The 72,089-nt window shown below is 45.2% G+C and overlaps 1 protein-coding gene across 1 annotated transcript; it reads right to left on the bottom strand.

Annotated features, from left to right (window-relative positions):
• Window positions 1-18,540: 18,540 nt before the first annotated feature.
• KCNV1 (potassium voltage-gated channel modifier subfamily V member 1) lies at window positions 18,541-48,514 on the bottom strand. Its single transcript, XM_083186710.1, has 2 exons — window positions 47,014-48,514; window positions 18,541-19,687 (listed from the first exon to the last, which is right to left on the bottom strand). The coding sequence occupies exons 1-2, from the start codon at window positions 48,026-48,028 to the stop codon at window positions 19,179-19,181; spliced, it is 1,524 nt and encodes a 507-aa protein (XP_083042836.1). The 5' UTR covers window positions 48,029-48,514; the 3' UTR covers window positions 18,541-19,178.
• Between the last annotated feature and the right edge of the window lie 23,575 nt (window positions 48,515-72,089).

The following is a 72,089-nucleotide window of genomic DNA, read 5'->3' on the forward strand; positions in this document are numbered from 1 at the left end:
TCCGGCGACGTCAGCTTTCCGCCCCCATCAGTGGCGTCATGCCCTGATTAGCATGCATACGCCCCGCGTTTGCATGGGAACGCCCATGAAACGCGGGGCGTATACATAGGGAAATGAGGGTATGAAGCCCCTCACGCCCCTATACGCCCCCTTTGCGGCGGACGAAATACGTCTGCGGCGAATGGGGCTGCACATGCGCAGATTGACCTCTGCGCATGTGCAGACTAAAAACATCGGCGGTACGGCCGCACGCGGGCCGTACCGTCCGATACAGAATAAGGGCCCATATCTTGTTAATGACTGCAACTTTAAAAAAAACTGTGGATGCAGACAGAGAATGCGGGAAATTTACTAAGATGGGATTTCTATTGCACATAAGATGTTGCTAGGGGCAACCAATCAGATACTATTATCTTCTAGAAGGTCCAGAGAGGTGTGGTTTCTTTGGTCTAGGTCGATAGTCAATTGGTTGGACAGTGTCTAGGTCGATAGGCAGAAGGTTGACATGGTGAATACTGTAGGTTGACATGAGTTTTTCAGGTTTTTCTTTGTGTCAATGTCGACATAAGTCAACATGGACAAAGTATTAGTGTAGCGCTTCGCCTGTGCTTGCAATGCTTCGGGCACGGTGCCTTGCTGCACTTGACACACTGTTATATTCTCCCTCTATGCCCACTGGACTGGTAAATGATGAAAAAATAATAATAATCTTGTCGACCTTTGGCTTCTGTCTGACTTTTGACCATGTTGACCTAATGCATGTCATCCTTTTTCATGTGTCGATGTTCTGCCTGTTAACCAATAGTTGTCAACCTTTTGACTGTCGACCTAATGACAGCATACTGGTGCAAATTCCCTCCGGCCGTGTTGGCACATCCTCAAGGGCCACAAGAACATACTTGCCTTCCTTCATTGTCACCTCTCCAGGAGAAGCCCAGAGAGGAGGCTCATTACAGCTTTTACGAGAGGGCAGGGGCAGGACTTGCTGTTATTAAGCCCTGCCCAGTAGCGCACATAGGGGGGGGGGGGGTTCTGAGTACCCAGAAACCCCCCTAGGAGTCTAAGGGCCCTAGGCTGAAAGCTGAGGGTCCCCTCTTTCCATGGGTACAAGAATTTAAAAAATCGGCCCTTGGGAACCGGAGATATCTGACTTCAAAGCAGTGGTCCCCGTCCAAGCCTGTTAATTGCTCTTCCCAGTCAGATATTTCAGGTTCTATCTGACTTAGAGTTTTTCTGAGGGTATATTCCAAAAGCTGGGACTCTCCCCCTTTGATTCACACTAGCAGTTTGTCTCTACTGTGCCCAGAACTGGAGATATCAGCCTTCCAGCAGCTGGTTACTGTTCCAGCTCCACACACCTGGTATGTAGTTTTATATTCTCGTTGGCAGATTGCTCTGCCTCCTGAACTCTCATCCCCTCTCAGTACCATTTGGTAGGTGGAATTCTCTAGTTTTTAATTCCAATTCAAATCTAAGAAATCTATTTATGGAAACTGGAGATATCTGCAGTCAAGCAAGTGTCCCCCCACCAGAAAATTATGAATAATAAGCCCACTCCACTATACACCTCTCCTCTGCATATTAAACATCCTCTACCACCCTGGAAGTTATGTATCAGGGCCCCTTCATTCAGCCCAATGCCCCCTTCTCCCACCCCATAAAGGGGTAATTAGTGGAAAATTCTAATCCAGGCCCTACATGCTGAGCGGTTGATATAATACCACCTACCACCCGCGGGACATCAAAGCTTCCCCCACCCCTACCGCTGGAGGATCGGTAGGGGCCCCAATACATTGCTATGCCCAGGGGTCTATACTGATGTTAATGCCCCTGTATGTATATATATATGTATTTATATGTGTATGTATATATATATATTTTTTTATTATTATTATTATTATTATTATTTATATACATTTGGTCTATCTATAATACTTGACCCGGAATATACTGGGTCACCTAAGTGTCCATCTCCGTGCTTTGCTCCACCCCTCTGGAAACCCCCTTCTGAAAATCCTGCGTTTGCCACTGCTGCCCCATTCCGGTAAATGCCGTGATTCGCTGCTGTTCGAGGAGGGGGTGGCCCTAAATGATTTTGCATCATCGGGGCTGATGCGGGGGCTCGCTAAATGCGTGAGGCATGCCCACCTTTCCGGAGGGGCTGGGAGGGGGACATGATTTTTGGGACCCTCCCTACCATTCCAGGAGGGTAGGTAATGCCCCTTTCAGACCGCACTTAAAAAAACTGTATTTTGTCGATTTTTTACCATTTTAAAACGATAATATGTGCGGTCTGAAAGGTGCAGAGTGATTTTACGGTTTCCAAAAAAAGTTTTGTACTATTTTCCTAGCACGGCGCCCGTCGGGGTTGATCGCATGCCTTAAGTTAAGGTACTTAAGGCATGCGATCGACGCGATGGACCCGATTTTCTGTCAATTTCGAGCTTAATTTGCCGGTAAAGACAAAATCGCGTTGATCACGTCCATCGCGGCCCATTATAAAGGGCGCGCGATTCGACCGACGTGATCAATGCGATTTTCCCATAGAGAACAATGTTAAATTAGTTTTAAAGTTAAAATCGCGTTGATCGCGTCGGCCGCATGCCATTATAATGGCATCCGATGCGATGGACGCAATCAACCCGATTTCAAATAGGGAACAATGGGAAAAGGGCCAATATGGCCAATTTCTTATTGTATATGCCCCCTCATGGGTATTAAGTATGGTTAATGGCCCCCCATTGTTAACGCCACCCCACTATTGACACCAACCCGAAGCGTGGCGAGCGCAGCGAGCCCGCGAGGGGTGGCGGTACGCGTCCTCCGACCTTTTCATACCCCCACTATCCACGTCGGCGTGGAATTGATTTTATATAGTGTGGCGAGTGCAGCGAGCCACTGCGAGGGGACGCGTATACCTGTGAAGTAATGCGCTGTCCCCTCGCGGGGCTCGCTGCGCTCGCATTGATTCCAATGTAAAAATCAGGTCAATCGCGTCGATGCGATGTGATTAAGGCGATTTTTGCAGCCCCGATCAATACAATTAAAATCGGTGGCGCCGTGCTAGGAAACAAGTACCAAACGTTTTTTGGAAACGGTAAAAAAGCAGGGTCCTTCTCCTTCCAGACACGTCTTTTTTTTGCTGTCTGAAACGGTACCAGGCAGCAGTGAACACTATTGGTCCCCAGAGCAGTGCATATTAAAAGAGCCGGACGCTCATTACATATGCACATATGCACATATGCAATGAGTCCCTCATTACATATGCGCATATGTAATGAGCGTCCGTCTCATTAAATATGCACTGCGCTGGCTCAGAGCAGATCAGCTACTGCTCACAGTCAGACGAACTACCCTTACCCTTCCAGCGTCCTGCAGCTCTCCTCCCTGCCTGCAGTGCGGGAGCTCCTGCTGGCAGTCTAGGTGCGGGCTCTGGTGCCTGATCCCCTCTCTCCCCATCGCTGCTTTCACACTGCAAACCTGCTTTAGACCAGGTATTTACATGCGATGTGAAAGGGGTTAAACTTGCTCTGACCCGTTTTAAATACCTGGTCTAAGCAGGTTTTGCGGTGTGAAAGCAACATAAGTGTGCTCGAGAATCACGTGGCGTGTGTGTCCAGCATGTCCTTACGTTAAGCTGGCCCTGACTGCAGCTCTTTTGCAAAGACAGAAATTGCCTGACTCTGTGCAGTGTCAAAGATGGATTTTAGGTTGTATTAACTAATGGAAGATTGCGTCTTATTTTCTAGCACAGATCTAAACCGTTTTGTAAAACAACAAAATCAGGGCGTCTGCAGCACATTCCGCACATTACACCGTTACAGAAACTTTCTAGATGAAATCAGTGGTTGCAGAAAGACACGGGGAATATCTTTATTCTGTGTTATGGTAAGCTCTGGGGACACGGGGACGTGGCTGGAAATGGGTCATGCAGACATTTTTACAAACTGCGATTCTAGAGGGAATATTTGATCGAGGTCAGGCACATAACAAATGCAGTAGACAAATTCAAGGCTTGGGAGGAAAATGTGCAGTTCACAATAAATCTTTATTCCAAGAAATCAGAAAATGTGTCGTTCTGTTATGTTTTGATGATATTATACCAAAGCTGTTGACATATACAGATGTGACCGCATCCATCTATCCTCCATGCGATACAAGGGGTGTTATACATAACGTGTACGCTCAGTGTGACTCAGTAGCACCGAACATCTTATTTTGTGATTTAAAAAGTGACTTATTTGCAATCCAGAGTGGATAAGACACACAAGCAGCTTCTGCTGATTAAAAAGATATGCAGCATGTCTATTCTCAGTGTGTGACTGCCGCTGTATCTGTATAAGAAATCGGTAGTGTTGTCCTGACCTAGCAAACAGATAAATACTGAATCGGCCCCTAAGTTGCACCGATGGTCTTGTGACGACAGAAATGTTGGGATACGGTCACTAGGTCTACAAGCATTAAGTAGACAAGCATTAGGTCAATGCCACTAGGTCGACATGCATTAAGGTTGACATGACTGAAGGTCATCATGCAGGATGGTCGACATGACTGAATGTCGACATTGGTTAAGTCGACAGGTCATTAGGCTGGCACAAGCATTAGACATAGTTGCTGACTTCTATGCTGCCCTCTCCGGGAGAGGGCAGCCAGTTCACTGAAGTAGGGGGGCGGGGCCATCGTCGGGAGGGGAAAGGGGCGGTTTGGGGGCGGGCGCTCTATTGGGGGGCATGGCTATAGCAAACACATCATTTTAGTCCCGCCCCCTGCAGTACAATGCCGGTATTTGAGGCATTGCACTGCGGGGGGGTGGGGCTAAAATGATGCGATCGTGTCATTTTACCCATGGACCCCCCCCCGCGCGCCATGTGGGGGTTCGCGGGTGATGGATGGAAATGCGGGAGGGTTGCCCCCCTTTGCAGGGAGCCAGGAGGGGTCCCGATTTCCGGGACCCTCCCGGCCATTCCGGAGGGTTGGCAACCCTGGCATTAGATCGACATGGGGAAGGTCGACAGTCAACGGGTCGACATGGGGTTTTTTACTTTTCTTTTGAGCCAACAAATGCCGACAGGCGGTATTTTATGCCCTACCATCTACCAGTGCATGGTGGGAGCATAAAATAGTGTGTACCTAAAGCTTGTGTCGACCTAATGACATGTCGACCTAACCCATGTGGACCGTCCTGCATGTCGACCTAGTGGTGTCGACCTAATGCTTGTCAACCAAGTTGCTGTCTACCCAATGATCCATACCCAAACTGTTTGAGTGTCGTTAATCGAGAATGGCGTAAAAAAATTAAGTGCGTTCTAACTATTCTCGGAGTGTGAGCCTGCATCCAATCCTGTATATAATTGCGATCCAACTTCTTAGATTCTGTGGCCAAGCTGCGTGACCAGACAGCCAATCAGAAGTTTGATAACTAATCTGTGACCGATGCTGCGCCTTTTGTACATTTACTGTGATATTCTTTCGGCACATTCACAGCTGCAGCAGCATTAGCTCACGTAACTGAATCAGGCCCATAGTCACCGATTGAGTCCGGTATATAGTTCCTGATTCATGTTTGTAATTATAGCAAATTATCAAGCAACTGGGGTAAAACCATGCTACCACGTAGATGGGGCAGATGTCACAGGTGCAAAGAGAGTTAGCGTTGAGTGGGGTGAGTTCAAACTGAAATCTATATTGCATTGTAAGAATAACACTGTCCTACATCTGTGGACTATGTGCAAAAACTGCCAGTATTTATCCTGCACAGAAACAATATAACCAACCGAATCTAAATCACTCTGCACATGTTACATCTGCCCCGCCTTCAATACAGCATGGTTTTGCCCAGTTGCTTCACAATGGGCCTGATTTAGACCATTTGCTAGGCTGCGTATGTTTCCTGCCTAGTAACAGATAAATGCCACCCGCCTGCTGACCAGCAAGTGGCTGACCATCAAATTTTTTTTTTTTTGGGGGGGGATACCAGCAAAAACAACTCCTTGGTTATCATGTCTGTTTGTATGAGAGCACCGCTGAACAGCACCAGATATTTATCTTGTCTCTGGACTCCGATAATGGCGCATCTGCAGTAATTGTTGGTCTTCTTCTGTCCAGTATTCTCATTTGTTCCTACAATGTGTAATCGGGCTCCGGTGAGTCGCTCTAAGCGTTTATTAAACAGTTACACATTATCGGAACATTTATTTCCTGCAGTGATTGGCAGATGGTAAGTGCCCCCCAGGGCTGCTGCTGCTTTTGCCAATGAGAGCTGGTATCAATTGAATGCTAAGGAGAGAAGACTTAAAATATTAATAAGGGCACGAACGCAATCAGTGCGATCAGCGGTCAACAAAAGATTATAATGAGACAATCAATTTTCTGCTAATTAGTGCTATTTACCCTATTGGCAAATCCAATTGTGCCATAAATTATAATTGTCTTGTATTTTTGGAGTGATATTTTGCCAAGACAGGAATTACACAATTTATTTCTCCACAATGCTTTGAGAGAAGACACATTTGTCCGTATGCAATATATATATATATATATATATATATATATATATATATATATATACATATAGAGAGAGAGAGAGAGAGAGAGAGAGAGAGAGAGAGAGAGAGACGCGGTGGTGCGGCACTCATAGCAAAAAAATCAATCAAGACGTTACCAAAGGTTAACAACGTTTCAATTTATAAGATACATTTCCAATCGAAAATGTATCTTATAAATAGAAACGTTGTTAACCTTTGATAACGTCTCGGATTGAATGATTTTTTGCTATCAGTGCCGCTCCACCGCGTCTCTGGATTTACTTCAGTGAAGGCACCGGCTCTGTGAAACATATGTTATAAGGAGTGCCTAACCCGTGCTGATAAATACAGTATATAGAGGGGGACTGCCTGTCCTACACAATTTCCTGTTGGAAAGGAAACAGGAGAAATGTAGAGACACAATAGTAGCACCCTCTAATAAAGTCCCTAATAATGTAAAATTTGTAGCCTCAATAGTAAATTATAATAGAGATGTCTGTGTATATGATTATTCTCTTAAAAGTCATAAAAGTGGATAAACTTCACACAGTGCAGATCCTTTTCTATATATATTTTTTTCAATTGCAGACATATGTACTGTAGATGAGAGAACATCAATGTAGAGAAGAATCCAATGCGTTTCGTCGACATGGAGACTTTATCAGGGGTCATTCAGTAATGGGTGCATGATCGGTCGTACAAAAAGAACTGCTTCATAAAAGGCAATTTAGTCACCTCAGTACCTGTTTGGCCAAATTATAATAGGCGTGGTCCAAAGTTTCACCAAGAGATAACTCTATTATTTTAAGGATCACTGTGAATCCATAAAAGGGTCACAAACTGTACTTATAATTAGGAAAAAAAGTGGTGTAAGTCCCTCCCCGTGCGCGTATAGGCTTCACCTTGAGAAAGATCCTGGTTTGGGATTAAAAACCCATTTGCGCTGCGGAGAGCAGGGAGTTCATTGGAGGAGGACTTTTGCCTTGCCAGAATGGGGGACTTTCCTTGGACCGAATCCGGACAGACCCTAGGACCCTAGGATACCTCCAAACTTTCATGCTATATATGAGAATTTCTCCACCAAGGGTTCTCATATATTTCTGGCAATTACATTTGATTCACTCCTTTACCGCCCTGCTCACACCCTTTCTTTGATTTTAATTGTTTTAAAATTGTACACATTAAAGAGGATACATTGCACTATATGCACCCTCTCATTGATTTTGCCATATGAATACCGTGGTAAATACACCATAAGGAAGGCTGGTATCCTGCGATAAAATCTACACCTACTGGTTGTTTGTGATGGACAGAATCAGAGAAGAGGAACATACCCTCCATTAATGGACATGTATCTCCTCCAAACTAATTTTCCTTATTCTATTACCCACACTGACCATCGGAGACAGACAGAAACGGAGAAGAGGAACGATAACCCCTATTAAGCGATGTATATTTCCTCCACACCATCTCCTTTATTACCCTATCCCCCACACTGGTATTTCAAACGGGTATATCGGAGAAGAGGGAAGATACCCCCCCCCCCATCAAGGGACATACTGTATGTTCCCTCTGCACTCTTTTCAATCTGTGGTGCAAAAGGGGATACCTCTCACACCGTTTTGCATTTGTACTTATAATTTGGTCATATATATTAAGGGAAACTTTAGTCAATATAGGTATCACTACCACAGGATCACCAGTGATACCCCTTTCACACCGCACTTGTTAAACGGTACAGTATATTGCCGTTTTTTTCCCCATTTCAAAACGTTTAAGGCTGCAGTGGGAAAGCGCCAGAGTTCATTTACCGGTTAAAGATAACCGGTATTTTAAAACGTTTAAAAAGCAGAGTCCTACACGTTTCAGAGCCGTTTGTTATGCAGTGAGAATGGCTCTGAGACGGTATTTAGTAAAAACAACAGATTACAGACCTGTGATAGGCTGTCCCCTGCATTCTGCCTTGAAACGTGTTCAGGGGATTAAACGGGTTGACTGATGTGAATGGTACTTAAACGGTATTTAAAACGGTAATCTACTGCAATGTGAAGGCTCAGACCCATTTTAAATACTGCTTAAAAATACCGTTTTTTGAAACATTTTGGCAGTTTGAAAGCGGTATTAGTGGATAATTCGATGTAAACATGGAGAGAAACTTTAATCAATAATAGCAATATCAATACTGGGTCCTAAAGATCAGTGGATAATTCATTGGACCATAAGTGTAGGTGGAGACTTTAGTTACTGTTAGCAACACTAATATAGAGTCCCAAGTAGTGTATATAGATAATTCTATGGAAATGTGCAAATCAGGCACTGATAACCATGAACAATGTGCTTCTTGGGTGGCCCAATCAGAATGCTCCAAAAAACTGCTCCAACTGCCCTTGCATGCACTTATGTGATACTGACATAATGTGGAATCGGTGTGAAAACACCCATATTCCCATTATGTTAGTACAAATAATTGAATAAATTGGCCGTTATTCTCATTTGCTTTGAAGAAATGGAAATAGTACAATTGTCTAATATTAACAAACGTCAAGAGAAAGCCTTGTCCTTAATATGTTCAAGGTCACAGATAGGCAAGCCCTTGAACAGTATTAAGTGGCACACCCTAATGGTGCCTTATTATACCCATATATGCATCAATAACTGGCTCACAGTGTCGTGACAATTACAGGATACCTTCCCCTTAGGGAACATCAGAGCAACAGCTCCTCCACAGTGGAATTGACAGAACTATGGGGCCTGATTCAGCATGGATCCATAATCTGCAAAGTTGCAGATGACTGTGAGTAGATAGCTGAGATAGAAGGAAAAATGCCCCGTTCCAATCTGCAAATGAACTGTGAATGGATCGCAGATCCGTAAGCAAATCCTGGAACATTGAAATGTCTCTGCAGTCTGTGCAGTTGTGAGTAGCGCTGAGGTTTCCACTAACCTGCGACTGAGACATGCCGGTCAAGGGTGGCGCTGATGTCACAGACCCTCCCCTTAAAATGCCTGGGCACACCTGACACTCCCAGAAAACGGAGAGTTACCACCCCCAGCTGCCGACTTCCTGTCAGTCCAATTGTGAGGGGATCGCATTTATGATCGCATTTTATTTTGCTAACCGCCATCATGCATATGCAATGCGTACAGAACGTATGTGCAGTCATTCGTAGTATGCGCAGTAAATTTTATTAGGGAGGCTAATTCCGGGAATCCCGAGATTGAGCATTTTTTAATCCCATATCCCAGGATTGGCTTCCCTACTCCAGTGTGTACACACAATCTGGGCTGAAGGGCATTTATTTGGAATCAGTCGAAACGAATGCCCTTGCACCACTGAGTACCCAGTAATGGGTGTGGATGGAAATGTCTACAGTGTCTTGGTCAACGATCAATAGTTCAACACCAAAAGGTTGACATACGGTACAGTTGGTCAATATTGACTAAAGGTCATCATGCAGTAGGTCAACGATGACAGAAGTCTGACATATGCAAAAGGTCATCATAAAAACGGTCAACACCTTAAAAGGTCACCTTAAAAGGTCATCTTGGACCCTCAATTAGGCTAGTGCGTACCATTGTATGGCTGGCTCAGCCTCCTATTGCTATGGCTGCAATTGGCGCACTTTACCATTCCCAGTCATAGTCCGGGTGGATTGAATTACATGAAAATGTCCCCCCCAAAAAAATAAGAAAAAAATTGTGAAAAATATGTTAATATTTTCATGTTGACCATTTGCTTTTGTCAATGTCAAACTAAGGTTAAATTTAATTACATGGGAGTTCTATCGAAGATGGGATGTTGGTCCATAGCAACCAACCAGATTGTACTTTGTATTTATTTTGCACCTTCTAGAACACAATGGATACAATCTGATTGGTTGCTATGGCCCAACATCCCATCTTCTACAGAACTCCCATCGTAGTAATATTACCCCTGTAGATCTATCAGCCAGAACCAGTGAGTATTATTTACGGGTGTTATAATTTTTTTTTTTTAAACCAAATTGTTACCAGTCAAACAAAAAGCGATCTGTGTACAATCCTGAGAGTAAAATATAATTTATTTCAACTTTTATTAGGTTCCAATACATTTAGCTACACAATTTTGAAAAAGAAATAATATATTACACATACATGTTGTAAAACCTTCAATTTATAACATTTTTATTCTGTTGTTTCTTTGAGGTTTGTAGAATAAGTTGTTTGATAATAAAACAGAGTAATCATCTTACATTTTGGTTTGTAATTCAATTTGGGTGTACTAAGCTACAAAAGTGATACAATGGAGAGTGATAAACAGCCAGCCAATCAGCTCCTACCTGCCATGTCACAGACTGTGGGGGAGATTCTCTAAGCTAAAAATGCGGTAAAAACCCCATTATTGGGGTTTTTACTGCATTTTGGGATGCTGTAAGTATCCCCCGCCGGATTACCGCGGCGGGGGGATCGCCAGAGAAATCTGGCGATGCCCCATAGAAGCCTATGGGCTTCTACCACATCCCACCGCAGCCCCGCAAAGACCCCCCACCGCCCCGCACGGACCCCCCGCCGCCCCGCATCGCCCCCTCACCTGTGTCCGGGCAGCACAGGGCTGTGCTGCCCGGACCTGTGACCTCCTCCCTGCACTGATCCTCTTCCGGGTGCAGGGAGGAGGAGAGCCCAGCGCAACAGCAGCAGCGCCAGGTGTGGGAGGGAGGGGGGAGCCGCCGGGACCGGCTGGGACCCGGCGACTCTCACCGCAAAGGACAGCTCTTAACGCAAGAGCTGTCCTTTGCTATATTTAATCGCATATGTTAGAGCATATGCGATCATTATAATTGCGAAGAGAGGCGAAGGGGGGCGGAGATTCTTAGAGAATCTCCCCCTGTGTTTGAAAAATGTCAGGCAGGAGCTGATTGGCTGTTTTTTTTTATCACTTTACATTTTTTCACTTTTGAAGCTTAGTACATCTGGCCCTTTGAGAGGACAAATAGGTAAGGTGAATATGTGCATTATCTTTGTTTGTCTTAGAACTGTGTCTGTCACCACCAGCTTGTAGAATGTGCCCTGCCAGAACCTCATTCAGGGTCAGGCTAAGGCTTGTGGGGGTTTAGGGGAAATCACTTGTGGGGGCCCCTTACAAAACAATATGCTGGTGGCGAAGTTATCAGAACATATAGGGTGACATTTAATAGGAATCAATTTTTTTTTGCCGCAAATTTGCACATTGTGACCTGACGATTTTTAGTCAAACATCAATTCGCATCCAGATGTTTTCCCATTATAACGTATACAATTCGTAAATTTAATGGGATGCAATTTTTCATTGAGATCTGTGCATGGTTCTGTGTTAAAATATGTGTAAAAGTAAATTTTTTAAATAAAATGGTGTGGGGGTCCCCCCTCCTGAGCCAGCCCCCGGGTCATTGAGCCGGACCTGGTTCCAAAAATACATTGGACAAAAAGCGCAGAGGTCCCCCGTATTTCTGAAACCTGGTCCTGGTTCCAAAAATACAGGGGACAAAAAAACTGGGGGTCCTCCATATTTTGGAACCAGCACCGGGCTCCAACAGCCCGTGGTGTCATGTCACAGCCTGGGGACACTTTTTACAGGTCCCCCGGCCGTATCATGCTCTCTGTGGCTGGTCAGCCCTGGACGGGGTACCCAGGGTTGTCCCCTGCGTCCGTGGGCTGTGGACGCCAGGCTGATAAGCGTAAAAAACCCATTGCTTTTTACAGGTGACCTACAAGTCCCAGCAGGCCTCCCCCGCATGCTGGGACTTGGCGAACCACAAGTCCCAGCATGCGGGACATTAATGGGCCCCCATGGACTTGTAGTTCACCTGTAACAAGAATGTTTAAATAAAAACACACATACACTAATTTTACACCAGCACACATTACCATTCGCCAAGTCACAGCATGCGGGGGAGGCCCGTTGGGACATGTAGTTCACCTGTAAAAATTAATAGGTTTTTTTAAACACTTTTCAGCACAGCGATAAAATCGCATCCTATTAAATGTCACCCATAATGTGCATATACTCCCAGCACCACATTGTAGTGCCCCCACTTCACAATATGCCACACAGAAAGCCTAGCTCACCTATACCACAGTGTTCACCTTCAATGGTGTTTGGGGGCTTCGGGTGACCACCCCAGCCGCCCTGTTATTAATCTAGCATTAACTAATCTTTGGCTTATCTAACTGTTCGCCTCTAGACTTATATTCCCATTCATGCAGTAAAGCTGGTCCTTTTTAATTTCCAAAAATTCTTTGTGCTGCTGTGAGCATTTGGACAAAATGACGTCAGACTGTTCCCCTTTCACCTACTTCATAACAGGACAGTGGTGGCACTGGGGTCGGCGACAACTGGTGTGGCCCATTGTAACCCCCTTTGTGTGCTTACAGTGAGCTTATCTGGAACATGGGATGTGACCTCAAAGGAATCCCCTGCTGATGTCACTAAGGAAGCATGGCCTAGCAGGAAGTCTCCCCTAGTTACATTACTGTGGCAGCATGTCCTTCATCTTTGGAGATACTTGTGCTGCCACTGGAGACTTTTGTTTGCAATGCCCGCTCCTTCTCAGTGACAGAAACTGGTTGCAGCAGGAAAATGTCACTCTGCAACATCTGGCTCCTGTCACTGAGGAGGAGCCAGCATTTTGGTATCACCTCCTCGGACGGCTTGTGTCTGTATATATTAAATCCACAATGAGTCATATCAGAGGAATTATTGGAAATATTAGTTATATACTTCATTTGTAGTAAGTAAAATAATCTAAAAATAATATTGCAGTTGTCCAGTGGCCAAGAAACTTAAAAACAGACAGTATGGTCCATATATATTTTGGGCACTAACACATTTTTTGTAATTGTAATTTTAAGTTACCTTTACATTATGAATATGGTTTTGAAGTGCAGACAATCAGCTTTAATTTAATGGTATTCACACCCAAATTGGGTTTAGGAATAACAGCTGTTTAATATGTACAGCAGCCCCTCTATTCCAAGCGACCAAAAGTAATTTGACATTTAGTTTGAAAACTGTTTGATGGAGAGGTCCGAGCTTTTCCTTTGTAATTTCTTTATTAATTAAGCAGAAAAAAAGTTTGGCGTTGATGCCATTTGCATGTGTTGATGAGATTGGCAACACAAAAAGCCCGGACATCTATGGGAGACAACAGTGGCAGGATCCTGGCTATTGTAAACCAAAAAAAAAAACTGGACAGCATCCAGCTGAGTGAAGGACACTCTCCAAGAAGTATCATTACCATATTAGTATCATTAAGTCTACCATAAATAAAAGACATCATCATGTGACAGAATACAGAATTCTGGATGAATAAAGTGTTTATATATATATATATATATATATATATATATATATATATATATATATATATATATATATATATATATATATATTGTCTGCTAAGATTCAGCCGAAGTTCTGGAAAGTTGATTGGATGATGCTTCACAGTACAGATGGCCAATAACGAAAAATATATCGCTAAAGCAACCCAGGTGTTTTTTTTTATTGCATGAAGTGGAATATTCTGCAATGGCCTAGTTAATCACCTGAGTTCAACCCAACTGAGCAGGTATTTTGCTCGCTGAAGACCCATGAACAAATAAAAACTGACGCGATTGTCAGTAACGGCCTGGCAAAGCATATCAAAGGAGCAAACCTAACAGTTGGTGATGTCCGTGGGTTCTAGACTTTAGTCATTGCCTGCAAAGGTTTCTTGACAAAGTTATAATTATGTTAATTTGCCCAATTACATTCGGGCCCCTAAACACAGAGAATTGTGTATAAGAATGGTTGTAATTCCTAAACATTTCATGCGGGGCTCTTGTTCAACTCCTTATATTAAAGCTGAAAGTCTACAATGTAATGCCACCTCATTGTTTAATTTCAAATACATTTGAAATTTAAACATTTGTCTTAGTGTCTAAATATGTGTGGGCCAAACTGTACTGTCCAAAATGTTCCAGGACAGAAAAAGTCTGTAGAGGAGATACCTGTAGCACACTTCTGGCCACTTTGGGGGGTGGGGCCGGACTCTCACATCATTAAGCCCTGCCCCCTTCATACAGATCCGCAATTACTAGTATTATCTCCCCATCCTGCCCACTTTACTAAGAGGTGGGTGGTGTCCAGGACATCCAACCATGTTCTGCGGTGAAGGGCACTACCTATAGAAACTGAATTTTGCTGCTACTTTCAGGAAAGTAAGCCAGTATGAATAAGTAGTGTTTTTTTTTATGAGGATTACACTATGAGTTTGTTTTTGAGGGGAAAGGGAATGGGGAAATAGACCAGTGCACAGGTTGTGAGTTCTCGAATGATTTAAAAGAAGATATTGTTTTCCACTATTAATCAATGGAGAGAGAGTGCTTGGTCCCTCTAATAATTACAAAAATGTGGAGGTGCACCCATGAGAGTAAAACTTTGTATTTGAAAGAAAAGAAGAAAAGAATCTCTTTTTGTTACGGCACTCCTATTTAATGATTACGTAACGTAATCTTTGATTCTTTATTGGACTTCATACGATATGTGGAGGGTGAGCGTAACAAGGCAGAGCCTCCACTTGGTTAGAATGATTACTAGTGTGACAATCTAAGGGACTGGGTATGTGCCACAGCCATAATGATGTGTATTAAAATTTAACTTTTATTATTGCGTATAAAATAAGCACTAGACATACATGTAAACATAGACAAACATGAAATGACAAAATCACACAGTGGGTTACACTTGTTGCGTCGGTACACTCTATTGCAGGCATTCCCAATCACGATCCTCAAGGCACACCAACAGTGCAGGTTTTAGTGATATCCAGGCTTCAGCACAGATGGATAAATCAAAATAACAGAGGTACAGTACTAATTAAGTCACCTGTGCTCAAGCCTGGATATCTCTAAAGCCTACACTGTTGGTGTGCCTTGAGGACCGTGATTGGGAATGCCTGCTCTATTGAATGTTAGGCGACACTTTTGAAGTCAGTAAAAGCTGAATATTTTGCAAGATGCCTCCTGTCTCTAGTTATGTAAACTCAAGCGAGAGGCAGAATCTGCAGGTCTGTTGCTGAGCCTGAGGAAAAGTTACAATTGTTTCAAAAACCGGGTTTCACACAGATTATATAAAGGAAACAGTGTGTCAGATGTGGCATTGCATACAGGCCGGTTGTTTGAGGTTAGTGAGGCAAATAACACATTTGGATCTGATAATATTTCAAAAGGTGAAACACAAAGTCATACACTCGCTTGAGTTTACATAACTAGAGACAGGAGGCATCTTGCAAATATTCAGCTGTTACTGACTTCAAAAGTGTCACCTAACATTCAATAGAGTGTACCGACCCAACAAGTGTAACCCACTGTGTGATTTTGTTATTTCCTGTGTGTCTATGTTTACATGTATGTCTAGTGCTTATTTTATACGCAATAATAAAAGTTAAATTTTAATACACATCATTATGGCTGTGGCACATACCCAGTCCCTTAGATTGTCACACTAGTAATCATTCTAACCAAGTGGAGGCTCTTATGAAGTTGGCCCTCTGCCTTGTTACGCTCACCCTCCACATATCGTATGAAGTCCAATAAAGAATCAAAGATTACGTTACGTAATCATTAAATAAGAGTGCCCCAACAAAAAGAGATTCTTTTCTTCTTTTCTTTCGATTATACTATGAGGCCTGATTCTGAGGTGGAAATAAATGCAACAAGTAACTGTGTACATGGCAAAAACATTCTGCACTGTAAGGGGCGGGGGGATACATTTTTTTCTGGTCGTATGTACAGTACATGTAGGCCACAAATGCTGGACAGTTTGGACATGTCCTCCCAAATCTAAATCTCTCTGCTCTTGTTACATTTGCCCCACAAGCAGTGCCGGTGGCATCACCAGGGTCAAAGACACCTGTTGCAGCCAATAGCCCCCATGAAAAGGGGCTTGGCTTTATGGGTTGGAGGAGTGGTTTTAAAGGAAACTCCCCATTTGAATCCCAATTAGGGGCATGACTTTTATGGTTGCATCACTCTGGGGGTTGGGCTGCCCCAGGAGACTCTGGATGCACAAGTGGCACCTCCTCAGTGACAGGAGCCTGGTGCTGCAGTATAATGTCACACTGCATTTTGGTGACACTTCCTGCTCTTTTTGCGTTACTCCCACCTCACATCAGCCTCTTGGCACACAAACCATGTTCTAGATAGTTTTAGACAAAAATGCTGATTGTTTGCCCCCATTAGCTGAAAAGGGAACACCAGCTGGTAAAGTCATTACACAAACGCCGCTGCACATAATGGAGGCATTTGGTGGGTTTTAATTATAAGAATTATTACAATGCAGCCTACCCAATACTGGGGATTAGTGACATCACTGAGGCACTTCCTGTCACTTCCTGTCATATACTTCTGATGCACAAGTGTCTATTATGGACTGACTACACCGTCATGCTTATCAATGCCAATATACAGTATCGTCAGGTGGCAAAAGTGTTGCGAAGAGAACAGGGGCACTTATACTATTATTTAAAAAATAAACTTTGTATTTAACATGAGGTCTCATTGTGTACTTAGGAATGTCTGTGGATTAGCCAGTCTTTCCTGATTCATCAAGTTTTACAATGTTTATCCTTTGAAATTTAATGTACAAAAAAACAAATATCTATTCCAAAATGTGTCTTTTACACATCACTTATTAACATGGTTGGTAAATATTTTTTTTTTATGGCTAAATATCCTTTCCATTGCTAGTATAACAAATATGTCATAACTAGGGGACACTTCATAGTTTGAGGTTTGTTTCATTAGCTGTTCACAAAAATAGGGACCCTGAGCATATTAAAGGGACATTAAATGACTATTTAAAAATGAAGAAAGAAGTCTTAACCAGTGGTGGCTCCAGAGGTGGGTCTGCAGTACTGTCCAAAATTCAAATAGAGAGAAGCCACTACAACTGCCATTCCAAACACTGCCAAACATCACTGGCAGTTGGTTTGGCTCCCCTATTGGAATTTTTGACTGGACTGCAGTTCCACCCCTGGATCTGCCACTGGTCCTTCAATAAACATGCAACTATTATTTACCTGTTTGTAAAAGTAATATTACATTGTACCACATATCAATGCCTGTCTCTCCCAGGCACACCTCTAGTGGATGGCGATACAAATTGGCCATGTGGAGGCTTTAATGCAGGAAAAACAGATCTCTCCTACATACAGTATTTGCTTAAATGAGTAAACAACTATTACTATAACTTTACAACCTTTAAAAATGTGCAAGAGAAAATCGAAAAACTATATGTATTAAATCTAGCTTCAAATGTCATGTATCCATTACCCTTTAATAATAATTCTTATTTATTAGCATTTAATGAAATCATTATATGGCTTAATCTTAATTGACTAATCTTTACTTTCATTTATTGTCTGTATATAAAATATATTAATATTGCAATAATTCATATTTTTTTAACAAACAAGACAAAAGCTCCTGATTATGTACCATAATATAAAGTTAACACGGTAGTTTGAAGTCAAGATCTTGCAAATATACTGCAGATGCTTAAATCTAACCTGCGACAGAAGAATCATTGTGGTCAACCAGGAGATACGTACTTGTCCGAAGAGGACGACACTTTAAGATGAGGGTCAATGACATTATGGCTTATCCTATATAACTAAAGGATAACACTGCTACATTTTCGTGGTGGTGGCCAATCTAAATCTGTGCACTAAATTAAATTAAAATAGGAATATGCATACTGTAATGGCATTATTACTATTATTATAATTATTATTATTATTATTATTATTATTATTATTTTAAACATTAAAGTTTGGGCAAGTAATGAACATTTTGATGAGGTAAATGTTGGTGCACCGAAAATCTACTGATTGGTTAATAACTTTTTAACTGTCAATAATTGGCAAGCTTAAATCAAGCCATCGGAATTTTCCACCACTGTCACAAGATCATTGTAGGAGTAAAGTTACACTATAACAAAATCATTTCCACAATTTAAAAAAAAAAAAAATTTGCTGAATTTTTAATCTAATTGTACAAGTCTAAAAGTGCCCATCACACAGGTCCAATATGGGACGATTTCACCAGATTCTGATTGATTGAGCCGATATATTGGGTGAAATCATCCCAAATCGGAGGTGTTTGACATCAGATCAGATCCGATGAGATCCTAGAGATCTTATGTGCAGCACATACGATCAATCTGAATCGGACCATCAACGGCACATCACGGGTGCTATTTAGCACCTGCAATGTACAGCATACAATTTCCTTTCAAGTCCCCCGCCAACTCCCCAGGAGTTCTTCTACATGTAAAAAATGTCAGAAGGAGTCTTCCCAGCGAGCTGCCGGTGGGGAGTTCACGGTAAAACAGGGCCGACTTGTGCATCAGGCAAGGTGGACCTGTGTATGGCCACCTTAAGTCTATATTAACCTCAGTTTTGTGACCAAGATTGACAGTAACGGGCATTATAGACGTGAATCTTTCCAAAATACAAAGCAATACATTGATAAGTCAATAATAAACGGTCAACGTATTGCAACCCAAAATAAAAGACAGCATAGATTAAAAGTAAATAAAAAAAATCTAAAAGCAACAAAAGCAAGTCAATCTCTCGGAGGGAAAAAAAATATCTGAGGTTACCAAAAGTCATCCCCTCCGCTGCTTCTTGTACTTGCTCGTTCTCTGGTTTTTAGCCGTAGCATCTCCATTATACTTTTGGCATAGATATCTCTTAAGTTAACATTTATATCTGATTCTGTACTAATGTTCTTCATTAGTTTCTTCAACGCTTCTCTTTGCCTTAAAGCTACTTCCTTCATTTTTAACGTAAAGTAACAAGCAGCGAAACGGTCGTTGATGATGGCAATGGGCAACGCCAAAACCAAGATTCCCGACAAAATGCACAAAAAGGCAACAATTTTACCGAGCGTGGTGTCCGGTCTGATGTCTCCATAACCTACTGTGGTCATAGAGGTCGTGGCCCACCACCAGGCACACGGGACACTTGTGAATGTGGTATCGGGGACGCCGTGTTCTACGGCAAATTCCAGGGCAGAGAATATGGAGATTCCAACCGACAAGAAGAGGAGCAACAGGCCAACTTCTTCATAACACTGGGCGATTGTCATTCCTAAAGACTTTAAACCTGTAACAAGGAAATACAGTGGTTATTCGTAGTATAATAATTGGTGAAAATGGATAATTGGTCATCTAACTCTTTTGTAAACTTAACTTTATAATAAGAAATGTGAGCCCCCCCCCCCTTTGGATTTATATTCTATCATACAGTACACTCAGAACATCAATCACATGGAAGGATTCATGTCAGTGATATGTTACCTTTAGGGGAGTTGCTTAACAGAAGCTGATGTCATTTTAAATATTTAGATCAAACAATATAGCAGACCCAACTAGTAGCCAATCCTTGCCCTTATTTCTGACCGGGGAAATAGCAGCCCCCGCCTTTTCAATGCTGCCATTTCCAACAGCTATGAAAGCAGATTTTCACAAAACATATCTGACTTTAAAACAAGTCAGATCTGTTTTGTCGAAAACGGCCATGTATTGTCAAATTCACAGCTGTTTTTCGACAATCTGCGGCTGTATTTGCCATTTTCCGACACTCGACAGCCGGAACATTGAATTCTGACTGTCGAGTTGACCGAAAAAGGCCCGGTATTCTGACTGTTGGGACATAAGGGGGTTGCCTACTTTTAAAGTCTCCTCTCCGAGAGAAGCCCGGAGAGGAGACTGTCAGCAGCACGTCAGAGGACGGGGCCTGATGTAGACGTCATGAAGCCCCTTTTGCGGGTCTTTGAGGAGGGCACGGGGCTAAATTACGCAGTTTGTATCTTTAGCCCCACCCCTCCCCCAAAAAGCAGTAAATTGCAGGAAATTAACAATGTCGCGTGGGAGATGCAAGGGGGGGTGGGATGTATGGGGCGATATCCGGGAGGGATGCCCACCTTTCCAGCTGCAGGGAGGGGGACACGATTTTTGGGAGCCTTCCGGCCATTCTGGGAGGGTAGGCAATATATATTTTGTACATTTGTACATATCTTCATTGTTATATGTGTGATATATGCTCTACTTTATAATGTATTCAATTGCTATATATTATTTTCAATCTCCATAAATGGTACAAATGGTAACCTGTATACATTTACACTGCATAAAATATAGGACATAAGATAAGTGATGATATACAGTACTCCGACAATGCCACCCTTCCTTCACTGCACCCTGAATTCCATCGGGAAAAAACTGACATCCCTGCTCACGTATTCCACACACATAAGAGCAGACGCAGTCAGTGTACTTGTGTCATAGCTGAGGTCCAACTTAATTGGTAGTACAGGTCGAGTATCCCGTATCCGAATATCCGTTATCCGAATTATTCCGAAATACGGACATTCCAGAAAGTGAAAAAAATTTTTTTTTTTGCTAAAAACTCACTGGGGACATTTGTAACAGCATCACTGGGGACATGATATGTAACTGGCACTATATATGTGCAAGACAATGATTGCTTGGCATTCAAATTCAGTGCTGAGATAGTACACACATTTTGTTTCACGTTTTGAAACCTTGTTTTTTGAACAAATAAAATATATTTGTGTGTATTTTATGTGGTAATAAAATATATTTGTGTGTATATTATGTGTTTATACAGCATAAATGCAAGATACTTCAAAATACATCATTGAAATATTAAAATATTCCGAAATACGGAATAATCCGTTATCCAAAATTCTCCTGGTCCCGAGCATTTTGGATACGGGATACTCAACCTGTATTCAGTATACTTACAGTAAGTAGATATTGGTAGCAGATATTCCCTTATAAGCCTGGCTGGCCTACAAGCCGATGCAAACTCTGAGTGGCAATATTTAGTTAGATTTTTGCCATTTTGGTACAAAAGTTCATCGTGAGTAGTTTTTATGCAAGCTTGAGACCAATATTAACCCTTTGAGTGCCAATGTTGCTGTGCGGGATCCTCAAAATATCCACTTAAATTGCCAGCATTGCTCACACAGTAATGCATCTTACACATTATGCAGCACATTAGTAATGTCTTTATACACACAATGCCACACAGTAATGCACCTTACACATTATGCCGCACATTAGTAATGTCTTCATGCATACAATGCCACACAGTAATGCACCTTACACATTATGCCTCACATTAGTAATGTCTTCATGCACACAATGCCACACATTAATGCACCTTACACATTATGCCTCACATTAGTAATGTCTTTATGCACACAATGCCACACAGTAATGCACCTTACACATTATGCCGCACATTAGTAATGTCTTTATACACACAATGCCACACAGTAATAACCCTCTGCACTGCAGCCAAACATTAAGCCCCCCTTGTTAGTACCACACTCTACCTTCCCGCAGCCCAACCCTGCCCCCCCACTCAGACTGACCCCAAGTCCCTAAATAGTATCTAAACCTAACCCTCTCAGCCCCCCTCCCCCCGATGTATGGGAAGCTATCAGTTTGGATTCTGCTGCCCACAACCTGATTGATGTCAGCATTCCAGCACCGATGCCTGGCGGCAGTTGGGATGACGGCATTAGTTTAAAAAAAAAAAGTTTTTAAGGTCTCAATAAAATACAGGGGGTAGGCTTTAAACCTTCTAAAAAGGACAGGAGGAGAAGTTGCCCATAGCAACCAATCTGCAGTCTAGTAAACATTGTTTAGTGGAAATGTTGGCTCTATAATTCATAATATAATATTTGCAGCATTGCATTGGTTACTGAATGAAGGGAATAATGGGCCTGATTCAGACCAATTCGCTAGGCTACACTACCCGCTGCCTGGCCGAACACCCACCACCCCTCCCCCAGCACCCGGATCCCCATGTGAGGGGATGTACGGTACGCCAACACATCCCCTAGCACACGGCCGAACGTGAGAGAAATAATTCGATGGTCGCTGACCATCGAAGGATTTTCCTCCCCTTTGGTAATAAAAGTCAGTCTAGCCGATATCATTTGAATTCGGGGCAGGCGCTGAGGTCATGTGACATCAGCTGCCCACCCTGAGCAGGAATCACTATGTCTGTGCTCTCAGGGGAACGCCAGTACATTCTGAGCGTTCCCCTCCTTGCTACCCCCTGCCTGCCCCCGGCCCTCCCTTCCAAGAGTAAACAGCTTAGCGAGTGTGAAACTGAGTTCACTCCCAGCATTTGCGTATGCGCATAATCGCGCATGCGCAAACCGCGACCATCCGAGACTGCCCACAATGGCCCATAACGTAGCGATCTTATAGTACAAGCTCCATATTCTCAGTGTTGAAATAGATAAATGCAGACTTCTATATTGTGCTGTGTTGAAGTGGATTAATAAATAACCTTACAGAACACCTTTTGTCAAGTACTTTGCATTTTCCTTTCATGCTCCGTTGAATATTGATACATATGTGTCTCCTTCCGACCGTGTTCTGCCGCAGACCCGCTCCCCCAGGAAGCTGCTGCGAATGGTAATAACTGAGCCCCTGTAGCGCCAGCTCCGTAATAACCGGGAAGGTTAAAGGATGAACAACTCTATTGAATAATAATTATTTTAGTCACATATTAATCTATCACAAGGATGAAGCTGGATGGGTGTTAATTATTTATGTTTGGGGCTATGATGAATAATTTCCATGCATGGATTGTTCCTGTCCACGGTAGCACTAGTCCGTGTTATTAGATATTCCTTAGGGCGTCGTGTCTGAGAGTGTATCTATTCTGTAAATATGTGGGTTAAACAATGACATTTGTTATACTAGTGTAATGTATTTATACTCTGAAAAATGTCTGAGGAGGATACATGCTCATTGCCACAGGGGTGGGGGAGGGGTGGTGGTGATTGGATTAAAGGCTCATTGCCACGTGGGAGTTACTGTACATGCTCACTGCCACAGGTAGATACAGTACAGTCTCATTGCCAGACTTCCAGGTAGCGCTGTGCACCCTGAAAGATGCAGCAGTCCTCTAGCGTATGTCTAAACTAAGGCGGTGACAGGGTCTCTGTCTGTACGTGGACAGGGACTCTGAGCCCCTCCCTCTTATTCCACTTACTGGGTTCCACTGCCTCTGCTCCGAGATTCTGGAGCCCATAGGCAGCTGCCTTATGGCAGAGCCACCCCAGTCTACGCTCCTGAATACTAGTCAGTGGTGTAAATCCCGGAGGCAATGGAGACATTTGCTGCCAGGCGTTAGCCATCAGGGGGGGGGGGGCACAGAAAGCAGGCACCAGGAGCACCATTGCAGAGTCCTGGGAGCCCTTCCGCTGGGGGACTTGGGGTCTCCGGATAAGTGTCGGGGGGGGGGGCGTTTTTGCCAGTGGCCAAGCAGTGCCATCACGCGGGGCACACATCGGCAGCTTACAATGCCGGTCAGTGAGAGGCTGAGCAGGTAATAACTTCAGCAGCCGCGTCGCGCGGGGCTGCCTGGCGGCACCGTCCTCCTACAATTGCTGCCGATGTCTCCCTGCTTGGGTGGGCTTATTGTCACTGCCCAGCTCCCTGACGCAGTTGACTGCGTTCCGTGAGAGATCTGCCGGGAGTCTCCAGAAAGTGTGGCCATGAGTATGACATATGAGGAGGAGGGTGGGGCACCACTATCAATACCGCCTCCGGGCGCATCGGATGAACTTACGCCACTGATACTAGTGAGAATATTTACTCATAAAAACTCAAAAATGTATACTCAAAAATGAAAATAACGATTTTTACATCCCGGTGTGAGACTTCCGTCAGTGAATCTACCAATTTGTCCCATGTGGTTTATTATGCTTTTTCATTATACATTTCCCTTCATATTCTGTGTTGAAAGCCAAACTTTAAAACTGAAGTAAGATCTCTGATTCGCTTTGAAATGAAACCAGTAATCAAAAAATTAACTGTGAAGCCTGACGAGGCAGCTTACCCCGACTTGTTCCCAAATAAGAAAGATTGAATTTATATCCCTATAGATTGTAAGCTTGCAGCAGGGCCCTCCTACCTCCAAGTCTGTATGTTGTTACCCAGTTTGTTTTATCACTGTCTACTATTGTAAAGCGCAACGGAATCTGCTGCGCTATATAAGAACCTGTAAATAAATAAATAAATAAATAAATTAGCTATTTCCAAGCTGCTTTTCAATCTTGTTAAATTAATGAACATCTCTGAAGCTTTGCGAGGTGCTGCCTGCTGTATATGCCAAGTTCCGTTCTGCTTCTGTAGCTTTCACGCTCACACCTCGTTGACACCACAAATTAATGATTTTTTCCCTGCATAGTAAAACTAAAATTATATTTTCTCCCAAATAAATAAAGCTGTTCTTTTACGTCCACCGTGGAAATGTTATTTTTTAATACAATACTGCTGTTTGGCTGCAAAATCCCTGAATGTACAGTGTGAAGCTACTACTGTAACCACAGTTTTATTATATAACGAGTTTCTTTATGAACAGATTATCACTATTATTATTATTATTATTATTATTATTATTATTATTATTATTAATATCATATATATCAATACTTGAAGGTGATTCTTGGTGACAATCCCTTATTCTCCCTTCATACTTTTCGCATGGGGCACCTAGGGGGTTATTCTAGTTCACTCTTTCTGACAAAATCCTTCTTAGATGGACAAAACCATGTGCACTGCAGGGGGGCAGATGTTACTTGTGCAGAGATAATTAGATTTGGGTGGGGTTTTACTTCAAAGTGAGATCTATATTGCAGTGTAAAAATAAAGCAGTCAGTATTTACCCTGCACAGAAACAAAATAACTCACCCAAATCTAATTCTCTCTGCACATTTTACATTTGCCCCCCCTGCAGTGCACATGGTTTTGTCCATCTAAGAAGGATTTTGTCAGAAAGAGTGAACTAAAATAAGGCCCCTAGTTATTATTTTTTGTAAACTGCTACCTGCAGAGGCGCTTAAAGAAAAGAGGGGGCCACTGTGCAGGTTCCAATTAGAGTCCCTCCTCTCCAGCGAAGAGTAAACTGGGAATATGGTGACCACGCCGCATTACCGGAAACACCCTCTGTCGCACATTCTTTGCAGCTCCATAACGGATTCTACTGGACAAGAGGACAACAGACTGTAGGTTGAGTATGTATGTATTTATGTATGTTTCAGTGCACGTATGTTATTAAAGTTTTACTTTCTATGGTGTACTGTATGTGTTTATTTATTTTAGTGTTGGTTCTGCTGTGGAACTGAATAAAGGGGGGTGTCTGCAAAGAGCAGACCAAAAGACAAATGTGCCTTTTTGGGCGCACTCTTGATAATATGAATTTGATATGATTATTGCATTAAAACATAGCTTTTAATCAACTTCTTATCCTAAAATACTGTGAACATTCATCAATTTACGATCAATCGTTTGATGGATTTTTAATTCAATTTATACGTCAAGAAACAAGACATCACATATAACATAGAGACAAGACATGGACAAACGAACAGTAAAAGACATGCTATATCGATGGCTATGTCTGATTAGGCAACCTTATATTGGGTCACACTCTGATATTTATTGCCTCAGCAAGATATCGTTTTTATCTGTATTGTTATCAATAAATTTTGTAAAATTAAATGCCTCAGCAAATTATCAACTGATGGCTCAGCCGCTTAAACTCTGACCATCCTCCATGCTCCTTAATTAAGATCTCAAATTATCTGTTGCCTCTTATGATCAGGTAAACTAGAGAAAATACAAAAGGGAAATCCTCGTCTGGTAGTTGAGGGATAGGGAAAAATAATAGGAGAGGGAAAAATAACCCCAGTGAATAGTACTCCTACAACCGGTGGCTCCTGAATGTCTACTATTCAATCACCCGTCTGAGTTACCTACCAGTCAGGTCGCCAGGAGTCTCCTCTCTGGTTAGTGTACTGGCCCCTTCGAGGCACCACTGGATTCTAGCCTGTATGGGGATATATGGGTAACCTATTGGACTAAGTGTTGAATGTGAGTACCAGGTTGGTTGTCATATAGGAGTTAATTATAGTCCACTTCTGCTGTCCAATTCAGTTCCGTGAGTCACCTTGGTGCTTATTCAGTATTGCAAGGAGACACCGCGGGCTGAATGGATGAGAGAGTGTTACAGAAAGGGTGAATCCCAGTAACAAGTTGTCTGTTGACCATTAAATGGGACTTCTGCTTTCAGAGATCTGCAAGCATCGAATCACTGATGAGAGAGCCCCAAATGAATGGATACCTAACCGACATTAGAAAAAGACATTTAGGATAAAAAGTGGAAATATACAAAGAGAGAAAAAGTTGAGCGATAAAGATTTTATTGGACACACACAATCATCTATAGATGTAATGTGTTAACATACACTGGGTGGCTGAAAACCAGCTCCACTCTGGGTATTCCCAGTGTGTACCAAATAGCAATCAATCTGTTAATGATCCTCTAATAAGATGGATTGGCTCCTGAAACAGTGCAACAGATTTACTCCCTATTCTATAGAACAGTCAAATCACCATTATATTAAACAGCTACTTCAGTCTGCTGGGTGGTTTCTTTCAAAATGGATACAGTATGAATTATGAACTTTATACTCAAACGTATTGGCATTGACACATAATTGTTACAATTCTGTATTACTGGATAGGCACTCTATATATTTTGTTGAGCTGACTATTGAATTGAAGGTCAAAAGGTGCCCATAAATGTATCGACTGACAATAATGCAGGTTTATGCCCAGCATTTGTAAATTCAACTGTACCCACACAGATTTGCATACATGAAGGAGACTTTTACTGATTTACTAGCAACAAAATTGACAAATCAAGAGCTGTAAAATAAATGATGGTTAGCAAAATACAGGAGTGAGATTATGACAATGTCGGCTCACTTATTGAAAAACTACCTGCACTCTCCCCGGAACTGAAAAGCAAGTAACTGTGAATACAGGCATAAATCAAGTAAACATCTCTAGAGATAGACGTTTTAATAACTGCTTACTAACAGGTGCATGCATCTACTATATAGATTCCATTGGAGCTGAAGCGCCTGTAGGATTAGACCTTTATGCAATTCACCCGGGGCTGTGTGAAAAATAGCTGTATAAGCACACAAACAGGAGGGCTTTAGCATTAACCTATGCAACCCGCACAATTCATGCAAAGAGTACCTAAATACAGTTGATTGGTCCTCTAATGAGGGTATGTTAGATAGTGCTTGTGTAGCTCCGTGGAGCTATAGACTAACAGGTGTGTGAGCCTGCAGTGTCCTTCGCTCGCAAGCTCAGCTGGGCTGCGGCGAGAGTTACCTCCTCTGTATGCTGGTATCCCTCTGTCTGTGACAGCGTTTCAGCGCTCCGTGGAGCTATAGACTGACAGGTGTGTGAGCCTGCAGTGTCCTTCGTTTGCAAGCTCAGCTGGGCTGCGGCGAGAGTTACCTCCTCTGTACGCTGGTATCCCTCTGTCTGTGACAGCGTTTCAGGGGTGCGGCTGCCGGCGATAGTTCCTCTAGAGAGCAGGAGATGGTCAGAGTGCAAGCGGCTGGCGGTGGCGGGGACGCGTTTCGCCTGGGGCTTCCTCAGTCCGCCGACTGAGGAAGCCCCAGGCGAAACGCGTCCCCGCCACCGCCAGCCGCTTGCACTCTGACCATCTCCTGCTCTCTAGAGGAACTATCGCCGGCAGCCGCACCCCTGAAACGCTGTCACAGACAGAGGGATACCAGCGTACAGAGGAGGTAACTCTCGCCGCAGCCCAGCTGAGCTTGCGAGCGAAGGACACTGCAGGCTCACACACCTGTTAGTCTATAGCTCCACGGAGCTACACAAGCACTATCTAACATACCCTCATTAGAGGACCAATCAACTGTATTTAGGTACTCTTTGCATGAATTGTGCGGGTTGCATAGGTTAATGCTTAAGCCCTCCTGTTTGTGTGCTTATACAGCTATTTTTCACACAGCCCCGGGTGAATTGCATAAAGGTCTAATCCTACAGGCGCTTCAGCTCCAATGGAATCTATATAGTAGATGCATGCACCTGTTAGTAAGCAGTTATTAAAACGTCTATCTCTAGAGATGTTTACTTGATTTATGCCTGTATTCACAGTTACTTGCTTTTCAGTTCCGGGGAGAGTGCAGGTAGTTTTTCAATAAGTGAGCCGACATTGTCATAATCTCACTCCTGTATTTTGCTAACCATCATTTATTTTACAGCTCTTGATTTGTCAATTTTGTTGCTAGTAAATCAGTAAAAGTCTCCTTCATGTATGCAAATCTGTGTGGGTACAGTTGAATTTACAAATGCTGGGCATAAACCTGCATTATTGTCAGTCGATACATTTATGGGCACCTTTTGACCTTCAATTCAATAGTCAGCTCAACAAAATATATAGAGTGCCTATCCAGTAATACAGAATTGTAACAATTATGTGTCAATGCCAATACGTTTGAGCATAAAGTTCATAATTCATACTGTATCCATTTTGAAAGAAACCACCCAGCAGACTGAAGTAGCTGTTTAATATAATGGTGATTTGACTGTTCTATAGAATAGGGAGTAAATCTGTTGCACTGTTTCAGGAGCCAATCCATCTTATTAGAGGATCATTAACAGATTGATTGCTATTTGGTACACACTGGGAATACCCAGAGTGGAGCTGGTTTTCAGCCACCCAGTGTATGTTAACACATTACATCTATAGATGATTGTGTGTGTCCAATAAAATCTTTATCGCTCAACTTTTTCTCTCTTTGTATATTTCCACTTTTTATCCTAAATGTCTTTTTCTAATGTCGGTTAGGTATCCATTCATTTGGGGCTCTCTCATCAGTGATTCGATGCTTGCAGATCTCTGAAAGCAGAAGTCCCATTTAATGGTCAACAGACAACTTGTTACTGGGATTCACCCTTTCTGTAACACTCTCTCATCCATTCAGCCCGCGGTGTCTCCTTGCAATACTGAATAAGCACCAAGGTGACTCACGGAACTGAATTGGACAGCAGAAGTGGACTATAATTAACTCCTATATGACAACCAACCTGGTACTCACATTCAACACTTAGTCCAATAGGTTACCCATATATCCCCATACAGGCTAGAATCCAGCGGTGCCTCGAAGGGGCCAGTACACTAACCAGAGAGGAGACTCCTGGCGACCTGACTGGTAGGTAACTCAGACGGGTGATTGAATAGTAGACATTCAGGAGCCACCGGTTGTAGGAGTACTATTCACTGGGGTTATTTTTCCCTCTCCTATTATTTTTCCCTATCCCTCAACTACCAGACGAGGATTTCCCTTTTGTATTTTCTCTAGTTTACCTGATCATAAGAGGCAACAGATAATTTGAGATCTTAATTAAGGAGCATGGAGGATGGTCAGAGTTTAAGCGGCTGAGCCATCAGTTGATAATTTGCTGAGGCATTTAATTTTACAAAATTTATTGATAACAATACAGATAAAAACGATATCTTGCTGAGGCAATAAATATCAGAGTGTGACCCAATATAAGGTTGCCTAATCAGACATAGCCATCGATATAGCATGTCTTTTACTGTTCGTTTGTCCATGTCTTGTCTCTATGTTATATGTGATGTCTTGTTTCTTGACGTATAAATTGAATTAAAAATCCATCAAACGATTGATCGTAAATTGATGAATGTTCACAGTATTTTAGGATAAGAAGTTGATTAAAAGCTATGTTTTAATGCAATAATCATATCAAATTCATATTATCAAGAGTGCGCCCAAAAAGGCACATTTGTCTTTTGGTCTGCTCTTTGCAGACACCCCCCTTTATTCAGTTACAAATACTGAATGTGTTGGGCGCACCACCAATCCATGACTACTCCAATATTTTAGTAGTCCAGTATATTGGTTTTACTTATGTTCTTCAGATTTACATGAAATCAATGTATTAGTCTGTGCGGATCCTATACCCCTTTTCCCTTGGCAAATCTGCTGTGGAACTATAAGTCCCAGCAGGCCCTTTAATGCACCACATGCATGTACAGTACTTGTGGTTCTCCAAGTACCTGCATGCGGGGGAGGCTTGCTGGGACTTAATGTTGCACAGCAGAACCCAATATTAATTATTTTTACACTCAAAATTTCTATCAACTCAGCACCCACTGCCCAGGGGTCCCGGGGATAGCCCCATGCTTCAGCCCTGGCCTTTGATGGCCTAGAGGGGCTTTATTCCTTGACCAGGAATGACACAGCCAAGGGTACACTTATTATTGTAGGTTCTGTGGACACTGTGACTGGTCATTCCTGGTCAAGGTATAAAGCCCCCCTAGGCCCTCCGATGACTGGTGGAGCCAGTGCTGGTTGCAGAAATACAGGAACCCCTACTCCTTTTTCCTCTGCATTTTTGGAACCAGAAACGGGCCAAGAGCCATGTGCTGGCTTTTGAAATACAGTGGGGCCAGACTCACTTTTTTCAATGTATTTCTGGAACCAGGACCAGCTCAGAGAGCACAGGCGGCTTATGCTCATGAAGGGGGGGACCCCACACCATTTTTGTTTAAAACTATTTCTCAGTTGTACACTATACAAGCATGCACAAATCTCACTGATCCGTGCAGTCTTCAGCAAATATAAATGAAAAAGGTGCCATCTTTTCCATTCGTATTTTGAGCTGAATTCGCGGCTGAATTCATTCATAGGAATGGTCTTAAATTTGCCAATCTCATAGATCTCTATGGCCATATGCAGCCGATTCTATCTATCTATAGTCTTTTCATACAGGCGAATTCGGCAGAGTTTGTAAATTCGCCGCTGGAGGAATTACGGCCGTACCCATTGGATCTTAGTAAATTTCTCTATCCTTGCCTATACTTAATCTCTTATAGTTGTGCCTTGTCTGTAACTGTCCTTCTCTGCTGATGCTAGCTTCTCTCTAGCGATATCTTCTTGTCACTCTTTCTTCATCAGCTACAAGTTCTAAATGGCGCCTCTTATTTTTGCTGTCATGTCCGTCACCCCATATCCGCCTTCTAATTCCTCTGTCAATACTTCTCTTAGATCTGCCCCTGGCTCTAATTCTCCTAATGGCTCTTCTCTTTGATGACAGAGATGTTACTGAAAGCTTGTGTGGATCGTCCTTGGTACTATTATAATAAACCGTTCCTGATCTGCGCCCCTCTATAATGGCACCCCAACTCTTATGCATTAGAATAGTGGTGATGTTTTTGTCCAGTAGACATTAAATATTGGAGGGGGTCTGTGGTGTGATGTGCACGGACCCCTCCGAAGAAATTCACTTGTGCACATGCAGTACATCAAATATAGACATCGGCCATGCTCATATAATACAAAATGACCACGCCAAACACTTTTTGGAGAAATACAATGTTACCTATAAATCCTGGGAAAAAAAGTTTTACCTGCATGTTCATTAAGGGTAACTTATGTGCCATGAAATATACGTATATTGGTGAGTGCAAAACTAAAATAACCCCCCACACTCTGTATATTACTGTGAAATTGGGGTTCACATTGCTCATTGCTTATTAATTATCTTAGTAATGATGATACAGATAAAATCGCAATAACCTATCTGTATATATATATATATATATATATATATATATATATATATATATATATATATATATATATATACAGTATGGCTAATTATTCCTTGACTCTATGAGGTGAAGTACCACCAACGACCACTAGAGGCCACTCAACGGATCATACAGATGGAGCAGGCTCCATCTTTGCAGGGGCTGGCAATTCTATCGCCAGCCCACGCGATTGGCCGGATCTCGCCAGGGGCACGTGCGAACAAGACGCTCGGAGCTGGCTCCACCACCCGCCACCTCTCTCGCCATCTCCCCCGGTGCCCCTTGCTGCCCCGCCATCCCCCCTATCCCTGCCCGTCTCCCGAAGAGGAGACGGACAGGATGGCGCTGCTGCGCCATCTTGAAATGACGTGTGTGCCAGTCAGATGGAGTGCCTCTGCGCCGGAAAACGCCAGCGCAGACATGCTGGCGATCCTCGGCCAAAGATCAGAGGCGCTCCAGCTGTATTAGTCATTTGTGTGTTAAAAGATGTCATAACAGAAAGTGAAAGCAATTTTTGCAGGGACACTGATCTGTTTTAAAATTGCTGGATATGGAGAAAGGGAGCTGTAAAGACAGAGATTGGAGGTAGGGGCAGATAGATACTTGGGTGTGGGTTGGAGAGTGTGTGGGCTAAAAATGGTCACAGCTTAAAATGAAAGTAAAAACTGTCACAGCTCAAAGTGAAAGTACATTGCAGAAGCTGATATTTTGGCAAGCTTTTAACTGGTACCGTGGTAAACATTGTAGGACATTGTTATAACTAAAGTGCTAGAACATCATGTGACCTAAATACCATCTGAGCCAACAAAATCCAGTCCCCTGCTTATATGTTCAATACGATCAATGAATCTCTGCTGTATTCAGCTGCGCCTTCTTTACTTTGTGTAATGGGAAAAGGGAACAGAAATCATTTACTGTAAGTGGCTACAGATACTACTTAGGAGACAGCTGTGTGGGACATTAGTGACATGAAAATAAAGGCACCATTATGTCTGAAAATGACACAAATACTTAATGTGGACTTTAAATAACTCCTTGATCTATCAGTAACAGCAACAAAAAAGTAAAACTCTGCATGAATGGCTTTGTCAGAACTGGTACAGATGAGATGTGGGCCCTGTTGTCAGAGAGGATATTGGCCTGAATCGCCGCCTTGCAAAAATAGCTTATATTCCAGTGGATCCTTCAATATGCATTCAACACAGGCAGTCACATCCTCAGACATCAGGAATAAAATGACACCTACAAAAACACTTCACATTCTCCATCAGTGCGAGATCACAGAACAGTTATAAATACTTACAGTAGCTGCTGCTAGTCATTGATCAAATGCACTTTACAACAGAGCCTGCCTAGATTGTCTCTTTTCTGGGAGAAGCCTGGAGGGAAGACTCAATGTTAATGGACTCCATCCCGCAGAATATAGAGCCGGGCACGGCGATATATACAGACTGCTGGAGGGCATATTCTACTGCCCAACTAGAACTGGCTGGTTACCAGCATTTCACGGTGAACCACAGGTTCAATTTTATTGATCCGGCTACAGGGGTCCACACCCAAACGTGGAACGACTTTGGGGTGCATGCAAGTGGCGGAATAAGCGCCAAAGAGGCACTGCGCGGCATGAGCTGCAGTCATATCTTACAGAGTTCAAGTGGCGCAAAACATTGGGAGCTGAGGACCCTTTCCTGCGTATAATTGAGGCCATAGGTGCCGATTTATGTTTTTGCTGGTGGGTGCTCAAGCCAAAAATATAGAGGAGTGGCTTCATGGGGAAGGGGTGTGGCCACAAAATAATACCAATTTATATTACGGAGCACAGTTGTCTCCAATATTCAAATTACGGCAACAGAGTTCCACATACATAAATGCCCGCACAGTGCAGGTACATAAATGCCCCCACAGTGCAGGTACATAAATGCCCCCACAGTGCAGGTACATAAATACCCCCACAGTGCAGGTACATAAATGCCCCCACAGTGCAGGTACATAAATACCCCCACAGTGCAGGTACATAAATGCCCCCACAGTGCAGGTACATAAATGCCCCCACAGTGCAGGTACATAAATGCCCCCACAGTGCCGGTACATAAATGCCCGCACAGTGCAGGTACATAAATGCCCCCACAGTGCAGGTACATAAATACCCCCACAGTGCAGGTACATAAATACCCCCACAGTGCAGGTACATAAATGCCCCCACAGTGCAGGTACATAAATGCCCCCCACAGTGCAGGTACATAAATACCCCCATAGTGCTGGTACATAAACGCCCCCACAGTGCAGGTACATAAATGCCCGCACAGTGCAGGTACATAAATGCCCCCACAGTGCAGGTACATAAATACCCCCACAGTGCAGGTACATAAATACCCCCACAGTGCAGGTACATAAATGCCCCCACAGTGCAGGTACATAAATGCCCCCACAGTGCACGTACTCCGCGGACAGAATACACTCTTCCCGGCATACTGTTTCCCAGGTGGCGGGTCCGGCGATGTGGGTGCTGCAAATTAGCAAGTTAATATGGCGTCCCAGCAGCGAGACTCGGGCCCGTGGGTGCTTAACAATTTCCATGGGTGCTTGGGCCCTTGAGCACCCACAGAATCGGCACCTATGATTGAGGCCCTGAAGCTCCTCCCAAAGGACGATTAATCATGTTTTCAATTATTATTCTTGTTCTTTTTAGTCTTCTTGTTCTTTAATCATTACTGTTTCTGATTTTGAAGTTCTTATATTGTAATTATTAATGAATGTTCTTAATTATTTATGCTACATTAATCAAATTATTTAAGTAAATTAGTTATTAGTTAACACATGTCGTCATTACTGTGTCAGCTGTATGAATGGGCAGGTGTGAATGTGTTCCTAAAACACCAGCACTATCCACGCCACCCCGAAGCGTGGCGAGTGGCGGCGGAACACGTCCTCTAACCTTTTCATACCCCCACTATCCACGTCGGTGTGGAGTCGATTTTATCTAGTGTGATGGAGCCACCGATCCCAAAGCGTCTCTTACATCACATCTCATTGAAAGCACCTATCACATCTCGTGGCATGGGTGCTTGTACAATGAAATATCGCATCACATTTGTTGCACTGAGATCGCATTTGATATTTTATTGTATAAGCACTCCTGTGCACTTTATATGGACATCGCATCGCATTGCATGCTACTATAACGCGGCATGCAATGCGATGCGATTTCACTACGGTGAATAGCCCACTACGCTAAATGCCTACTGGGCGCCCTGCTAGGAAACAAGTACCGATAAATCTGATTCATTGTTTTGTGGGTCTTGGTTAAGATTTATTTTATATTCCTCTTGTTTCACATGCAATAAAATGAATACTCTATGTATTACAAGTCAGATTGTCAATAACAGTCATCCTTAAGTGGAAAAAAAAACACTTTCTTTTACCAGCCCTGCAATGCCCTAGCCTGGAACATATCTTTCAATTGCAATGTAACCATGATATACAAAATTCATGACAGCTATCAGCACTGTCTTCTGTCTCCTGGCTGAATGCGTGTCCATCGTCAAGCTCAGCAATGCCCTGACAACCCCACACTTGCTGTAACACTTCCGCTCATTGCTAATGCAGCTGCACAGCACAGCATGTCTGAAATCGCCCTGTTCTGAGAGAGCAAGCAAAGATTCAACCAACCCGCTAGAAATTCAGGAAAGAGGTTCCACCGCCACAGATTTAATACTGAGAGATAAATGAATGGTTCATTAAATTAGAAATACGGGTGTTATTGCTACTTGATTGCAATTTATTCAGTGGGCCTCATTCAGAGGTGCGCACAGTTAATTGTGCAGTTGAGAATGTGCTAGCAAGGTTACTGTATTGGCAACCAGGTAGTAGTACTGCTCCTGTCGTCCTTAAGTATGTGATATGATGACCACCGCTGGCAATAAGCAACAATGGCATCCTTCAGACATTGACAAATATCCATAAGTAAATATCTATAAATCAGATATTCGCTTTGAATATAGGAATATTCCCTTTTTGATAAATAGGCTCTCAAGAGAGATGGGGGTGCAATATTTTCATATGGCTTTTGTGCAATGCTGCCCTTGGCAGTCCTGTGATGTAATTAATACAAAAATAGACAATGACTACTTTTATGTCAGTAATATAGAATCTTTAAAATGTCTGATTATACAAAGTCCTAGAATCTAAACGGAAAATGTTGAGCTAATAACTAATATTATGAAGTGCATCAAAATGTACTTACTCTATTAACAAATAGAGACTGTCACGTATACCAAGGGTTTTACCAAGGTCCAGGAGGGAAACGTTGTTCAAATTAAGTCTTAGAACATGGGGACATGCACTGATAATGGGGGAGGGAGGTAAAGGGGAATCCTTAGAAGAAGTGACATCACAGAAAGCGTAGTGGACAAGTGGAATAGCCTCCCATTAGAAGTGGTAGAGGCTAAGGGCCAAATGTATCAAGCTTCAAAAAGTGATAAAGAGGAGAGTGAAAAACCAGCAAGCCCATCATCTCCTAACTGCCATGTTAAAGGCTGGGTTTGAAAAATGACAGATAGGAGCTGATTGGCTGTATGTTTATCACCCTCCACTTTACAACTTTTTGAAGCTTGACACATTAGATGTCCTCAGACAGTAGAACAAGTTATACATGCATGGGGCAGACATAAGGACATACTTACAAAGAAATAAGATCAAGTAGGTTTAGTAACGGTGACAATATGGTTAACAAAGGGCAGACTAGATGGCCCAAATGGTTCTTATCTGCCATCATATTCTATGTTTGTATTTGAGCTGTTCCTGGCGATAGTCACCATTCAATAGCCGCCGCCAGAAGAGGGCCTGCGCGCACGAGACGCTAGCTCACCCCATTCTGTCGGAGCCCTCCGCCACCCTCAGCAGCTCCCCCGCAGCCCTACCCCCCAGTTAGCCCCAGCTCCCCTTCGATACCTGCCCGTCTCCCTGAAGCGGATACGGGCAGGGAAACCACTCCCGTGCTGATGGAGCGCCTCTGCTCCAGCCTGCACCAGCTCAGAGAATCTGGTGATTCCTCAGGCTGGCCGGGAGGCGCTCCCTCTGTATGTTTACATCTCCTTTGGGCAATAAACTCTGTCTGGAACTTCTCTGCTTCGCTTCTCTACGTCAGTCTATTGTTATTCTTGATTATTTCTGTTGTAAGTCTTTGTAACTGTTTTACAATGAGCAATATGTTGGTATTAGATAATAAAATACTATGACTATAATTTTATGCATAGACTTAGCCGATGGAGCGGGTGCTTTTTCACCTCTTTGTTAATTCTAGGTTTTGTTTTATTGTTGTGTATGTTCCACATCGTAAATCACAGCAGAGAATGTTAATAATAAAATAAATGAAATCTTTTCCTTCTTATATACGGTTGGTTTGAAAATCTAAACAAAACACAAGTAACTTCCCAGCTAATGCAGTTTTATGACTTTTGTTGCTAACTGCCATCATTGTATATGTTCAATGTATTTATTGTAGTGATTCATATTGTAGATTGCTAATTAAGATGGGCCAGTCAATAAAATAATAAGACATAAAGATTATTCTTGAGTATATTGTGTGTATAATATTTACTGGGCAAGAGTTTGATAATAAAAATCAATAGGATACCATTTTTAGCATTCATTTTAGCAGTATGTTCCATGAATTTATAGAAGAAACATTGAAAGCCACAGAAAATAAATGATACTATACTATATATATCTATCACTTGCAAAGTAAGGATCTGCAAGAATTCCCTCCCCCGCCTTCTCCTGCAGCCATTACTAGCTATAGTACCTGCTAGACACATCCATACCCCTCTCCCAGCCAGCGCTATCAGTGTCAGTAGCCGCCGCCCCTTTCCCGCAATCTCCTCCCGACAGGGAGAGGGGGACAGAGATGAGAGAGAGGGGAAGCTGGGGGGAGGCATAGATAAAACAGAGAAATACAGATGGAGCCGGGCTTGTCTTTGCAGGGGATGGCGGCAGAATCGCCAGCCGCCATCCCCCGCCAGCCACCATCTGTATCTGCGCGTCTCAGTTTCCGGGCGGCGGGGCGACGGGAACCTGTCCGTCTCCACTTCAGGGAGCTGGACAGGGTTAGGGGTGGGTGCGGGGAGGCGGTGGGGACCCCGGGTGACCACCGACAAGCCGGCGGGGACCAGGGGGAAGAGCCGTCGGAAGGGGACGCGCCCGCACCCACCCCTAACCCTGTCCATCTCCCTGAAGCGGAGACGGACAGGTTCCCGTCGCCCCGCCGCCCGGAAACTGAGACGCGCGTGCGCGTGAGACGCACGTGCATCTCAGTCAGATGAAGTGCCTCGCTGCTGGCAGATCACCAGTGGAGACAGTCTGGCGATTCGCCAGCAAGAGGCACCCCGGCTCCATCTGTAGGTGAGCGGAAAAAGAAAGGACAGATGTGAGAGGGACAGGGAGGGAGGGGGACGGCATAGATAGGAAGAATACACCTGTAGGTGCTAAAGCCGGCACACCTCAGGCAACCCCTACATGTCCCCAACTACTCATGTACCGACCTGCAAACCCCTCCCAACCAATAGGTAAGAGGGACAAGAGATGAAGGAGATGACAGAAATAACAAGGAGTGAGCAAGAGTTTACACAGACATGGACCTTAAAACACACAGGTGCGATGAAGCTACAGAAACACAATGGAGACATGAAGCTAGAGAGACACAGGAGTGTCATGAGGTCGGTGAGACACAGGGGGACTTGAAGATGGTGAGAAATCGGTAGCATGAGGGATAGAGTGACATAGGGTGGCTTGAATCTTCAGATAGGGAGCAAGGGGCTGGTGAGACACAGGGGGCATGTGGTTGGAGTGACAGAGGGTGTGCTGATGATGAAGAGAGACATGAGGTTGGAGAAATGTGGGTTGGGGGAAATGGGGGGCTTCAGGTTGTAGAGAATATTGATGGATCTGGCTAAAAAGACACAGATATTATGAGATAAATTATTAAGAAGCCGAAATACAGTCGATCCATAGTACAAATGTATACAACCGGGATCGGCCTTATTCTAGCGAAAATATGAATCCACTAGGAGTTCCCCTTAACTTGTAAACCAGCACTGGGGCCAAATACCCAGCAGGCTAATGCCACAGCTGGGGGAAACTTATTGTATAAGCTCTCCCGGCGAAAGAAATAACCCCTGACTGGTCAGCAAGGGCCGGGACCCTGGAAGAGTGGGGACCCCCCCAATAAAGGGGTCCCCCCTACAGGGCATCTCCTGCCCATGCAGAAGGCCAGGACTGTCTCCGGTGACCCTGGGCAGTGGGCACCGGGATGATAGCCATAAATGTGTAAAAAGTACAATAAAAAACTATTGGGTTGTAGTTGTGGAACTACAAGACCCAGCAAGCCTCCTCCGCATGCAGGGATGTGTCGAACCTCAAGTCACAGCATTCAGAGCATTAAAGGGCCAGCTGGGTCTTGTAGTTCTACATCTTAACCAATAGTGAAATAAATCACACAGACACCATAGAAAATAAAAGTTTAATACACACTACAATCACACGAACATACTTACCTATAGGTTCCACCTTAGGCCATTTCTCTTCTCCAGTATTATCCCATTAGGGTACCAGTGAAAGGAAATTATACTCACCATGTCCTCCGTCAAAGATTGTGTCCTCTTCTTTCCATGTAGGCATCCACGGGTTACAAAAAACAAACCGACAGTCCCGTTACCATAATGAACTGGAGTAGCCGCAAGTGCGTTTACACTTGCGGCTCCTCCCCAAAACTTGGGGAATTCCCAGTGACATCATACACCGGGTCCTCCCGCAGCCAATCAGAAGCTGGCTCCAGGGGGAGCTCCATAGCTGATTGGCTGTTTGCGGCTCCATAGAAGCCCATGTTAAAGATTAATATGGGCGTCTAAGGGCGGTTCCCAGCACTATGGTGGCATTAGCCTGCTGGCTGTTTGGGACCAGTGCTAGTTTATAGAAATACCTAGTGCTGGTTATAGAAATACAGGGGCCCCCAATTTTGTTTCCCCTGCATTTCTGCAACCAGGACCAGGTTCAATGAGCTCAGGGATGGTAATTGTTGGGTGGGGGACCATACCTTGTTTTTTCATCTATTTTTTCTATTTTGTACACAGAGAACAGATCTGACTGATCCGTGCAGGCTTCAGCCAAATACACTTGGGTAGTAAGGGGTATTTCCCAGGCCTAATTTCAGGACAATTATCGGCCGTGTATACCATATGGCCACATACTGAATTTGGATACAACCTTTCGAAATACGAATGGATATATGAATACAAACAGCTGTATACTGCCTTTATAAATTCAGAAAATACTAATTTCTAGCCGTATATGGCTACAAGCTTAGTAAATTCCCCCTATATGGTGGACACACTAGCTAGTGACCCGACAAATGATGGGTCACAAATAAACGGGGAGCATGCCCTCCCTCCAAATGCAGAGAGCCCTTCCAAGCAGTGCCAGGCAATGCCCTCTCTTGATGAGTACCCCTTGCATGTGCCATCCTGGCCAAGAGTGAACACTACCCTATGTAACAGCTTATATTACCTTTAGAATATATAGATGTAGCGGCTCTCATCATTCCTGCAATATGGGTGCTAGTGCCCGTTTGGCGCAGCAAAGTTTATATTGTGGAACTAACGTTTCTATGAGCTGGGTGTGCGAATTAGATGCATGAGTGTGGTGGCAGGAGGGTGACAATCTCCACGGATGTCTGACGTGGCAACTGCCCTGGCAATGATGGGCATGGCTACATCTGTGAGTTGTCCTGAGCCAGATTTCCCCTGGCAGTGAAGGGAGGGAGCTGCTGCAGCCATTGTACAAGTACCTGAGCTCCGCCTTATCAAAATAATAGGTCATTTTCGCAGAGGGATCATTGGTCAGAGGGCTTTCTAGATACAGCCATTAAGAATGATCTTCAGCGTAAAGAAGAATATGGAGTCCTCTTGTACTCCATACTTCCTTTGACGGCACAAAATTCCCTGGTTTTCTGCAACCCTAATACTTACAGTAGTACAATATCGTCTGCTGATTCATATACTGTATGTTTATATACCCTGTACTTGGCCTAGACTTTCTTTTTTTTTTTTTTATGCAATCAATTTTTATTGAAATAAAAACAAGGTTACATTTAACAACAGCAGCGTGGAACAATGTTATGTATTCCAAACATCGCACAATAACAAAGTGCATGTCTAGAAGCTGTATAGAAGATAATACGTTGGAAGTTTGTTTAAAGAAAGAAAGAAAGAGAAAAGAGGAAATGAAAGGGGGTTGGGGGAGGGAGGGGGAAGAGGTGTGCCTAGGGATCACTGGGTGGTATGAACCCGACCTGCTGAGGTGGTGCGAGTATAGTCGGGGGATTCCTTAAAGGCAAGCCATTCAAGCCAGGTGGCCGTGAAGGTCTGTGCAGTGTCCTTCAAAAAGGATGTTAGATCTTCCATATTCATGTATAGGTCCAGCCTGCGGAACCAGTGAGAGAGGGAGGGAGGCTCTGAAGACCTCCAGTGGCACGGTATAACCGCTCTTGCTGCATTCATTAAGGGGGAAATTTACTAAAGGAAATGTGTAAAAAATAGGTGTAAAAATAGGTGTATTTGTATCCAGAAATACACTTATTTTTGACATTTTCTATCCCGAAAATACGGCAATTCGTATTGATAGCACATCAATACGAATTGCCGTATTTTCGGGATAGAAAATGTCAAAAATAAGTGTATTTCTGGATACAAATACACCTATTTTTACACCTATTTTTTACACATTTCCTTTAGTAAATTTCCCCCTAAGTGTCTAATCAAGGATTTTTTAAACCTGGAGATAGGCATGTCTATGAGGTTAAGTAACCAAAATTCAGGACTAAAAGGAAGTGAAGAGTTAGTTATTTTTTCTGAGATATTGTGAACCTGGCGCCAATATATTTGGATGGTTGGACATGTCCACCAAATATGTATGGGAGTGCCTGGAGATTGGTTACATCTCCAGCATACATTAGGCAAGGTACTGTTCATCTGGTGTAGTGTCGATGGGCATCTATACCAGCGGGATAATATCTTGTATTGGGTTTCTAGTGTTTGTATTGAGGAGGAAGATGCAAAGACATATTTAAATATTTGAGTCCATTGGTCTTCCGACAGATCCCGACCCAACTCCTTATTCCAAGCTATAGTATAGGCAGGTGTTAAATCTGGAAGGTTACTTAAGCATATTTGGTAAAATTTAGAGATCAAATGTTTTGGGAACTCCTGGGAAAGAAGTAGCAATTCAAAGGGGGTCGGTTCCCACCCCTGCTTTCGTTTGGGAAGGGAGGAGATGTAATGTCTAACCTGTAGGTAGAACCAGAAGAGATCCGACGGGAGACCAATTTCAGTGTGAAGATCCTCAAAAGACCGTATTCCGGTCTTATCTACTATTTGCCCAGGTAAGACACAGTTTATATACCCTGTACTTGGCCTAGACTTTCTTGAACTTCAAGTCATTGTTTGCTTGTTCTGCTAATGCATTTATTCACTCTGTACCTGTGCACTGCGGATCCATTATAGAACCATATACCTAAAGGATAATATTATCATTAATAATAATAATAATAGGGCCCCCACAGAGCCATAATCTCAACATCATCTGACTGAAGAGACAGAGCAAGTCTACATCCATAGAAGATCTGACGTTAGTTCTCCAAGATGTTTGGAACAACCTCACTGCCAAGCTGCTTTAAAAACTGTGTGCAAGTTCCTAGAAGACCTAATGGCAAAGGATGGTCACATCAAATATGGATTTGGCTCCAATTTCTCTGTTCATTCACTTTGTAGTTTGTTAATTGCTAAAAATAAACTATTAACACTTTTTTTAAACGATTTTTGCATTGAAGCATGATTTCCATTCCTGCCTAAAACGATACTAAAAATGGCAATGAAACGAGATCGCTATCTCTCCCAACCCAGTGTTCCTGGATTACAACTTTTGTTTATCCCCGTTTGGACTTATTCCATAATTTCCAGCTTTGGATTCAAAAACCAACTATTATCCACAGGAGATCGAGGACTTAATACCTGCATAAAGATCTGTGGTAGGAGTTATTTGAGCCATCTTGGGCCACTCCTGGCAAAACCTGCTACATATTTGTTCTCCCCCTGGATGACCATTTGGGGACCTACATTTACATCTATAGGCCTATAAAACCCAGGACTCTTCAGGACACTTGATCTAAAATGGTTGGTGGAGACTACAGTACACAAAAAATTTGAATTCTGTGCACACTTGTTTTATTCCCATTTTTATTCATGCTGGCTATACTTACTTTTATTTTTAGTGAAGTATTAATAAATAATTGGAATAGATCAACCGGTCTGTTCAATATTAGTTTTTAGCGCTGCTTATTTCTGTATTTGTTCCTTGTTGTATCACACAGGACTGACCGTCCTGTTCTAAAGCAGCAGCTGGGTTCAAACCACTCCTGGTAAGCGCCCCACATCTTCCTTTAAGATTTCCAATCTGCCTTGGATTATGGGAAGAAACTGAAGCATATTTAAAGGGAGAACATACAAACTCCACACTGAAGAAAGTTGTTTTTTTCAGGATTTGAACTGAAGTCACCAGTGCTGTGAGGCAGTCATGGTAACACCTATCTATCTATCTATCTATCTATCTATCTATCTATCTATCTATCTAGTTATAGAAATACATCTCTTATATATTTGGCTACATCTGTCACTCAAAGTGTGTCTGGAGCTATAACGCTGGGTGGAGCCTCTGACTCACATGACTGACTCACATGACAGAGAACCAGCCCAGTGAGCCCACAGACAGTGCCAGACACCCTCTGCCTCCCCATGTTGCCCAGCACTGCTACTCCACAGCCACCAGGTGAGCACCCCCCACCGCATACCCCCCCGCGACTCCCACGATTCGCGGCAACCCCCCCCACGACCCCCCTCCCGCGATTCGCAGAAAACCCCCCCGCGACCCCCCCTCCCGCGATTCGCGGCAAAACCCCCCCCCCCGCGACCCCCCCTCCCGCGATTCGCGGCAAAAACACCCCCCCGCGACCCCCCTCCCGCGATTCGCAGCAAACCCACCCCCCCGCGACCCCCCCCGCGATTCGCGGCAAAAACAACCCCCCCCCGTGACCCCCCCTTGCACGATTCGCGGCACCCCCCTCCCACGCGACCCCCCCCCTCCCACGATTCGTGGCTAAAACACCCCCTCCTCCGTGACCCCCCCCTCCCGCGATTCGCGGCAAAAACACCCCCCCGTGACCCCCCCTTGCACGATTCACGGCACCCCCCCACGAGACCCCCCCCTCCCACGATTCGCGGCTAAAACACCCCCTCCCCCGCGACCCCCCCTCCCGCGATTCACGGCAAAAACACCTCCCCCGTGACCCCCCCTTGCACGATTCGCGGCACCCCCCACGCGACCCCCCTCCCACAATTCGCGGCACCCCCCCGGAATTCGCAGCAGCCCCAGGATTAAATGGCACATGCAAAACACTGACATGGCTATGGTCGACAAAGAAAAAGGTTGACATGAGTTTTTGAAGATTTAATTTTCATTTTTTTTTATGTTTTCATATTCATTGTCATGTGTTGACATGGACACCAATGAAGTGCCACACTTATGTCAACACTTACAAGTGTTGACCTTTCTGTGTTGATTTTTTTCGTGTGGCGATTCGCGTCACATTCACCCCCCCGCAACCCCCCTCCCACATTTCGCAGCACCCCCCCGAGACCCCCCCTCCCACAATTTGCGGCAACCCCCCACCGGAACCCCCGTGAACCCCGCCCTCCCACGATTGGCTGCACCCACCCCCCGCGACCCCCCCTCCCGCAATTGGCGGCACCCCCCCACAATTCACGGCAGCCCCAGGATTAAATGGCACATGCAAAACACTGACATGGCTATGGTCGACAATGAAAAAGGTTGACATGAGTTTTTGAAGATATATTTTTCATTTTTTTTATGTTTTCATATTCATTCTCATGTGTCGACATGGATACCAATAAAGTGCCACACTTATGTCAACATTTACATGTGTTGACCTTTCTGTGTTGATTTTTTCTTGTGGCGATTCGCATCACACCCCCCCGCAACCCCCACTCCCGCGATTCACGGCACACACCCCCCTCCACCCTGCGACCCCCACTCTCGCGATTCGCGCCCCCCCCGCGACCCCCCTTACCGCGATTTGCGCCCCCCCCCAGAATTCACAGCAGCCCCAGGATTACATGGCACATGCAAAACACTGACATGGCTATGGTCGACAATGAAAAAGGTTGACATGAGTTTTTAAAGATTTATTTTTTAAATGTTTTCATATTCATTGTCATGTGTCGACATGGACACCAATGAAGTGCCACACTTATGTCAACATTTACATGTGTTGACCTTTCTGTGTTGATTTTTTCATTAACGATTCGCGTCACATTCCCCCCCGCAACCCCCCTCCCGCGTTTCGCAGCACCCCCCGGCACCCCCCCGCGACCCCCCCTTCCACAATTCGCGGCAACCCCCCACCGGAACCCCCGTGAACCCCGCCCTCCCGCGATTGGCTGCACCCAACCCCCGCGACCCCCCCTCCCGCAATTTACGGCACCCCCCACCTCCGCGATTCACGGCAGCCCCAGGATTAAATGGCACATGCAAAACACTGACATGGCTATAGTCGAAATGAAAAAGGTTGACATGAGTTTATGAAGATTTGTTTTTCATTTTTTTAATGTTTTCATATTCATTCTCATGTGTCGACATGGATACCAATGAAGTGCCACACTTATGTCAACATTTACATGTGTTGACCTTTCTGTGTTGATTTTTTCTTGTGGCCATTCGCATCACCCCCCCCCCTGCGACCCCCAATCCAGAGATTCTCTGCAACCCCTTCCCTCCCGCAATTCACAGCAACCACCCCCCCACCCCCGCAACCCCCCCTCCCACAATTTGCGGCACCCCCCGCGACCCCCCCTCCCGCAATTCGCGGACACCCAAGTTGCAATACAGGGCATCTTTCATACAATTCTAACCATATTTCTCGTATACAAACGTTTACAAATTAAGGGGGCGCAGCCCCTTACGCCGGTGTGAAGAGGCCCGTAGGGCGCGTTGAATCACCTAGTTAATGATACATATTTTATACATACCATGGACCCTATTCAGGTCCGTACGCTTGCAAATTTTTAAAATGTGCATGTGCATGCGCAGGGTGTGTGCTTCATGGCGAACAGATTGTGGCCGGTGAGCAGGGGGGGGGGGGGCATGGGGAGGCGGGCCCTGAGCAATCTTAGATGTGCCTGTGCCTTTCACATCATTTGATGGGGGCAGACTAGATGGGCCAAGTGGTTCTTATCTGCCGTCACATTCTATGTTTCTATGTTTCTATGATGATGTGGGTGTCCCCCCGTAGGCTGCGAATGGATGTTGGTGTCAAACAGCCATTCGCAGTCAGTGCGTGCAAACACACACTGCGAATAGGTGGCGGCCACGCCACCATTTGCAAGGCTGGGTCTGGTGGACTCGCAAGGCTGGAAATTTGCAGCCTTGTAAATCAACCAGAATAACCTCCCATAAGTAATGTTTGCCTACAGTACAGCTTTAATTCCAATGTAGGGGAAACAAATCACCCCTATGTTTAATTAAATATATTAATTAGTATTTCCTTGAGCGGCTCTTAATTATGGTGAGATAAATGAACTCTTGACAACACATTCATCAGGATTTTACATGCACTAAACCAGTGGCCATGATACATGAGATTGTCCCTGTGTGTAATCAAAGCAGTAACAGTTAGTTCTCAGCTGGTCAATATTGTTAGTGATGGTGTGAATTCCCAAACTTCCAAGTGTATAATTGAACCTGACCTAGAGCACTGCATGCATTATTAAATACTCTATTCTGCAGAGTATGAATACCTAATGCATTACCTGTTGAATGTCTACCGAGTTTTAACATCCTTAATGATCTCATTAGCCTGAGGACTTGGACGATCCTCCCGACGTTCTCCAGCTCGGTGCTCTCCCCGTAACAGGTTTCTACCAAGAGGGTGATGTAAAAGGGTACGATCGCAATAATGTCAATAAGGTTAGTGATACTTTTCATGAAAAGGCATTTGTCTTTGACACAGAGAAACCTAAGGGACAGCTCCACTGTGAACCAGGTGACACAAACGTATTCCAAAACATTTAAAAAAGGATTGTCCACTGTGTTGCTGTCAGATGAGATTAGAACCATGTTGGCTATGGAGACGATCACAAAGGTCATAGAGACAGTGCCAAAGGCTTTAGCAGCCACTGAGGATCCTGGTTTCTCCAGGACGTCCCATAGCTTCTGCCGAAAGTGCTCGAAAACCACCCCACTAAAGTCGTCTTCTTCAGCTTCTACCTCCTCCTCTTCCTTCTTGATGTCCAGGGTCTCGATCCTAAGTTTCTTCCTGAAGTACCTATCCCTGCAACAGTTGTCAATGCTCAGCTCATCGATGCCCCAGTACTCTATCTCCTGTAGGAAGGACACCGCACACAGCTGGTCCATGACATGCAGACGCCCAGTTTTGTAGTAGTGCATGATGTACTCAAACATCTGAGAGCTGCGGTCAAAGAAATACTCGTTGTCCAGCAAGTTAGCATCATCACACAGGTCATACACATTATCTCCCCCAGATGCCAGCCTGCCCAGGCGTGTGTGCGGGTGGCTGGACAAGGTCTGCTGCGAGACGATGAACCTGCTGCCCCCAACGTTGATGGTGAAATGATCTCGGGGTGCGGCAGAAAAATCGCTGCAGAAGACGCTGGAGTCCAGGGATAGGGCAGAGTCGGAGTCCCCATTGCCGCAGACAGTGAAGGGTCTTGACAGCTTGATGTTACTGCTGGCTGAGCGTGGGTGCATCCTGATGCTCCCCTCATCATCAGATGGGCCATCCGAACAAAACAGATGAGGGAGCATGGGTGCTTTTCGGGTGTTGGATCCCCCACTTGTCTTCAGCTGCCTTGCTGCCTGTTGTTGCTGCTCGCTCTCTCTCTGGTCGTGACTACCTGTAAAGAGTATATTCTGCCTCACTGGCTCTGGATACTGTAACACATACGGATTGTTCCCTTTGTCTTGGCTCTTCCCTCCCTTCGGCGTTGAAAAGTTCTGAGGACCAGTGTGAAAAGAAAAAGGCTCACATATCTTTCTGCCTGTTCCCAAATGTCATTAATGCAGCCTCAAGCTACTGTGTGGGTTCCACAGCGCCGGTTGGACAGTGTCCCGGGCAGAGGAATGGATCGGGCGCTTCCTCGCATGGTCCAGCACCATGGACAGCGGGTAACACGGTTCAGCACCGCGGGCAGCGGGTAGTGGTTCAGCACCACAGGCAGCGACTGCGGCTTCAGCACCACGGACAGCGGCTGGTTACATTACATTACATGTGGCATTAAGCCGCTGTGAGCGTTCAGCACTGCCGGGTGGACAGCGCCCAGTGCACAGGGATGGATGAAGCGCGTCCTCGCACGTTTCAGCACCATGGACAGTGAATGCTCAGCTACAATACAAAGGTCATGCGGTCACTGAGTAGACAATGTCTGCGTTGACAGTCATAAGGTCGACACCTTAAAATAGTCAACATGACATTGACAAAAAGTGGACAAAGCTCATGGTCTACATGAAAAAAGTTGACATGAGTTTTTTGAAGCACATGTGAGGGGACGTGGTACACTTATACGGTGTCCATTTCAACATATGTCGACACAGACACCAAAAAGTGAAAAGTGCATGTCGACCTTATTCAGGTCGACCATGTCTAAGTCACCCATAACTTGTGTTGACCTTTTATCAATGTCGACCTTGGGTATGTTGATAATTTCAAGGTGTCAAACTATTTACTGTGGACCGTTAGTGGTCGAACTAGTGACTTTCAACCTAGACATGCACTGGGTCGACATAAACAAAAGGTAAATATGCGCAGAAAGGTCGGCCTGAAATTGGTCGACACAGGACAATGTCAACATGAGTTTTCATGTTTTGTAGTGTTTATGTTGACACTTGTTGACTTGGATCCTCAATTAGTGTAACTTGTACCCTTGCCTGGCTTGTGATTTGGCGATTTGCTTTTCACACTCTGTCGATTTCAGTTGTAGTGAATGCGGATTGGAAAGTGTGAACAAGTTATGAAAAACTGTGCTTGAGTTGACCTTTTGTTAGTGTCGACCTAGTGATAGTCAACCTTTTCACCATGTCAACCTTTTGCCTTTGTGGTCAACCTAATATCTTTCGACCTAAGTACTGTCAATCTATTGGCCTGGATACCGTACATTCAGTCCCATTGTAGCAAAGAGAGCAAATAGACATTTTGATGTATTTTTAGGTCGATGCTGATTGATTTTCAAAAATCTATCCTAATCAATGCTGGACTCTCAGGGCTAGAACACACATATACTAAAATTTAAAAATTAATATTAAAATGAATCTGTCAGGAAATCGGTGTTTAGCCCTGGAAGACCAACATTGATTAAAAGTGATTTTAAATTGATCAAAATCGACCTTTATTAAATGTACCCTTGTATCTGACTTTGTATAAGATGTGCCATATGACATGTACTTTTCGTTTCCTGTTTATTATTCCTTTGAGTGGCTCAGTTCTTTTCCAAGGATAACAAGGCTTGCATGTGCTTATATCACAGCCTGTTGGCGGAACGTTGTAAGTGACGGCTCCTGTTGCAAATCGCAGAGATGTTTAGGAAAGATTACACTTATTATTTTTTGGAATTAATAAAATATTTTGGAATGTAAATGGAAGCAGGAGCGATATGTTTGTTCTCGATCTACAGATAATGCTATAGTACAAGAACAATATCACATCTGCACTTGTGAAGAAACCTCTCAGTTGAGTTGCACATAGGCCCTTATTCTGATCGGTGCGGCCGGAGCCGATTATGCGGCCAGGACCGTGCGTGCGAAACCCCGCCTTCCATACGGATCGCCAAATCCATCCGTATGCGGTAAGAAGCTGTCCGAACGGACCGCACGTGTATTTTTCACGGAATACGCCTCCTCCATCTAAGGGAACCTCCCCCATCATTTGATGGTCGCAGACCATCGAATGCAGGACCGTGTGCTCCACCAGCACCCGCAACCTCAGACCACACGGACATTTTTCCGTGCAAAAGCAGGGATCTGGGCGGGCAGCTGACATCCGGCGATGTCATATGTCCGCCCCCTACACGTGCGTCACGGCCGCATTACCATACGTACGCCCAGCGTTTTCATGGGAACTCCCATGAAACGCGGGGCGTATGCATATGGTAATGAGCCCAAATAGCCCTTCACGCCCCTCTCCACCCCCTGTTCGGAGTGTTCACATTTCATGCGGGATTTGGCCGTACGCCCCGCTCGCACATGCGCAGAGACGCCTCTGCACATGCGCAGACACAAAACATCGGCGGGCCGAACGCACGCGGATATATCCGCACCGATCAGAATAAGGGCCATAGTCTGGGAACATATATGTAGCAAAACAAGTACAATTCTGAGGGCTCTATTCAGCAAGCAAATGTAAGTGTTCCTGCTATTTAGCAAAGGGTAAAAGGATAAGATAATGTCATTTTCCGTTATTACCCTGCTCTGATAATATCGCACTTTAGCGAGAATGTCATTGCTCTCTACAGCACTTTAACATTTTCTGCTGCTCAGTGAGCAGAAAAATATTTAAAAAATATTTACATTTTTTTTTTCATAGAGGGATGTCCTCCAATCAGGCACTGCAGCCACCTCAAACCCCGCCCACTCTCAATCCCTCATCCTGTTAATACATAGCAAGTGTTTCTAGCAGTGTAACACTGAAACATGCATATCTATCTATCATCTATCTATCTATCTATCTATCTTTCTATCTTTCTATCAATCACACTCACACTGGGTCTGATTCAGTGCTGCTTGCTAAGTGCTGATTGTTCCCTCCTTAGGCTTAACACTAACTGCCATCCCGGCGAACGCCAGCAAACACCCCCCCCCCCCCATGCCGAATCCCTTCTGTACCTTGCAAGGGGATGTACGCAAACACATGCCCTAGTATGTTACCTAGTTATGTGATGTAAGCCACCCGCCCGTGCAGGCATCGGCCTGTCTGCATTTCCAGGGGATGCCACCCCCTCATTACCCCCCCCCCCCTCCCGAGTGTGACACTTACCAAAGGTGTTCACACAGGTGGGGGGGGGGGATGCACATGATCATAATCGCGCATGTGCAGTCCCAAAAACATGGAAATGGGGCTGACTCTGTTTTATTGCGAAATGAGCTGAATCACCCCCACTATATACATAGTCCTTCGCAGGACTTTTCAGCATCAAATTATACTGCGCAGTATAAATACTGGCTGCTTTATTTTTACACTGCAATATAGTATCAAACCTAACTCTCTCTGCACATGTTACATCTGCCCCTCTGCAGTGCAGCATGGTTTTGTCCATTAAAGAAGTTTGCTTTTTGCAATCCAACCAGAATCAGGCCCAATGTGCAGATATACAGTAGTGTATCTGCAGATCAGACAAATGTTCTGCTCCTCAGAGCTGTGATCTGATCAGTGTGACCCTGGACACAATCAACTTCTTTTATCTCACTGTGTATTTCTTCTATGGCACATGTCTTCAACCTGTGGCCCTCCAGATGTTGTAGAACTACATGTCCCAGCATGCCCTGACAGTTTTGGCATGCTCTCATAGGAAAAAACGGGGCAATGCATGCTGGGACATGTAGTTTCACAACATCTGGAGAGCCACAGGTTAAAGACCCATGTCTATGGGATTGGTCTTATGTGACCTCCCAATCCAGAAACTTTCCTGGAACATATGAAGCACAGTTGATACACAAGAATGACTTATTGATACAAACTATACAGTCACCTGGCCGATCACAAATTTAGCAGATGGTAGGCCGGGGTAAATGTTCAGTGTATAGCAATCTTTAGGCACATCATAGAGTATATATTAAACCCCATGCACACTACGCCGAGCCCGCCGATGTTGAACCGGGGGGGGGGGGGGGGACGGGACGGGACGGGACGGGGGGAGGGGACCAGCATTGGCAAGTGCATACACACCAGCAGGCACACCTATAGTTATCAATGCACAGTGTACACACTGGACGATATTGTTCACAATATCGTCTAGTGCAGTGGTAGCCAACCCTAGCCCTCGAGAGCTACCAACAGTTCACATTTTCCAGACAACCTAGCTGCTGCACAGCTGCACTCATTACTCACTGACACATTTTAAAAGATCCACAGATGGAGCTAATTAGCTCACTTGTGATTCTGTGAGGAGACCTGCAAAACATGCACTGTTGGTAGCTCTCGAGGACTAGGGTTGGCTACCCCAGGTCTAGTGTGTATGGGCCTTTAAGGCTAGCAACTGTTAAAGAAAAAATCAAAACCATGTTCCTCAGTAACATTTGCAGCCAACAGGTGGCGATATGGAGACAAACAGTTCAGTGATGATTTCTTCTATTCTTGCAGACACATTTAGTTATGCTCAGATTTGTGTAATACCACACTGTACTGTAGGCCTGGGCTTGAGTTTCTGCTGGCTGCTTACTGATTTATACTGTATCTAAAAATAACCTACTTCTCTGCTAGTTACCAGCCTGTCACCATGATGTAACATGACAGGGGATTTGGTCATTAGTTTTACAAGCTAGGTCGACCACTATAGGTCGACGGTCACTAGGTATAAATAACATATAAATAGGTCGTAATGCATTACGTCGACATGGTCATTAGGTCAAGACAAGCATTAGGTCAACTTGTCGACATACACACAAGAAAACACGAAAAACTCATGTCTATGTTTTTTTTATGTAAACCTAATGCTTGCGTCGACCTAATACCCATGTCGACCTAATGTATGTCTAATGCAGAATCACAAAATAGGCAGGGCCCATGCTACACATCAGTGATTGCAGCTCACTTCCATCTGTAGTGCTTGGCACTGGCAGCTGTGCAGTTTCTCTATAGCCCCAGGCAGCCTTGTACTGCTCTACAGCCTGAGTGGCAAACACAGGATTTCTAGGGGGGAGTTTCCTTATGCCGTCGACAATCTCCCCCTCTGCGGAACATTGGAGCAAGTGCGGGAGTCTGGGGAGCGGTAGAAGAACCTAGTAATGGCCCTGGACATTAATGTACACATTGGTCTTCTTATCCACTGGATGCTGTATGGAATACAGTATTAATATCTAACACTACAGATGGTTTATACTATAAGCTGTATCATACATTTACATGATATAAATAAATGGCCAGGAAATGGTTATATACACCATAATAAATGCACAAACATAATAGAACCAGTACTGCACTTTCTAAGCTCACATTCTCCCACGTGGACTCCGATGGGGAACCTGGCCCAAAGCATGGTGAGTGAAGCAAGCCATGCAGGGGGACACAGTTCTCTAAATGGGGGTCTACGTGCTCAGATGTTGACATTGACACCCACAAAAGTGAGAACTCATGTTGACATTTTCAAGTGTCAACCTTAATAAATACTATAATAAATAAATACACAAACTTAATAGAACCACTCGCTCACAATCTTCCACCTCATGGAAAGGCTCCTGTCTCTTCTTTCTGGCAGCTGCTATCTGGTCTAGTGAATTGATTGAGGACTCAGAGCCACACACACAACGTACTTAGTAGAAGAAGCTGGTACACTGGGCATGTGCAGCAGATCTGCTCTGTCCCTTACACTGCGTGATGTGGGGGCAGCGCTAGTAATCATATTATATACCAGTGCTACTGTCAGAATTTGAGCCACTTGCCAAGAGGAGGGGGGTTCTGGGCACATGCACACAGTCTCTTCAGCCCTGCACGCAAACTGCTCACACACACACACACACACACACACACACACACACACACACACACTCTGCAGCCCTGCAGGTACACCATACACACTGCGGATCTGCAAGCACACAATACATAGGGATACATTTACTAAGATGGGAATGCAACCAATCAGATACTATCTAATATTTTGTAGAAGGTGCTAAGTAAATATGAAGTACAATCTGATTGGTTGCTATGGGAAACATCCCATCTTCAATACAACTCCAAATTTACCCCACAGTCTCCACAGCCCTGCATGCATACTGCACAAACACACACATTCAAGTACACAGCCTTGCATGTACACACACACACACACACACACACACACACTCTGCAGCCCTGCATGCACACTGCACACACACACCTTCCAGTATACATATGGCATCTTTAAAATGGGACACTCGCGCGGCGGAGTCACGCGAGTGCCCGAATAGGGGTGTGGCATATGAAAAATGGGCATGATCTCATAGATGATGCGTCCTCAGGCCATGCCCCTGGTGTTTCACCCTTCTGCCATGCTGAATAGACACTGCCTTCAGGCTGGGGGGACTTCCAACTGCCCCCCTTTCCCGCCGTGGGACACTGCCGGTCCCGGGCGGGGAGCGGGACTGCCCAAAAATACTGTGGCGGTCCCGTGAAAAAACGGGGCAGTTGGGAGGTATGAACAGCCCGCTCTGCAGTTGGACTAACGGAATTCAGTGGTTCCAGAAATGTCTTATAATGTACATTTTCATATAATATCTTTCATGTACAGTCACTGAAATTAATGGAAACTCCAGCTCACTGGGGGGGACGTTTAATTGGAAAATGTCAGTAATTTTCTGTGCACTAGATGATCATTCAGATCTACAGTATTCATCAGACTCTCCATAGTAAGACAGAGATTCACTAATGATATTCAATATCCTGCAGATTCTCCCCCAGGCGTTATCTCTTTGCTGCAGGAAAATGAGCTTAATATTTGCTGTTCGGCTGAGGAGTAGGTGAGGATCAGTGGTGGCTGCAGCGCTTTCCATATGTGCAGGAGATTGCTATGCACATATGTACATACGTGTTACTATGTATGTAATGTGCAGTCAGGGCCGGTGCAAGGCATCTAGGCGCCCTAGGCAAACCTACAGGATGCCACCCCTGTTTCCACGGCCGCCATGCCCGCCGATCATAATCCATGGGCTGGGCGGGCTCCCGGGGTGGGTTGGTTGCGGCCAATACCCCCGCCAAAGATGTCTACCAGCGAGGAAAGGGGAAGGTGGGGGCGTATGGCACACTCACCTACTGAATAGCTGGAGTCTTGGCAGCTGCTTCAGCTTTCTCCTGCTCTCCTCGGCGGGAGCTCTGCTGCTGCTGTTGCTCCTCATGCGACGGGCGGCACTGATTGCGGCTCAGTACCGCCCTCCAGTGTGTGCAGTATGTGTCGGCTGGATAGCTCACTATGCATCAGCCATAGAACCCTCTAAAACCCGCCCCTGGACTTTGCTCCTTTATGAAAACCAAGTATATAAGAAGGTCGACATTCTTTAGGTCCACCACTATTGGTCGACAGTCCATAAGTCGACACATTAGAAAGGTTAACCTGGCTTATGTCGACAGGGTCAATAGGTCGACAAAAGCAATAGGTCAACTTGGAAAAGGTCATCGTGATAAAAGTCGACCAGCGCTTCCCTGGTTATACACCACAGAGAAGAGTTTCTTAAACTCTACCATTACAGTCCTGGTTTTAAGAATATCCATGCTTGAGCACAGGTGAATTAATCATACCTTGTCTCGTGGGCAGGAAAGCAGTTGGGGGTGACTGTGATCTCTGCATCTCTGCTCAGCAGAACAGCTGGTAATCACTGAATAGATGCCCTGCCCTGCTCAGGGAGCACGGGGAATGCCCCTAAAATGACAACATTGGGAGTTCTTGGACTCTGACAAAACCCCTCCACCCAAAGCCGCACCCATCCCGCACAAGACTGAGACCCTTTTTGAAGGTCTCGAATGTACGGCACAGCAGGTCCCGCATCCCACGTGTAAAAACTTGGGAGATACTGTATGCTTAATTAGTTAGGATGGCATTTTGGGAACCTGATGACAGGAGCCAACCCAGTACCGCTCCACCATCGATGGCAGACAAACACCCGAAGCACCGATATAGTGACCTCCCCTGCCAGCAGCCACACATACCGTAAATTAACAATTGCCTTCCCGGCAACAGTAAAACATAGTGGTCCAGGAAAGAACATTACACTGACTCACTATACACGGAAGGTTACGGTAAGTGCAGGGTGTTCAGAACGTTTTTCCGCTCCCCCAAATTCTCCAAAAGGAACTGTAATCACTTGGTCACTGACCAGCATAAGCGTGTTTTCATTTTTATTCATATTTTTTACTTTTTATAAATATTTTTTTTCCCTTTTATTGTCCATCGTATTGTTTGCCTTATGTGATACCATGTCCACCTTTTTCACACTTTACTATTCACAAACAGTATAGGGCCTTTCGCTGGGGTGAGAGTGTTCAGAGACCAGCGGTTAGGTTAACGCCACCCCACTCCACCTCCCCGCACAAGTGAAATCCCACCCATGTGCACGGCTGCGAATGCGTTTGCAGCTGTGCACACAGTGGGAAATCCATCAATAATCATTCACCGTCAAATGGATTCCCCCCTGTCCGCAGGCGACCAGTAAGTCTAGACTTTCGCAGCGCTGCAATGGCCGTGGGGAGAAGAAGGCGGCTGATGAAGTCAGCGGCCCTTCCTCCCAACGGCCAGGGAACGCCTGCATTTTCTGTGGCACTCCCAGAAATCTCTGGGCGACTGTCCCCAAAAATGTGGAGGGTGTCTTGCTCTGTTCGTACAAATGGCTCATGGATGCACACAGCATTTTGTGCGCACGGCCATCCGATAATCGCTCGGTTTGCGAATTTGCAGATGAGCGCGCAGGTCTGAATCAGGCCCATAGTGCTTGGATAGCTGCCTCAGCTTTGCCTGTAATCAGTACTTGATTCATTTTGATTTAACCATCTGGGCTCAAACAAGGTTATCCTTAAAAGCTGGGCTGCAAGGGCAAAGTTTGTGACCCTCTTCCATAGAGGTTTGTGTGAATGTTGTGCAGTTTGTGACTATTTGTGTCTCTGATCACATCATTTAGAATAGAAAAATAAGATTTGCCATTCCTGAGTCCAATACCCGCGCGTATAAACCGTCCCCAAACTAATGGTACAGTCGCTATGAGCAACGCTGGCATTTTTATCGGATATTTTGACCATCTCTCACAGCGACATTGGCACTCAAAGGGTTAAAGACTTTTTCCTTGAAATCACTACCTCTGCTCCTGTTGTATAATTGGGGCTGGTTTAGCAGCACCTGGTGCCATAATAACGCACTTTGGTTTACATTTTGCTGATTTCCAACACAGGAGCATCTCGTGATCACGAATCAGCCGCCTTCCTGTCACCTCTCTGCGTGAGAGGCTCGGAGGTGACTTAATCAATTCTGATGCAGCAGCTGTAATGCGCAGCTCACTAATAAGGCTGGCTTCAGTTATATCAAGACCGTCCTCACCAAAATCTACAGGGGAGGGGAAAGGGCTATAAGCCTGTAAGTACATTGCTCAGTTTGCATCTAGGAAGATAAAAAGCAAAGCTAGCAAATCCTAGAAGTAAGTAGAAGCACATCTCTAAGATACAGCCTGAGGTGTCTGGAATGGGTCTCACTCAGGGCCGGTGCAAGGCACCGGAGCGCCCCAGGCGAGGAGGGGTGGGGCGCCCCGGTGCCTACGGGGGGGGGGGGGTACCTGCGGCGCTGTGTGATCTGGCGGCGGGGTCCCTGCAGTGATGCGCGCTAACCGGCAGCCAGGCGGCGGCGCGGGAAGCGCTGATGGGTTTGAAAACTCGCCGCACACTGATTGGCTGAATCTCAGCCAATCAGCATGCGGAAGGTTTTCAAACCCAGCAGCGCTTCCCGCGCCGCCGCCTGGCTGCTGGATATCGCGCATCAATTGCAGGGACCCCGCCGCCAGATCACACAGTGCCGCAGGTACCCGGCACGGACACCCCTGCAGCCTCCATGCGAGAGGTGAGGGGCGAAGTGCCACCCTCCAGTGGCTGGCGCCCTAGGAAAATGCCTAGATTTGCCTAGTGGTGGCACCGGCCCTGGTGACACTAGGCTAAACATATAGGGGTGCCGGACGGGGTCCCGACAATCGGGATCCCGACGTCGGGCTAATGACTAACGGGATCCCGACTGTCGGACTCCTGTACTACACCCAAATATAGCACACCTTTGTTCATACTATGAGGGTGATTCACTAGTGATTTCTGATGGTGGTGGGTCTGCGCATCAGAAATTACTTTTGGGGGGGATTTGGACGGGTGGCGTTTATGGGATGGGCATCGAATATCCCCTGCTTAGTGAGCCTTGCTGAATCAGTCCCTTTATGTAGGGCAGCGCTTATTAGAGTTGAACGATTTCATTCTCAAGAAACCGAAAACACACCAATTTTTGGCATCCGACCCAAACCAACAAAAAACTTCTCCAAATCTCATGAATGGATCTGATCTGATCCAAGACCTGGGCCAGGATGTAATGAGAGCTGATTTTGACAGCCGGGAAAAAGTTGCTCAAAGTCGAACTTCTGATGTTTCCCAGGTACTTAGCCAATGTAATAGCGTGCGTCCTTAATGCGCCAAATCGTATACAACAACTATTTACAGCAGAAAGCATCCACTATTATCAAACCGACTGTAGCTACATTAAGTAATTGACCTTGTGATTTATGGTCATGGCAAATCATGACTGACCATGACACACCTATCCCACTCTATGCCCCCTGCTACGCATCACACACCCCCTGCCTCAGCGACCCCACTCTTTGCCCCCTGCTACCCATCATACCCCCTGCCTCAGCCACCCCACTTTATGCCCCCTGCTACCCATCACACACCTCCTGCCTCAGCCACCCCACTCTATGCCCCCTGCTACCCATCACACACACCCTGCCTCAGCCACCCCACTCTATGCCCCCTGCTACCCATCACACACACCCTGCCTCAGCCACCCCACTCTATGCCCCCTGCTACCCATCACACACACCCTGCCTCAGCCCCCCCACTCTATGCCCCCTGCTACCCATCACACACACCCTGCCTCAGCCATCCCTCTCTATACCCTCTGCTACCCATCACACACCCCCTGCCACAGCCATCCCACTCTATACCCCCTGCTGCCCATCACACACCCCCTGCCTCAGCCACCCCACTCTATGCCCCCTGCTACCCATCACACACACGCTGCCACAGCCATCCCACTCTATACCCCCTACTCCCCATCACACACCCCCCTGCCTCAGCGACCCCACTCTATGCCCCCTGCTACCCATCACACACACCCTGCCTCAGCCATCCCTCTCTATACCCTCTGCTACCCATCACACACCCCCTGCCTCAGCCACCCCACTATATACCCCCTGCTGCCCATCACACACACCCTGCCTCAGCCATCCCTCTCTATACCCTCTGCTACCCATCACACATCCCCTGCCTCAGCCACCCCATTCTATGCCCCCTGCTACCCATCACACACCCCCTGCCTCAGCCACCCCACTCTATGCCCCCTGCTCCCAATCACACACCCCATGCCTCAGCCACCCCACTCTATGCCCCAGCTACTCATCATACACCCCCTGCCTTAGCCACCCCACTCTATGCCCCCTGCTTCCCATTACACACCCCTGCCTCAGCCACCCCACTATATACCCCCTGCTACCCATCACACACACCCTGCCTCAGCCACCCCACTCTATGCCCAAGCTACCCATCACACACACCCTGACTCAGCCACCCCACTCTATGCCCCCTACTACCCATCACACACACCCTGACTCAGCCACCCCACTCTATGCCCCCTGCTTCCCATCACACACCTCCTGCCTCAGCCACCCCACTCTATGCCCCCTGCTACCCATCACACACACCTCCTGCCTCAGCCACCCACTCTATGCCCCCTGCTACCCATCACACATCCCCTGCCTCAGCCACCCCACTCTATACCCCCTGCTACCCATCACACACCCCCTGCCTCAGCCACACCACTCTATGCCCCCTGCTTCCCATTACACACCCCTGCCTCAGCCACCCCACTATATTCCCCTGCTACCCATCACACAGCTCCTGCCTCAGCCCCCCAACTCTATGCCCCCTGCTCCCCATCACACACCCCCTGCCTCAGCCACCCCACTCTATGCCCCCTACTACCCATCACACACACCCTGACTCAGCCACCCCACTCTATGCCCCCTACTACCCATCACACACACCCTGACTCAGCCACCCCACTCTATGCCCCCTACTACCCATCACACACCCCCTGCCTCAGCCACCCCACTCTATGCCCCCTGCTATCCATCACACAACTCCTGCATCAGCCACCCCACTCTATGCCCCCTTTTACCCATCACACACACCCTGACTCAGCCACCCCACTCTATGCCCCCCGCTCCCCATCACACACACCCTGCATCAGCCACCCCACTCTATGCCCCCTGCTACCCATCACACACACCCTGACTCAGCCACCCCACTCTATGCCCCCCGCTCCCCATCACACACACCCTGCATCAGCCACCCCACTCTATGACTTGCGTCCATCTAGTTTAACCTTGGTAAACTCGATGTTTGAAGCCTGGCAAAGAGATTAACTGGAGATAAAATGGAGGGAGTTACGGTAATGCACCAGCCAATCAGCTGTGTTTGAAATATGACAGTTGGGAGTTGACTGGCTGGTGCATTACTGTATCTCCTTCCACTTTATCTCTCCGCCAGGCTTAATACATCTGCCCCATTATGAGGTTACCACTGAGAGGGTTCCACCAGCAGCTGCAGAAATTAAATAATTTCTAGTCTACCATCCTTACTGACCTGATCATTTATTTAGCCTGCCCTAGTGACATAAGACGTTCCCCTCCCCTGTACTTGTATTTCACAAAGATCAGCTTACTTACCTCGCCGACTCCTCTGTTCCATGGCTATCAGCTTACTTAGTACCACGTTCCTGCTTAAACTGACACAGCTTTGTTCCCATGATCTTGTTAAATGTCTCACAAATGGTTTTAATAAAATAGTCATGGGCTGCCGGCACTTCATATTCTGTTCTGGGCGGAGCCCGCCCTGACCAATCTCGTACCCTGGTTGAGGTTTAGCTGGTGAATCTTACGTTCTGGTGCAATGTAATGAGAGGGAGATGTATCAAAGCTTATAAAGAGAACAAGGGTAAAAGTTGCCCATAGAAACCACTAAGCCAGGCATTGGAATCCTTTGGCCCTCCAGCTGTTGCTGAACTACACATCCCAGCATGCACTGGTACAGTTTTGCTATTTGGCCATGCTAAAACTGTAGCAAAGAATTCTGGGATGTGTAGTTCCACAACAGCTGGAGGGCCAAAGGTTCCCCATTCCTGCACTAAGCTATTAGCTGTCATTTTATAGTAGATGCTAGATTCATGAAAGCTGGAAGATGATTGGCTGCTTACTGCTCCATGTTTTCTCTTATGAGGCTTTGATAAATGTCCCTCAAAGTGTCCACCTTTATAAGGAACATTAATTCCTGCCTCCAGATAGCCCACAGTTTACAAGTACATGCCACACATGTGAATGGCATCTTAATCACAACAGGCAGGATCCCAGTGAGTATTTTCCCCTGGACACCTACCTGAGCTCCTAACCCACCCACCCTGCAGCCTAACCTTAATCATCCCTCATGCAGCCTAACCATCCCACTATTGTTTACCCTCAACCCGGGCCGCAACTAGGTGGAGGGATTGGTTTGGGGAGCCTTGGGGGTGCCAGATGCCCCAGATGTCAGAATTGAGGGGGCTTTGAGACCTTCCATCTGTTGCTCCCTCAGCCAGCTGCTCCTCCTCTCATTTCCTGCCTCTGGACTAAGGGTCCAAACTCTGGACAGGATCTGTGGGTCTCCCCTTAGTAGGCCTGAGAGCTCTCTCCTGCCATATTGGACTGGCCACATTCTGTTTTCTTCATGACAGGAGGACCCATGGCAGTCACTGTTATGGAGCCCACACACTCACCGTTGCCGGCAGTGCGATGCTGTACGATGGGGTGCGCGCTCCCGCGGCACCTCATCGTACAGTACAAAAAGTATGTGCTGCACATACTTTTTGTACTAGCCTTTTCTAGCATAGCATCGCATCGCATGCACATCGTATGCACAAGGCATACGATGCGATGCTATGTGTGCTAGTTAAGCCCACAATGCACGCCGGGATCGGTGCGTGTGTGGGCTCCATAAGAAAAACAAAAACAATTCATAGAGCAATTCACGCAATTTGGCCGCAACCATTCCGGATGAGCGAGCTGGTGCATTGTCGTGGTGGAAAAAAAAACGAACCTACCGTATGAATCAATCTGAAATTTGGTATGGCGTTGTTTGAAAGATGGTAGTACACGATAGTAATACCGACTTTCCTCAGCAACGCCACCTGTCTGCAAATACAGGTACTAATTGATATGTATTGTGGCGAGGACAGCATACTTCCACATGAAGGTAATGTGGAGGATCCGGTCCAGATTTTAGAGCAGCAGCAGCAGCAAGAAAACTGATCAAGGTTGGATGGATAAGCAGCACCTGTTCTTTCCTGATATAAGTGTTTCCAGGGCAGAGAGTCAGTGCTCCTGATGGTGGAAAAGCTGCCCAGGTGATAGGCCGGGGTGTGGGCTACGGTAGGGACCATTGGATTGGAGCATAATGAAGAGTTTGTACTATGCTGTGACATCTGTATGCTGCAATGCTGTAGCCATCACTGCCTATGCTGTTTACCTGGTATGCTGTATTACCTGCTACAAATTAAAGACCAAAACTTCATCTTATCCAGTGTATGTGATTCATATATATATAGTTATTTCTGTACAAACATTAGGTTCTTATGCTATACTGTAGCTCAGAGAAATATAATTATGCCCCATAGTGTACAATGTTACAGTTATACTATGACAAGTCACTTTGGGGTTTTGTGACCCATATACGTAATCATTCTACATGCAGGCTTGTGTATTTACATGGTCACAGAACTGCTGGGAGACATGGAAATTAATAGGTCGGAAGGGGTTCCGCCCTATTCAGTGTTAGCTGTTTTTTTGGGCATGTCGGAATGTTCCAAAACCAAAAGGTTTTGCCCATGTTTCCGGCATTCTCAATCCGAAATTGAAAGATGCCGGATTGAGGCAGGGAGGACAGTGCCGGGTGAGCAGCAGCAGCTTACACAGCGCTGTCCTCCTGTCTGCCCCCTCCCATGCCCTCCTGCCTCCTCCCATAACCACCCGCCGCCTCCCTATCCACCACCTCACTCACTTGTCCCGCCGCCGGACCGGGTGAGCATCAGTCAGCGGCCAACTCCAACATCCGGATTTGGCCGCTGCATTGAATAAAGGATGATCCATTCCGTCAAAATAATTTCGGCATGGATCCGGCATCCATTGAATATTCCCCTTAGTGATGACTGCCCTATATCCTTTACCTTTTAAGGTGCAGTGAAAATGAATTACTGGCCACATTTGAGCAATTATATGTATAATATTGTATTTAGATTACAGAGAGCAGAGCCCTGTACACCCCTGAGGGGTTCTCTGAAAAGTGAGCGTTGTACTAGATAATCTCCAATTATTACACTATATATAGACCTGTAATTGGTGCTCTGACAGCCTAGAAGAGAATAAAATTGATCACTTCAAGTGATCTCTGATTATAATGACTCAAACATCTCTCAGCTTTCAGTCGCGCGTCGGGGAAACTTCAATAAGTGAATTCTTTATATTGTAGAAAAAAAAATGACTGAGTGTGAGTTTTTTGGGTGCTATTTACTAACTTAAGTGCAAAAGTTCACATGTGCAGTAATCTGGCCCACAGTGGTATACAAACAGATGACTAATGGTCGGGAAGCCGGCAGTCAGAATACAGGTGCTGGCATCAGGGTAGATGGAAGCACAACAGAGGTCCGGTAAGCATAATTACCTTCCCCCTGCCCCTCATACCCTAACTATCCTTACCTGTAGCCTAACACTATCCCTATCCCTGAACCCTAACCATACTCCTCCCCACTAGGGCCTGACATTAATCCTTGTATCCAGATATCCAAACCTAAACCCCTTGCCACACAGACTAACCCTAACCCCCCCTTCTAAGTGCCTAACACTAAACCCCCCTCCCCAACGACTAATCCTAATACTCTCTGTAACCTAATCCCCGTTCTGTGCTAGTGCCTAAACCTAACCCCAATCGGCATCCTCCTTGATGTCGGCATTCTGGTGCCTGCTAGTTGGGATGCCGGCATCAGTGACTGCAAGCATCCCGACCTCTGGGATGCTAAGCGCAAATGTAAAAAAGGAAAATCAGTGCAGATAAATCCACTAAGGCTGAAGATCAAATGTTGTGTTCATTAACTTCACAAATGTCTGAGGAAAGTCTAAGGCCATTGTCCAGAGCTAGGTGTGAGTCCGATAATGTACAGTGCAAGTACAAGTAAAGATGACAATAATGATGACATTATGCATCAGAATGAGATTAGATATTTATGTAACACACAGTCACACATCTGACGCTAATGAAGATGATGTTTTTGTAAGTCAGCCACCAGTGGCAGCAGTTCCCTGATAAAAAGAGAGTCATTGTCATGCCTAGTCATGAGACAAAGATACCTATTTTTCCCTAATTTCTGCAGAATTTTTGAAGGTATATTTTCTATTAGTGATAGCACCAATACCTTTATCATAAATAAATAATGATCAGAGATAGTCCCTCACAAAAATGTTTTGTTGGGGTACAATCAAACCACACACTTCAGCCACAAAAGTGGCAGTTCCTGTAACTGAAGTGTTTGGTTTGTTTAACTGTCCTTTTTTTTCTATCCAACATAAGGATGGGTGCAAGGGCCCAAGGACAATACCATTTTGCTTTTATTTTTCATCCTGGGCTGTGTTTTTGTGGGTCATTGGGGATGGTCTTTTTTTTTTTTTTTCAAATACATTTTTATTGGTTATTGCTCTAATACATTTCTACAGGTTGAGTATCCTGTATCCGGATATCCGTTATCCGAATTATTCCGAAAACCATACATTCCAGAAAGTGAAAAAAAATAATTTTTTTTTGCTAAAAACTTACTGGGGACATCTGTAACAGCACTACTGTGGACATGATATGTAACGGATACTATATATGTGCTAGACAATGATTGCTTGGCATTCAAATTCAGTGCCTGAGATAATACACAAACTTTGTTTCATGTTTTGAAACCATGTTTTTTGAACAAATAAAGTATATTGTGTGCATTTCATGTGGTTGATGTGTTTATACAGCAAGATACTTCAAAATACATCATTGAAATATTAAAATATTCCAAAATACGGAATAATCCGTTATCCAAAATTCTGCTGGTCCCGAGCATTTTGGATAAGGGATACTCAACCTGTAATTTAAAAAAATACGTTTTATGTTTTAAAAATATTTTATTAAAATGAGAGACATTACAGAGTTGACCTATTAAAAGGTCTGACAGCAATATCATACCATGTCACAAAATTGTACAGTACATAGTCAACTAGTAACTTGGGGCCTTATTCTGGTTGGTGCAGAAATGTCCGCGTGCGTACGGCCCGCCGATGTTTTGTGTCTGCGCATGTGCAGAGGCATATCTGCGCATGTGTGAACGGAACGCACGTCCAAATTCCGCATGAAATCTAAACACTACGAACAGGGGGTGGAGAGGGGCGTGAAGGGCTATTTGGGCTCATTACCATATGCATACGCCCCGCGTTTCATGGGCGTTCCCATGCAAACGCTGGGCGTACGCATGGTAATGCAGTCATGACGCACGTGTAGGGGGCGGACATATGACATCGCCGGATGTCAGCTGCCCGCCCAGATCCCTGCTTTTGCATGGAGAAATGCCCGTGTGGTCTGAGGTTGCGGGAGCTGGCGGATCACTCGGTCCTGCATTCGATGGTCTGCGACCATCGAATGATGGGGGAGGTTCCCTGAGATGGAGGAGGTGTATTCATGAGAAATACACTTGCGGTCCGTGCGGACAGCTTCTTACCGCGTACGGACGGAGTTGGCGATCCGTATGGAAGGCGGGGTTTAGGACGCACGGTCCTGGCTGCATATTCGGATCCGGCCGCACCGATCAGAATAAGGCCCTTGGATTTTAATTTTTTTAAAGAAAAGAGTAATATACAAGAGAGAAAGAAAAGAGGAGAAAAAAGGAAGATAGGAGAGAAGTATAATAAAATTGATGAGAAGGACAAGGGGGTTATTTGCTCCCATCTGGTACTGGATGGGAGCAAATGTAATTGTAAATGTAAATAGTAACTTTCTAGCGAAGTAGTGTTTGCAGCAAAGGCCCCTTATAAATCTGTTTAACTCAACAAATATGGTTGGTAGATGAACCTTTCCTCCCTCTATTGGGGTGTTTATAATTTTGGGAATCATTAAGTGGAGTATGTATTTTAGAACAGTTTTGTTTAGAGTATCTATAAGACCTCCCCATCCCGTTTTTACAACCTTCTGTATCCCTTTTGTATTTCTTGCCTTTCATGTCTATAACGGAGTATTCAAACTTCGTTATTTTGTCATTTAAGAATTCATCTCTCTGAATCAATTTCCTCCACAACTTTATCAACCTGGGTCTTTCTAAATGTAATAATTCATTTCATTTATCAACTGACTCAGTTTGAAAAATTGAGGGTTTAAATAATCTTAAGCCTCTTGGTATCATGTTGTTATCTAGTTACCTCTACAGCTTAACCATATCAAACCAATGTTTTATCTTATATCTTATTTCATGGTGTTTATTTCCTCTGACCATACTGTGCCCTTCCCATTTAGAGAGAAGATCTGTCTCCTATTCATCCTATCTTAAAAACTGGTGAAACAGCTCATTACCGCAGCCCCTGTGGACCTTATTCAGGTGAGTTCGCTGAGGCCGCTCATTCGCACGGGGATCGATGTTTGTTGTATGCACATTTCTCTCCATGTGCTTGGTGCATGTGGCCTTGCGGTTTTTGGGCGGGGGCGGGTGGGGGTTTTGGGTCATTAGCACATGTGAGCACCCAGCATTTCATGGGTGTTCCCATGAGAACGCTGGGTGTTCTTTTGCTAATAGCCAATGACGTGGGTGCAGGGGGGGCAGGCAGCTGAGACCACCGGATGATCTGCTGCCAGCCCATTTCCCCCCAAGCATCCACGCATGTGCCTTCGCCATCATATGATGGTTTCCAACCATGTGAATGGGTGGCGGCCGGCCACCATTCGCAAAGTGGGGTTTGGTTGACTCGCAAGGGTGCAAATTCGCATATAAATGAGTCAACCAGAACACCTATGTGTGAAGCAGGAGAGAGAATGACAAGTTATCCAGGGGACGCTGAATGTGAGACTGTTGGGCCAAGCAGCAGCAAAAAAATGTGGGGGTGAAGCCCACATATATATATTCCCACAGGAAAAGGGGGGGAAGTGTCAATAGTGTCCAGGTGGTAGACTTATACCTTTCGACCATTATCTAATGCATGTTGACCTTTTTTGATGTGTCAACCTTTTGATTGTCGACCAATAGTGGTCATCCTTTTGACTGTCAACCTAGACACTGTTAACCTAATGACCCATACCCATCAAATATTTATGTATATTAGTTGATTTTTTTTAACATTCATTTAATTATTAATTATGGACAATTAAATACTTACGTATAATGTACCTTGGTTATGCTCCAGTCAGTACAAACCAGCCACTTGATACTAAATGTATTGGTTTGGAGGCAAAAAAAAAAACCAATTGCGGTGTAGAAACTGCACTCCACTGTATTTCCCCAATGGTGTTAAAATCAGTGGGCTCACAGGCAGTGGTGCAGAGAGAGGGGGGTACTAATTACCCGGGGCCAGGTCTGATGAAGGGGCTCAATAAGGCCCATGTTACCTGACAGAAGCAGCATTTCTCTGCTCAGCACATGCTTCTGTGTGCTGGGCTGCTGTGTGATCAGGAAGGTGCTAAAGTGCTATTTTATTCTAAGGGTGCATGGCCACGCCTCCTGTGATTAGGCCACACCCCTTGGAAAGTACCTGGGCCCGGCCTGTCTCTCTACTGCCCTGCTCACAGGCCGCTTGTTATAGGAGAATAAAGAGGAGACACCAAATATAAGGATCTTAGCCCAACCACCTCTATGTCCTTCTCCTGGTAACTGTTGTGACCGTTACTGTTCTGATTCTGTTCCTGATCAGTATTCCTTATACTGAATATAACACATCAGGTTCATTATAAGCACAATTTAAACAACACATCTAAGATAATGAGCACAAACCGCAGAGACTGGGATTTTATCTTCTGCCAGGGAAACAAAGAGATGAGTTAACCTTTGTGAGAACTGTTCATAGGAGACAAAGAACAAACAGTTTTTTTTGTTAATCCCGTCACTTTTACGGCTAAATACAGAGCGCATCTCTCAGACGATCGCAACGTGCCGGGAATGATAAATCCCCTGTGTAGCCTCTGTGTAGAACCCCAGACAATGCTGCAGACTCGAACTCAAGAGCTGTTTATACTGTAAGTGTGCTGGTGTATTCACATCCCATTGTGAATATGTATTTAATAAACGTCCCTTACATAGCGTAGCAAATTCTAGTGCACTTTACCAATGGAAACAACAGTAATAAAACAAAATGAACAGACAGTCATAGAGATAGGATATTGCATGCATACAACACATACATAACTAAACACCCAGAATGTCTGGGAGGCTCCCAAAAATCGGGTCCCACTCCCAGCCCCGGAAGGGTGGACAAGCCTCCCGCATTCCTGGCCAGTTGCATCAGCCCCCTCCCCCGCCAGTAATATATCAGCATTCACGGCTCTTCAGGAAGGGGGCAGAGCTACAATGACACAAATTCTGCCAGTATAGCCCCTCCCCCGAAGAGCTGCAAATCATGGCATTTACTGTAATGGGGGTGGGGCTTAAATATGTCAAGCTCTGCCCCCTACCCACGGAGGAGCTGCAGAGAGTCTTCTCTCCGGGCTTCTCCTGAGGAAGAGATTTAAATATAGGCAAGCATGATGCAACAATGGGCGGAATGAATTATCATTGTGAAAATCACATATGTATTAGCATATGCGATTAATATGGCAAAGGACAGCTCTTCCAAAAAGAGCTGACCTTTGCAAAGCCACCAGCACCAGGGGAAAGGGAACCCACGTGTCTCGCTCACCTCCTATGCCCAGGAGCCTCCTGCTGTTGATGGCTGGGATCCTCCCCCTCCTCCTCCCTGAACCCAGAAGGTGAAGTCAGGAGGAGGAGGTCATTGCTTCCGGGGAGCATACTAGCAGGCTGCCCGGACAGGAAGTAGGAGGGGGCCGATGCTGAGCGGTGGTATATGGTGGGATGTCGGAAGCCCATAGCCTTCTGTAGGGTAACGACTCTGCACCGAATACTCGGCAGCCAGCGATTCATACATATGAAAATTAAATATGGTCAACAATAACACATGTTTGACACGCAGTAGGTCAACATTAACAAAAAGTCAACACACACAAAAGGTTGACATGCTAATGGTTAAGATATGGAAAGGCCGAAATGGAATTGTTAAGAATGGAAACACTTTCATGCTTAACAATCCAAGTGGACTACAATTGGGAACCATAAAATGTGGACCGACATTTCCCAAAGCAAGTCATGCGAGGATTTGAGCTACACTAATTGGGAGCCCATGTCAGCAGGTGTTGACATTGACACCAAAAACACGTGAAAAACTCACATTGAAATTCATGTATCTTCCTTTTTCTGTCAACGTATTCCTTATGTTTTGGGCCAACCTTGATTGCCGACCTGGACACTGATGACTCTTTGCTCCACACCCATATCTACAGTATATATATATATATATATATATATATATATATATATATATATATATATATATAAGGCTAACTAAAACTAAACAAATAATTGTCTTTTATATTTATTTTCATTTAATGCTAAGAAATCTAAATATAGTTCTCACATATCTTACCCGTCACAACTTTGTGATGATTTAATGCTTATCTACATATTACCTCTTTATACGTATTGTAGGAGGGTCAGGGCAACAGGTACCATCTCCTGAGGTAGATGGTAGGGTGCAGCCGCCCAAAGGCCAGAAGTCACTCCTGTATTTTGATCCAACTGGTCACAACAAAACATTAAAATAAACCCAAAGAAATAAATCTGTCTCTAACCAATCACAGGATAATTCCTAGCTAAAAACAAATAGCTGAATCATACCAGTCAGTCTTTGTAGAAGGATGTTCCCCACATGGAGAACTGCACAATGTCTACTTACCACCAGGCAGAGAGACCTCTATAGGACCATACACACTGGGCGACAATGCCCAGCGTGTATGGACAGCGATGATGTCAATCATCGCTGCGGGGAAAGCCGCTCAGTGCATACACACTGAGCGGCTTTCCCCCTGCCTGTCGCCGACAGAGGGGGGAGGACAGGGTTGCATAGCGCAGCACAGATGAACGGCTTCCCCGGCGATGATGCGGGAGCGTGCAGCAGTGCTCACCGCTCATCGCTGGGGCATATACACTGGGTGGCTTTGAGCTGAAAGCCGCTCAAACAGGCTGTTTTGAGCGGCTTTCAGCTCAAAGTCGCCCAGTGTGTATGGGCCTTAACTCTAGCAGCCACTAATCTCCCACAGGTGGAGGCACTGATTAGCCTTCTGTGAGGCTAACAGCTCAAAAACCGGAACAGGGCCTAATGGATGGTGAACCCTCCCTCTCTTCAACCATCCAACCCCAGGCAGGGCCGTAACTAGGGGGGGGCTGGGGGGGCACGCGCACCGGGCGCTGGAGGCAGGGGGGCGCTGGAGTGTGAGAAGCGGCAGCAGCGGGGAGCTAGCGCCGCAGACATAGATGTATGTCTGCGGCGCCGCTGCCACATCAAAGATGGCCGCCGCCATGAAACAACAGACAGACACTAGAGGTGCGCTTGACCTCTAAGGGGGGAAATTTACCAATATGAAAAACCTAGTTTTTCGTATTGGTATTTTCCCTACGACTGCATACGACTGTTTAAGTCGTATGCAAAGTCGTGTTCCGGAGGATCAGTTACAAAGCAGTCATATACGACTGCTTTGTAACCCTCCGATGTCGTAGAAATTCGTATTAGCGGCCGTATATACGGCCGCTAATACGAATTATTTCTGGCAGTCTGCACGGATCAGTCAGATCCGTGCAGGCTGCAATGTGTAAAAAAAAATAGAAAAATAAATAAATAAAAAAAAAAACGGCGTGGGGTCCCCCCCACAGCCGAAACCAGCACCAGGCTGACAGAGGCTGGAGCCGGTAATTAAAAATCAGGGAACCCGACAAATAGGGTTTCCCCGATTTTTAACAACCAGCCCCAGGCTCCTGCTCTGGGGCTGGTTCCCAAAATACGGGGGACAAAATGACTAGGGGTCCCCCGTATTTTAAGAACCAGCCCCAGGCAAAACCAGCCAGCAGGGTAATGCCACAGCCGGGGGGAGACTTTTTATGCAAGTCCCCCCGGCCAAAGCATTAACCCTACCGACCAGTCAGCCTGGCCAGGGGCCCTGGGGGAGTGGGGACCCCCCCAATAAAGGGGTCCCCCCCCTCCAGGACTTACCTGACCAGGCTGAAGCCTGGTGCTGTCCTCGATGCCCCTGGGCGGTGGGCATCGAGCTGATGGTTTGGTGTAAAAAATAGAATAAAAACCATTGTCTTTTACTGGTGAACTATGAGTCCCAGCAAGCCTCCCCCGCAAGCTGGGACTTGGAGAACCACAAGTCCCAGCCTGCAGGGCATTAAAGGGCCCGCTGGGTCTTGTAGTTCCACAGTAAAAGAAAGAGTTAAATAAACACACTGACACACGTGAAAAATAAAAGTTTAATACATACATAACACATACATACTGATACTTACCTTTCTTGATCCCGTAGGTAGCCCTGGTCCTGATGTCCTGTGTCGTCCATGTCGGCTGTCTGCGTCGTCCTCCAGGTCCATGTCGACGGTCCGTGTCGTCCTCCTGGTCCATGGCGGTGTCCGGGTCCGAAGAAATCCATGTTGGAGCTGTGGAAGGAAATCCTACTCACCTGGTCCTGCGCTGAAGAAGTCTTCTC

Source organism: Crinia signifera, chromosome 5, assembly GCF_055691185.1.
Source record: "Crinia signifera chromosome 5, ASM5569118v1, whole genome shotgun sequence".
Lineage (NCBI taxonomy): Eukaryota > Metazoa > Chordata > Amphibia > Anura > Myobatrachidae > Crinia > Crinia signifera.

Bases quoted from the DNA above. Each gene is read 5' to 3' on its own strand.
- KCNV1 (XM_083186710.1), bottom strand. From the start codon at position 48,028: ATGCTCCCTCATCTGTTTTGTTCGGATGGCCCATCTGATGATGAGGGG. The intron at 19,688-47,013 runs GTAATGCATTAG...TCCTTGTTACAG, and splicing joins ACTCGGTAGACATTCAACAG to GTTTAAAGTCTTTAGGAATG.